The sequence below is a fragment of the Triticum aestivum genome, chromosome 5A (genome assembly GCF_018294505.1).
Source record: "Triticum aestivum cultivar Chinese Spring chromosome 5A, IWGSC CS RefSeq v2.1, whole genome shotgun sequence".
In the NCBI taxonomy this organism is placed as follows: Eukaryota; Viridiplantae; Streptophyta; class Magnoliopsida; order Poales; family Poaceae; genus Triticum; species Triticum aestivum.
The window spans coordinates 316,620,342-316,692,430 of NC_057806.1; the positions used below are offsets into that span (position 1 = coordinate 316,620,342).

Below are 72,089 nucleotides of genomic sequence, written 5' to 3' on the forward strand. Positions count from 1 at the left end.
CTATGTCGATAGTGGACTTAGCTGCCTGTGTCCAGGAGGAAGGAGAATCAATGACTCATTGGGTGCGCCGGGTTTCACAAGTGTTGCATTCATCAGACCGCATCAACGCTGACACCGCTGTATTAACCCTAGAAGGCAACTGCCGGTTTGGGCCCCTAAAGCTGAAGTTGGGACGGATGAAGCGTCATTGCACTGACATGGGAACCCTCATGGCTGCTTTGGTAAAGTATGTTGATTCTGATAGTACCAAGGATCCCGAATCTGATGATGACAAGGCAGGGAAGGGAAAGAGGAACAACAACTCCAAAGGTCAGCAGCATCACTGGGCAGGCAATGGTGGTGGAGGCAAGCGTAAAGCGGATGGTAACATGGACTCTGTGGCTAATACCAACACACAGGACAATGGCCAGCGACGCAAGGGTAAACCGAAAAATCACAACGGGGCACCCAACCCTAACCCAGACCGCCTAAACTATCTACTGAGCCAGCCCTGTCCAAGACATGGGACAAAGGAGGCGCCAGCAAGCCACCTTTGGAAGGATTGCTTCATTATGCAGGAGTTCAAGAACTAATGCTTTCCGGTATAATCACGGCTCCGGCGGTGGCTCAGGGTCCGGGCCGGGTTACGGTGGAGGAAATTCTGGTTCAGGATTTAATGGTAATCCGGGCGGACATAATAATCAAAATAGTCAGAACAACCAGGGTGATTACAACCAACAGCAGCAACAGTCAGGTTACCAGAGCAACCTAAAGCAGTTGAGTAGTGGGCAGTACCATGTCTTCACCACTAGCTTGGACAACCGAGACCGGAAGGTTCAGAGGCGGGCGGTCAGCTCTGTTGAACCGGCCATACCCCGTTATCTACGCTGGTCTGAACAGCCGATCATATGGAGCAAAGAGGATCACCCTCCCCAGGTTGATAATCCGGGTCAGTTGGCTCTGGTGGTGGCGCCTCAGGTGGGAGGTTACAAGTTCACCAAAGTGCTCATGGATGGAGGGAGCAGCATTAATATCTTGTACTATGAGACCTTCCGTCGTATGGGACTAACAGATAAAAATCTCAAACCGTCTAATACGGTGTTCCACGGTGTAGTACCTGGCAAATCAGCATATCCTGTGGGTAAGATAGCTCTGGAAGTGGCCTTTGGGGATGATCATGATTCCAGGTCGGAGACATTGAGGTTTGAAGTGGTGAAAATCCAAAGTCCATATCACGCCCTGTTTGGGCGACCGGCCTATGCCAAGTTTATGGCACGGCCCTGTTATGTGTATTTGCAGCTCAAGATGCCGGGTCACAAGGGGACAATAACGGTTCACGGGAGCCGCAAAATCGCTTTGGAGTGCGAGGAAGGAGATGCGGCCTATGCAGAGTCGGTTAGTGCCACCGAGGAGCTGAAGTATTATAAGGACAATGTTGATCTGGCGGACATGACTCCATTAAAGAAGCCAACTACGGAGCATGATCCAGCCCTGAAGTTCAAATCAGCAGCAGAAACTAAGCTTGTTGACTTTGTACCTGGCGATTCGTCCAAGCAGTTCAGCATCAGTGCCAACTTGGATCCGAAATAGGAAAGTGTGCTCATCGAGTTCATCCGTGAGAATCGGGACATTTTTGCATGGAAGCCCTCTGACATGCCAGGTGTACCGAGGCAACTCGCTGAGCACACCCTTAATGTGGATCCTAAATACAAACCGGTGAAACAGTTCCTCCGCCGGTTTAACGAAGAAAGACGCAAGGCAATTGGAGAAGAGGTAGCCATGCTCTTAGCGGCTGGCTTTATTGTTGAAGTTTTTCACCCTGAGTGGCTTGCCAATCCGGTGCTGGTCCTTAAGAAAAACGGCACCTGGCGCATGTCTGTGGATTACACAGATCTTAATAAGGCTTGTCCAGCAGATCCTTTTGCCCTCCCCCGTATTGATCAAATTATTGATGCTACGGCGGGTTGTGAGCGTTTAAGTTTTTTGGATGCATATTCTGGCTATCATCAGATCAAAATGGCAGTTAAGGACCAGGAGAAGACGGCGTTCATAACTCCCTTTGGAGCCTTCTGCTATGTGTCTATGCCCTTTGGGCTCAAGAGTGCCCAGGCAACTTATCAACGGTGTGTGCAAAATTGTCTTCACAAGCAGATTGGCCGTAATGTACATGCTTACGTGGATGATATCGTGGTTAAATCCAGGGAGAAGGAGACTCTGATTGATGATTTGAAGGAAACCTTTGATAACCTGAGGACATACAAGATGATGCTTAATCCGGACAAGTGTGTCTTTGGTGTACCGGCGGGCAAGTTATTGGGTTTTCTGGTGTCCAATAGGGGAATTGAGGCTAATCCGGAGAAGATCACAGCCATCACCTCCCTGGCTAAACCGAAGTGTATCAATGATGTTCAACGCCTGGCAGGCCGGATTGCCGCGTTAAGCCGGTTTATCAGTCGTCTTGGTGAGAAGGCAATCCCTTTGTATCAGATGTTGAAGAAGACGGATCAGTTTGTCTGGAGTTCTGCTGCTGATGAAGCATTTGAGGACTTAAAGCGGCAATTGGCCAATCCGCCTGTGCTCGCCGCTCCCATTGACAAGGAGCCGTTACTGCTATATGTTGCTGCTAATGCTCGGGCGGTCAGCGTGGCTATTGTGGTGGAGCGAAAGGAGGCAGGTAAGGAGCATCCGGTTCAACGTCCAGTCTATTATATCAGCGAGGTACTCATTGAGTCCAAGCAAAGGTATCCGCATTGGCAGAAGCTGGTGTATGGAGTTTTTATGGCAAGCCGGAAGCTTAAACAATACTTCCAAGGGCACCCAATTACGGTGGTCAGTTCTGCTCCTTTGGGGGATATCATCCAGAACCGGGAAGCAACTGGCCGGATTGCCAAGTGGGCTATAGAGCTTGGGCCGCACGGTTTGAAGTATGTGCCTCGGACGGCGGTTAAGTCTCAAGCACTTGTTGATTTCATCAATGATTGGACGGAAATGCAAGCACCTGAAGAAAAGCCGGATCACACATATTGGACCATCCATTTTGACGGATCCAGGCAATTGGAAGGCTCGGGGGCTGGAGTCGTATTAACTTCCCCACGAGGTGATAAGTTTTGTTACGTTCTCCGCTTAATGTTCCCTTGTACTAACAATGCAGCTGAGTATGAAGCCTTGCTCCATGGTCTCCGGATGGCTAAGGAGATGAATCTAAGTCGAGTTAAGTGTTTCGGTGACTCGGACCTCGTGGCTCAGCAAGTGTCTGGCACTTGGGACTCCAAGGACCCACTCATGGCAGCATATCGTCGTGAGGTGGATATTGTTGCAGGTCATTTTAAAGGCTATCAGGTGGACCACGTGGACCGGCGGAAAAATGAAGCGGCGGACGCTTTAAGCCGGCTGGGCTCTCAGCGCAAACCGGTCCCGCCCAATGTTTTTCTGGATGTGCTGCACAACCCGTCGGTCAAGATCCCTGGTGAAGCGGATTTGGCTATTCCTGATCCGGAGGCTCAATTGGTGGCAGCTCTTCATGTTATTCCGGATTGGACGCTTCCTTACCTGGCGTACAAGAACCGGGGCGAGTTACCAGAGGATGAGACTCTGGCCCGACAGATAATCCGGCGATCCAAGTCCATGACTATTATCAACGGCGAGTTGCATCATTGCAGTGTGTCAGGGGCGTTTCAACGCTGTGTGTCTCCTGAAGAAGGCCGTGAAATTTTGCGTGAGATCCACGAAGGAGATTGTGGTCACCACGCCGGTTCAAAATCTCTGGTGGCTAAAGCGTTTCGCCATGGCTTCTATTGGTTAACTGCTCATGCTGATGCGGAGGATCTGGTCAGACGATGTGATGGTTGCCAAAAGTTTTCAAGACGTGCTCATGTACCGGCTCAAGAATTGAGAATGATTCCAATTACTTGGCCGTTTGCGACTTGGGGGCTGGATATGGTTGGGCCTTTCAAAAGGTCCAAAGATAAGAAGACCCACCTCCTGGTGGCGGTTGACAAGTTTACAAAGTGGGTGGAGGCAGAACCTGTTAGCAAGTGTGATGCGGCCACGGCGGTTCAGTTCATCAAAAAAGTGATTTTCCGGTTTGGCTTTCCACACAGTATCATCACAGATAATGGTACCAATTTGTCCAAAGGTGCCATGAAGGAGTTCTGCGAACGGGAGCACATCCGGCTCGACGTTTCATCGGTGGCACATCCACAGTCCAATGGTCAAGCAGAAAGGGCTAATCAAGAGATCTTGAGAGGCATCAAGCCCCGGCTTATGGTTCCTTTGCAGAGAACACCGGGTTGTTGGGTAGAAGAGTTACCATCTGTGTTATGGAGCATCAATACTACACCCAACAGATCAACAGGATACACACCGTTCTTCATGGTTTACGGAGCGGAGGCGGTTCTCCCCAGTGATATCCGTCATGATTCACCCCGTGTGGCGGCTTATGTTGAAGCGGACAATGAGACAGCACGGCAAGACGCTTTGGACCTGTTGGATGAAGAACGTGACATAGCAGCTGCCCGCTCGGCGATTTACCAACAGGATCTTCGTCGTTATCACAGTCGCCGAGTCAGAACCAGAACCTTTCAGGAAGGAGATTTGGTGCTTCGGCTCATCCAAGATCAGACTGATATGCATAAGCTATCCCCACCTTGGGAGGGGCCTTTCGTGGTCAGCAAGAATCTGCACAACGGGTCATACTATCTGATCGATATTCGAGAGCATAAGGACTCACGTACATCAGAGGAGGAGACCAACAGGCCGTGGAACATAGCTCATCTTCGGCCTTACTATACCTGAGCCATTGGCTCTACTTATGTACATATTACGACGATGTATATATTATGATTAAATATAATAAACCGGAACCTCAGCTAAAGCGGGGTATCTGTTCTTTTACATCATGTGTGGTTACACGGAGTTGTTCTAAAGCGGCCTCCGGTTTACCCCTTGAGTTAGCTTTTTAAAAGCATCATGTTATATCACTTGGGGGTTTGGTCGTGTCCGAACCAATACAATACCTCTTGATAGGCGAGAGCCACCAGATCACTTGGGGACTTGGTCACGTCTGAACCAGTCATGCCTCTTGATCGGCCTAAGGCCACAGAATCACTTGGGGGCTTGGTCGAACCCGAACCATTGCCATGCCACTTGATCGGCATAAATGCCACGGTTTCATTTGGGGACCTGGCTGACTAGAACCATAGTTACACCTATCGGGAGCTTGGTCGTGTTCGGCCATGGTAACGCCATCTGATCAGCTCAAATAAGCCTTTTTTTGCAAACGGTTTTGTCATTGCCTTTGCTTCACACTTTTCTTTGAAAGACATTTCTTTCTTTTTATTGCGTTTTTTAAACCGACAAAGTTTTCAACCGGTTCACACTGTCAATTGACAGAACACGGTTCATTTCAAACCGGAGACTATTTGCCTGGTTTGATCTTTTTTGTTAACATCCTCTTATGGAGTAACACGGTGTTTATTATAACCCGGCACGGTTTACATGGTAAACCGGCATCATATATATATGGGAGCTGCTATCTCCTCCAACAGTGTGGGTTTATAAAACTCCGCTTCAAGATTGGCCAAGCCAACTTCACGCTCAACGATGGCAGGTATTGTGTATCTCAAAAATTTGGTCATATACTTAAAAAATTCGGATGTTTTGATTTCATGTATGCAGACATCATATTCCGCCTAACGGTACAACCGCGGTGGCACTTGAAGATTTTTTATTGCAGCAAGTACTTTGGAAAGTTCATCACCCAAAGGAAGAGCAAGTGGCAGCGATTATGCACGAAGGCATATCAACATCAAAAGTATCAGCTAGCCTATTACAAGGCAACACGGTGCCCACAATAAGATCATTGTTTTTCGCAAAGGAGAAGCAGTTTTAAACCGGCTTCCGGTTCAAGCTTGGTCACCAGCCTGGCCTGATGGTTGTGGGTCATCCTGCGCCGCTTCAGCTTCAGTTTCTCTACCCAGCGGCTGGAAATCAACAGTTGTCCAGTCGATTCCCATTAATGCTTGAAAAACAGCTTCATCATGGATCAGCAACGACGGGTCAATATCGGGAGCGTAAGTATGCTTACGGATTGGAGGGATAAGATTTTCCGCTTCATGAATTGGTGCAGCTATTCGCTTGTTTTGATTGTCATATTGGGCTTGATAATGAGACAAGTCTGCTTCTTCAGCCAATTGACAAGCTAGCGGACGCACCTCCCGGTTTATTGCTCGCAGATCCGCTTCACCAAACTCTGACCCGTCTTCCTTCAAGCTGGGATAGCCCTGAGCCGCTTCAATAGGATCAAAATCCGGCACCCAAGCTTTTGCCCGGATTAAGGCATTGATCGCACCGGTTCGAGCAGCAGATTTCTTCAGCTCTTCAACCCGGGCAGGAAGCACCGACAGTTTCATCAGAGTGTCCTGAATCAAGGTGGGCGCCGGCTTGTTGTGGGATGCAGTACAGATGATCCGCTGTGCACCAGTGTACAGTTGTTCGACCAACGTATAGGCGGCTTTCAATTTCTTCCGCACATCTGACCCCAAGTGACCAATGCGTGTCCCTGAAATATCATAAAGGGTTAACAAACCGGCAGCTCTGTAAGACGGCAGAATCAGTTCAGAAGTCAAACCGGCTTACCAAAGATAGCAGTGGTCATGGCATGCACGTGCCGCTTTATGCTGGTCAGTTCATCCGCCACCGGTTTTAGTGCAGCCTCGGCATCTTCTGCTCGTTTGATTAAAGCGGATTTTTCAGTGGCCCAATCCGCCCGCTTCTTCTTGAAGTTCTCCTTAAGCTGTTCCATGGCGCTTAAAGCGCTGGTTAATTCCTCTTTTGCTTTGGAGGTTTCAGCTTGTTGGGATTTCAGATTATCTTGGAGATCGGCGACTTGGCTTTCTTTCGTCTTCAGCTCAGCCTGCATGCAGACAGTTATATGATTCAGCAAAACGGTACAAGGATTGAAGTACCAACCACATAACAAGTTATGCACTTGGCACTTGGGGGCTAATGCATATTTGATCTTCATCTTTCAATTGCTTACAAAGTCCCAAGATCAATACAAGTATTCAACTTGGCACTTGGGGGCTAATGGCTATTTGCTCGTATATATTCTGATGCGGCGATCTCAATTACTTAAAGTCCCGGTTTAACTACGCTAAGTTGAACCGGCCCTTGGGGACTACATCAGCGAATTTCAAAGCATTAAGATTTATATTAGTCAGTCCCGGTTTGAAAGAAGATTACAAACCGGCCCTCGGGGGCTAGGAGCGTCAACAAGAATTGAAATAGACAAGCAGGAAAGAGCATATGGAAGTTACCTCATATTTATCTTTCATCATATTAACCAGACCGGCTTCATAGTCACGACTGGTATACAGCCGGTTCAGGTAGCCGGAATGGATATCTTGGGCGTTCAGAGCAGCGTAAGTCGCCAGATCAGCATTCCACTTGCCTTTGCCAAAGGCAGCAAATTCTTCCTTGGCAGAATGTTTGGACAAAGCGACAGGATTGCTTGGCTCTGTATGGCCAGTGCCAGTAATGACAACCTCATCATCCTTGGTATCGCCGGTTTGCACTGGGGCTGTTGGCTTGTCAGTAGGCTTTGTTGGACCGGTGGATTTCTCAATCCGGATGGAGCTTGTGGGCTGATTGACAGGATTTGAGGTATCAATAGGTCTCTCTTCAGCAATAAGATCGTCGTCTTGCTGCGGTGGATCATTGGGTATATCCTCAGGAATAGCCGCTTCAAGATCTGGTGTTTTGCCCGGTTCAAGGACGGCATCCTCTTCGGCCGCTTTGTCCAGGCGAGCCTTCTTGCTTGGCCTAGGCTTGGCCCTGAAAGGAATAACAAAATCAAATACAGCATATGTTCCAAGGCGATGTGCTGCAAATATTATGATAAGTATAGCTTACCCAAGCACCGTTTTGAGCGGTGGCAGCTGAGTAGCCGATGACTCGCCAGAGGATGAGTGGGAAGTAACCTGGTAATCGGAGTCAGATGGATTAAGAGGTTGACGAAAGCAGCCCGCTTTAGGACAAGCACTGACAAGCAAATTAGAGACCTCTGAACGGCGTTTCCGAACCGGACTGTTCGGTAAACCGGCGGAGGTAACTACCTGGCCGCTGTGCCGGGTTGTGCGACGAGCTTCGTGCTGTTGGGTCTTCATAAGAAATTTGGGATCCAAATAAGCAAGAGGATGAGAAAATTTAACTTTCCGGTTTGCCTGACGGATTTTTAGTGAAGGCAAAGGTTCTGAATCGGAAGAGAGAATAATTACCTCTGCAGCATCAGCATGGCTGGCTTCGGCATCATCCTGACAAATATCATCATCAATAAGACGCATGAAAAATAAGCCAAGTGAGTCAAGCCCTACCTCAAGGTCCGGATTATCCACATCATCATCAGGGGCCGGATTAGAGGATGCAGTGGTTCTTTTCCTGTGGGCAGTCTTCTTCACAGCTTTAGTCTTTTGCCGGGTTGCCCTTTCCGGTTTGTCTGGTTTTTCTGGTTTCTCCTGCGGCAGTTTCTTGCTCCAAAACGGATCATTGCCCTGGTTACACAGACACTGATATTAAACAATGACAAGATATATCAACAGCAGATTCAGCAAAAAGAAAAATCAAACTCTTACAGCTGGCGGTTTGTTGGTGGCACAGAAGGGAAGCAGGCCGGTTTTAGCACAGATGTGTTCCGGTTCATTCAGCATCTTATTCACAGCCTCTGTGATTTCTTCATCGGTGAGCTGGATGTTGGAATGTCGCAGTGGATCATCAACACTGCCAGTATACTCGCACATCAAACCGGAGCGCTGACTAAGGGGCAGTATGCTCCATGATATCCAACAGCGGGCGAGATCAACCCCTGTTAAACCGTTGGCCATAAAGGCTCTGAGCTTCGACAGTTGAGGAGCATATTTGCTTCTCTCTTGGGCAGTCAACCTTTGCGGAAAGGGGTGTGTATTGCTGAGCCGCTCCGGACGAAAGCCAGGCAAGGGATTTTCACCAGCAGGGGAGGTGTCTTTGCAATAGAACCATGTTTGATTCCACTCTTTGGGGTGGCTGTGCAGTTTGGCGTGAGGGTATGTGACCTCTTTCCTTTTCTGAATCGCCACGCCACCCAACTCCGTATTGGAGCCGTCAGTAAACTCAGTACGGCGGTTTAGATGGAAACAGTCTCTGAACAATTCCACTGTGGGCTCCTCTTGAAAGAACGCCTCACAGAGCACTTGGAAGTGACACATGTTTGTAACAGAGTTGGGGCCAGTATCTTGTGGATGGAGTTGAAAATCGGCTAAAACGTCCCGGTAAAATTTAGAACCGGGCGGCTTAAAGCCCCGGGCTAAGTGATCTACGAAAACGACGACCTCTCCTTCTTGAGGTGTGGGAGGGCATTCTTTGCCAGGAGCCCTCCAATGGATGGTATCTTTGCTGCCTAAGGCGCCGATCAGGACTAAATCGTCCAGTTGAGCCTCTGTGACGCGAGAAGGAACCCAGTTGCACTCATATACTTGCTTGGCCATGATGAAATCTACAAGGTAGATGATCCCGGTTCAAAAATGCATTGATTAAGGTACATTGGTATGTGCAATGTTAAACCGGAGACAGATCTATCTAAACCGGAGTTTTATGAAGCAACAACAACTGGCGGTTCAACAAGGGGACTAATGGTATATACCGGTTTGGCAATTTTTTCTACAAGTTAAACCGCCTGATCTAAGCATTGAAACAGCTGAGATTGCGGATGGATAAGTATGCAGAAACAGATTTCACAAGATTTCTCTACAGCGTTGGATCTGAAGCAAGTTCAGAAAATAAGAAAAATATTCAAAAGCTCAAAGCAGAACAGTATTGAATCAATGGGCAGAAATATATGTGAGATCTATGGTCTTGGGCATGAAACTAAAGGCGGATACTAAAAGCTACCGCTACACAGAGCAGGGGTTCACAGATGCATCCAGGAGCTAGTATATGAACACGAACAGGTGATGAACACTGCAAGAACACGAAACCCTAGAACAGATCTGTGTTGAGAAGAGCAGAAGGCTTACCAGAGTTGAGGAAGACGCGGAAGGTTGCCGCGGTGCTCTGGTGCGTTCAGGTTGATGCAGCGGCCAAGGTTGGTGCAGAAGTTGACGGCGGCGGCGGAGCTCCGAGGCTGGCGACGCGAGGAAGACGAAGAAGAAAGGCACGAAGGGGAGAAAAGAAATGACCCTTCGGTCCTATTTATAAGGCAAAAGGACATGTGTCAGGCGCGACAATCAAGGGGCCACGAAACGGAGTTGTCGCCTCGATTTCCGCAGATCTATTAAACAAGGAAGCATAATGGATAAGCTTCGTTATGACAGGTGACGTCACTCCGGTTTACAGCAATCAGAGAAGATGACATCATGGCGGTTTACCAATTTATGAGAAGATGTTGAAGATGAAGTTTTTGCTAAAGGATTGACATGAACCCGTTCAAATCAATCTGGGGCCTAATGTTGGGGATATTACTGCTGGGCGTAAACCGGCCTATCTGGGCCGGGTCAACTTCATCAGTAGTTCAAGAGTGCTAAAGCCCAAGAAGACAGACAAGGGCCTAAGGCCCGTGGTCGGTTTTAGACTTGTAGCTGTAAACCGGCATTTGTATATAAACTTGTATTGTAAGTTAGGAATAAGGAGAGACCAACCCGGATACGAATATGGACCGGTGTTGGGACTCTGTGAACCGACGGGCGTCACCCGTGTATATAAGGGGACGACCCGGCGGCGGTTCAAGGACAACAGACAACAACTCGAGACATAGGCGAAGCTTGTTTGCTCCCTAGTCATCGAAACCCCATCAATTCCATCACAACTAGACGTAGGCTTTTACCTTCATTGAAGGGGCCGAACTAGTATAAACTCTCTTGCGTCCCTATGTCCGCTTTAACCCCTTCAAGCTAACCCGTCGCGATGGCTCCACGACTAAGTCCTTTATCTAGGACATCTGCCGTGACAAAACCACGACACGGTGCATCAAGGACATAATTCTTCTGTGTAGCAATGAGGATAATCCTGAGATCACAGATCCAATCCGCATCATTGCTACTAACATCTTTCAACTTAGTTTTTATCTAGGAACATATCAAAATAAACTGGGAAGCTATGTGCGAGCTATTGATCTACAACATAGATATGCAAATACTATAAGGACTAAGTTCATGATAAATTTAAGTTTAATTAATCATATTACTTAAGAACTGCCACTTAGATAGACATCCCTCTAGTCATCTAAATGATCACGTGATCCAAATCAACTAAACCATGTCTGATCATCACGTGAGATGGAGTAGTTTTGAATGGTGAACATCATTATGTTGATCATATCTACTATATGATTCACGCTCGACCTTTTGGTCTCCAGTGTTCTAAGGCCATATCTGCATATGCTAGGCTCATCAAGTTTAACCCGAGTATTTCTCGTGTGCAAAACTGGCTTGCACCCGTTGTATGTGAACGTAGAGCTTATCACACCCGATCATCACGTGGTGTCTCTGGACGACGAACTTTGGCAACGGTGCGTACTCAGGGAGAACACTTGTACCTTGAAACTTAGCGAGAGATCATCTTATAATATTACCGTCGAACTAAGCAAAATAATATGCATAAAGGATAAACATCACATGCAATCAAAATATGTGACATGATATGGCCATGATCATCTTGCGCCTTTGATCTCCATCTCCAAAGTACCGTCATGATCTCTGTCGTCACCGGCATGACACCATGATCTCCATCATCTTGATCTCTATCAATGTCTCATCATATGGTCGTCTTGCCAACTATTGCTCTTGCAACTATTGCTACCGCATAGCGATAAAGTAAAGCAATTGTATGGCGCTTGCATCTTATGCAATAAAGAAACAACCATAAGGCTTCTGCCAGTTGCCGATAACTTTAACAAAACATGAGTATCTCATACAACAATTTATATCTCATCACGTCTTGACCATATCACATCACAACATGCCCTGCAAAAACAAGTTAGACGTCCTCTACTTTGTTGTTGCAAGTTTTACGTGGCTGCTACAGGCTGAGCAAGAACCATTCTTACCTACGCATCAAAAACCACAACGCGGTATAGTGATTGCTTTTTGATCTTCAGAAAGAACTCTGTTCATTGAATCTGATTCAACTAAAGCTGGAGAAACAGACACCCACTAGCCACCTGTGTGCGAAGCACGTCGGTAGAACCAGTCTCGCGTAAGCGTACGCGTAATGTCGGTCTGGGCCGCTTCATCCAACAATGCCGCTGAATCAAGAATCAACTAGTGACGTCAAGCAACATGTATATACCCACGCCCACAACTCCTTTCTGTTCTACTCGTGCATATAACATCTATGCATAAACCTGGCTCTGATGCCACTGTTGGGGAACATAGTAATTTCAAAAAATTCTTACACACAGGCAAGATCATGGTGATGCATAGCAACGAGAGGGGAGAGTATGTCTACGTACCCTCTTAGACTGAAAGCGGAAGCGTTTATCAACGCGGTTGATGTAGTCGTACACCTTCACGATCCGTCCCGATCAAGTACCGAGCGTACGGCACCTCCGTGTTCAGCACATGTTCAGCTCGATGACGTCCTTGCCTTCTTGATCCAGGAAGAGGGGCGAAGTAGTAGATGAGTTCCGGCAACACAACGGCGTGGTGACGGTGTTGGTGAAGAACAATCTTCGCAGGGCTTCGCCTAAGCACTATGAAAACTATTACAGAGGATAAACTAGAGGGGGTGGGGTTGCCGGCACACGGCTTGGTGTTTCTTGATGTGTCTTGGGTGCTAGCCCTACCCCTCTATTTATATGTTGAGCCTTGGGGTCGAAACTTGGAGTAAAAGCCTCCACAAAGTCGGTTTCACCTAAAAGGCAAGAGTCCTTCTCGGACTCCAGGGCCAGACGCCAGGGTTCCCGGCGTCTGGCCCCTGGACTCCGCAAAACTTCCTTTTGCGCTTTCCAAAAACCTTGTGGTCTTTCCCCTTTGGCCCAAATAAAGTGTTCTCGTACCCAAACATTTCGGGAAACATCCGGAACCCCTTCCGGTAAATTCTGGAACCCTTCCGGAGACCAAACACTATTATCCCATATATCAAACTTTATCTCCGGACCATTCCGGAGTTCCTCGTCATGTCCGCGATCTTATACGGAACTCCGAACAACATTCGGTTACCAACATACATAACTCATAAATACTATATCGTCAACGAACGTTAAGCGTGCGGACCCTACGGGTTCGAGAACTATGTAGACATGACCGAGACACTTCTCTGGTCAATAACCAATAGCGGAACCTGGATGCCCATATTGGTTCCTACATATTCTACGAAGATCTTTATCGGTCGAACCGCATAATAACATACGTTGTTCCCTTTGTCATCGGTATGTTACTTGCCCGAGATTCGATCGTCGGTATCTCAATACCTAGTTCAATCTCGTTACTGGCAAGTCTCTTTACTCGTTTCGTAATGCATCATCCCGCAACTAACTCATTAGTTACATTGCTTGCAAGGCTTATAATGATGTGCATTACCGAGAGGGCCCAAAGATACCTCTCCGACAATCAGAGTGACAAATCCTATTCTCTATCTATGCCAACTCAACGAACACCATCGGAGACACCTGTAGAGCACCTTTATAATCACCTAGTTACATTGTGATGTTTGGTAGCACACAACGTGTTCTTCCAGTAATCGGGAGTTGCATAATCTCATAGTCATAGGAACATGTATAAATCATGAAGAAAGCAATAGCAACAAACTAAACGATCATCATGCTAAGCTAACGGATGGGTCAAGTCAATCACATCATTCTGTAATGATGTGATCCCGTTAATCAAATGACAACTCATCTCTATGGTTAGGAAACATAACCATCATTGATTCAACGAGCTAGTCAAGTAGAGGCAAACTAGTGACACTATGTTTGTCTATGTATTCACACATGTACTAAGTTTCCGGTTAATACAATTGTAGCATGAATAATAAACATTTATCATGATATAAGGAAATATAAATAACAACTTTATTATTACCTCTAGGGCATATTTCCTTCAGGGGGTAAGTTGGAAGCGAAAGATACATGGGTTGGGCCCAACTTGTGCTCGTAGGCATGCCTCAGAGGGTCCGAGCGCTCAGAGGTTCCAGAGTGACTTCGTGGGGGTCTGAGGGAAGACGGGGGGCTCCACGGTTTGGCTCGGAGGCACCTCGAAGGCTCTGAGCAGGCTTTGAGTTGTGCCGAAAATGTTGTAGCGAGGCTCCAAGGCTCGGAGAATGCTCTGAGTTGCTCCTTCTCCTTTGACTGCCCTTGCCCTCGATGCTCTGGTGTCGCGTTCCCTTCTCCACTTCCATGCTCCCCTCTTGGACGATGTAGTCAAACTCTTGCGCTTGCACTCCTCCTCGGCATGTGTGATGCTCTCAAACCTGTACATGCACAAGGGAAGCATGGAAAGTAGTACACCATCGTTGAAAGAGCCAAGTATACCCGTAAAGGAGAAGATTCACCTATATGTGTATGATGCGTGTGTCTCTTGACGATGAGCCACTTGCCATGGTGATGTTCGTAGGATGCTTCGCATCATGAAGGTGGTGTAGTTGACATAGTCATCCATCATCGTTGAGGAAGTAGTTGACCAAATATAAGAAGTCGTGCCGATGAGCTCCCCAAAAACTTTATTGCCCCTCACCCATGCAAGTTCACAAGAGGTGATTCCATAGGTATGCTCTTTCACGCACACAGTCATCAGATGGGGAAATTCGAGAGCACCATAGCGAAAGTAAAACAATGACAGTGGTGCGTATGCGTGGAGACATGAGCATTTTGATGGTTCACGGCTATGGTTTCCTTTCTCCGCCTTCAATGACTTGACTCGATAGATTAGATTAATTATCCAACAGAAAAAATAAAACAGGTCCCCACGATGTGGAGGCATCGAGCTCTTGCAAGGGGAAGGTGCCATCGCCATCTTCTCTGACGACGTGAAATAGCTCCTTCTAGCTAATTAGGCTATAGTTCTAGCTAACTAAGTTCTAGTTCTAGATAATTATACCCCGGCTTTAGTTAATTATGCAATGGATGTAGACTATGCACTATTTAGTTCACTTGCGCAATGTGATGTTCGATTATGCATTGTGATGTCCAATTACGCAATGTGGCTATTCTTAAAATCAAAACCAAATATAGTTCAAGGGGGCAGGGGCAAGGAGTGCCATTAGAAACTAAATTATTTATGTGCTTCCAAAGATCCAAGAGAACAGCACCACAAATAGCATTAGTAGCACCAAGTATTTTTACGAGCAACCCAAAGAGAGGTGATAGGTTCTAAACTATCTCATGGTTGCCTTCCTAATAAGATGCTAACTTCATGAAAAATGTTTAGTGCAACAAGATAAACAAAATTAAGTTTTTGTATACTTTCAAGTTTAGAGCAGAATACACAATCTTCAGGTTTTCTCATATTTTAATTTTTTAGGTTATCTCTAGTAATGATTTTGTTATATGAGACGAGCCACAAAAATATGTGTATTATCGGTGGGACCTATTTCCACACAACATGAATATACACATGAGTAACACCCCTGAAATTGATAACAACATATATAAGACTAGTTTAATACATATTAGAATTCTCATATTCCCATATTACAGAGTCACTATCTCTAGTCAAAGAGATGTTCCAAGCTATGGCTTCAATCTCAAGCCAAATGTTTCATCATCTCGGCAGTAAAGATTCTCCTAAAAGAGAGCATTGATCCGCTCCCATCGCAAATTTTCCTAATGGGCTTACCATATTATCTACAAATGCCATAATTATGCCAGTACTGAATAGACATGTGGGAGGATCCAAATCAAGTAGCTTTCCAAAACGTAATTTTATTTCCATCTCCTACCATCCACCTATAACCAAATTTCACAGCCCTAGTTGCCCATAGGACCCCTTTCCAAAAGTTGGAGGGCCCTAGAGGATCTTAGAAAGTATTAGAGTTTAGCTTATATTTAGTATCAACAATCTTCTTTCAGATCTTCCCTCTCCATGTATATATCTTTTAAACCAAGACTCTACAAGACAAATGGATCTTTCCCTGTAGCAACTAATTTCTAGTTGGTCAAATGGATCTTCCTATGCCCCTCAAATCATTCCGGGGGCAATTAGACATTTGAGTGTTTATGAGATCCACATCCCATTTGGGGAATTTAAATAAAGAGACTAGGTAAATAGGAATACTGGCTAGACATGTTGTGATTAGAGTGAACCTAGCAGCATAGGAATTAGTTTTCCCCTCCATCCAACTATTGTGCTCAAGATCTTGTCTATTAGTGCTTGTAAATCACTCCTAGAAAGCTTATCATAATGTAAAGGTATCCCAAAATACTTAATTGGAAAAGCCCGAATAGGACGCACATTTTTTTATAAAGGGTGAATTTTATTGGCTCAAAATGAAGCATCAAGAGGATAAAAATACAATGAGGACACGTTGTCTCTGCATAATTAGGATGCACATAGCCAACACTAACGCACACACATAAAAACATGCCAACAAATAGCAAAGTCATATAAGACCAAAACTATAAGCAAGCGAGAGAAAAAACAAAACGATCAAATCCACTATCAGCAAACTACACCAATGACCATATCCACACCAACAATCTCATGACACCACATAAATGAGGCTCTTCAACAACAACGCCTTCAAGAAGGGAGCGACGCTCGATCGCCACCGTCGCTGGATCCAACCACTCAAGGTCAGAATCGAGATTTTCACCCCGAAGAACTAGTTCAAGTGTATCCGAGCAATGCCTTTAAAAAGGTAACGACGTAAAAACGTCATCATTGTTAGGCATAACTAATTCAGGTCATGTAGGCTTTCACCCTGAAGCTCAAGACCGGGTGCTCGAGTAGCACCACCATCAAGTCACTCATGTGTTGTCGCCACTACTTTTCCGCAATCCCAGTAGCTACATGATGTGTGTAACCATCGCCGCTGCGCACCAGCCGTCATCCATAGTTTGCAGCTCACCACCAAAGTCAACCACCGGATCTGTAGGGTGAAACCTCCACGAAGACCTTTCGGCGGCCACCGCATCCCAGCATGAGAGGGAGCCCATGTTGCCATCGCATCCACAAGGAGGCCGTGCTCGGGGCGAGATGACCTAGCCGTCAACGAGGCCCAGCAAGTAGTGACGCGTCGGATCTGGGCATAGCAGCCGGCAACCACCGCATCCCAGCATGAGAGGGAGCCCATGTTGCCACCCAATCTACAACAGGAGAAGCGGAGAGTCCAACCGGTTCAAGAGGTGTATGGGCGGCGCCCCCAAAGGATGAACCCCGCGGGTGGCTGTTACCGGATATATCTCACTTTGACCCATATTCAGAGGGGTCATCTCACTTTTATAATAGTTTATTCCCATCCCTGTAAGTTGCTCAAAGCAGGTAAGGATCCATTTGAGATTAGTAGCTAACCCAGGGTCACTATCTACAAACATGATAGTATCATGAACATATTGCAAACCAACCACCCCTCCAAGGTGGATAGATAGGCATAGGCCTTTGAACATGTTGTCTACAATTTTGGGAAGCATCCTAGTGAGGACATCGACAACTATGTTGAACAGCCGGGGTGCAGAGAATCACCCTGCCTGAAGCCCTTACCATTAAGGAGGAACTCACTCTCTACATTGCTCAGTTTGACACATACAAAACCACTATGAGTGGTTTTCAAACCAAGTCCAACCATCTTTTGTTGAATCCTCTAAGCTGAAGAGGTTTGTTGAAACAAAAATCTACCTTATGAACAGCTTTGCTTTTCGTTTAAGCACTACTCATTTCTCAGATTTAACCAGGGAGTGAATGACTTCATGTGTTGTGACCACACTCAAGAATATATCTACCTTATATGAAGGCAAACTGGTTGTTAGATACAAATCTATTGGTCAGAACTTCAGTAAAAATCTTTTTAACGAAAAAGGGTTTTCCCCCGCTTTGTATTCCAAAGCAACCAACCGACACATCCAAGGATAGGTGCTGGGGCGGAAGCAGCACAGGCACACCCAAAAGAAACGAAAGAGAAACAACAAGAGAAAAGAATGCCGACAACGGCGGATCGACGGAAACGAAGAAGCTTCACGACCACTGCGCCCACCGAAGATCTCCCACCAAGCTCCAAGGCTCCGAAGCACCGGCACCAATCAGCACCTCCAAGAAGGACCGCGACGAAGATGACGCTGCTGCCAAGGGTTTCCCCCGGTACACGACGAGGCGAGAGGAAAGGTCGCAATTTTATTAAAAGGCTAATAGGCCTAAATTTCTTCATGGTTGTTGCAGCGGGTTCCTTGAGGATAGGTAACGAAATTTAGGTAGTACACTTTACCGTTTTGTTTCCTACACATAGTAGAGTACCACGGAGTGAAATGCCTTGACTAGTGATGGTAAGCTTGACGAGTCACTGGTGTGGTGGCTTGCATGCACAAGTCTAGCCAAGGATCCAATTTAAATCCCACACAGTAGCGCTAGGGTGCAGCAGTACGTACACCTCTAGTTCGTCCTTCCTTTAAGGCGTGGTGGGGCGGGGTCGGTTTCTATGATTCATGTGATGTCGTTGACAGAAAGAGAAAGCAAGCATTGCATGTAGATCGACTGGAGCTACAGAAAGTGAAAGTAAATCATCAGCGTCAGAGAGCTATAGAGTTAGACGATGGATAGCAAGTGAAAAGGAGCTCACTCCCCTTCATCGTCTCCCTCCTATATATACGGAGAGAGAGAGTGAGAGATCATCAGACAGTGTGCTGCCAGAAGCCAGCTGCAGGCACGAGTGAGAAACACGATCGAGCTGCCAAAAGGAGAAGGTGATCGGTCGATCATGGGGAGGCCGCCGTGCTGCGACAAGGTGGGCGTGAAGAAGGGGCCGTGGACGCCGGAGGAGGACATCATCCTGGTGTCCTACATCCAGGAGAACGGCCCGGGGAACTGGCGGGCGGTGCCCATCAACACCGGCCTCATGCGCTGCAGCAAGAGCTGCCGCCTCCGCTGGACCAACTACCTCCGCCCCGGCATCCGCCGCGGCAACTTCACCACGCACGAGGAAGGCATCATCGTCCACCTCCAGTCCCTCCTTGGCAACAGGTAACCAACTAGGCCGTCCAGCGATGACCGTCGAGGTTGGCCATGGCGGCCGCCCGTGCATGCATGGTGATATGCATGATCTAATAACAACTCTTCTTTGGGTTTGGGGGGAATGCAGATGGGCCGCGATCGCGTCTTACCTGCCACAGAGAACGGACAACGACATCAAGAACTACTGGAACACGCACCTCAAGAAGAAGCTCAAGAAGCAGCAGGCCATGGGCGCCATCTTCGCGCCGCCGCCGCCGCCCTCCAGCTCCGCCGAGACAGCCGCCAACCTCCCCGCTGCCGTCCATCTCGACAACCACCACCACCGATACCACCATGACGCGATCGCCGCCTCCAGCTCCACGGTCGACCACGGCTGCTACAGCAACCCGGAGATCACCCAGCATACGACGATCACCATGCGCCGCTCGCCATTCGCCGACGTCGCCGCCGACTGCTCCTCGTCGTCCTACGCCTCCAGCATGGACAACATATCCAGGCTCCTCGGCGGTTTCATGAAGAGCTCCCCGCCCACCGCCACCGACGTCAAACCCAACATAGCCGTGGTCACCGACCCTTTCATGTCCTTCGACCGCATATCCGGCACCGGCGCCGAGCTGGCTTTCGTCCCCGGCGTTCAGCAGCTGCAGCAGCAGCCGGTGTTAATGGGGGGCATCAGCTATGATGACGAGGCCACCAGACAGCAGCAGCAGCAGCTCCATCATCAGCTGCCACTGTGTTCGATCGAGAAGTGGCTTCTCGACGAGGCGGCAGAGCAGGTCGCTGACCTCATGGAGCTCTCCGACGGTGGCTGCTCCTCCCTGCCATTGCTGTACTAGCCAGTACTGTGGTACTAGCTGGAAAAGGCAAACCAACGAACCAATGTCACTTTCCAGATACATAGTTAATCGTTTCTACAGTCAATTACATGCATACACATCCATATATGTATAATAGATAAGCTAAGTAATTTCTGTTAATTACATGTTCTAGCTAGCTTCTTGGAGATCGCTATGATGACACCATCAAGTTAACTAGAGAGAGAGAGAGAGAGAGAGAGAGAGAGAGAGAAAAGAAGTTAATTAGAGAGACGTTTACTAATGGTGCATATTTACACTGGGATGGGATGATGAGAAGAAGGCCAGGTGGCCAGAAGGAACAAGACAGTAACAGGAATTCAATAACGGGCGCGACGTGATGTATGATCTGATCTGCAAGCATGATGCGACTAAGGGTTGTCATGTCTGTTCTTGAATGTAGTTTTTTGTGGGGGGAATTATTTTTGTTTCTGGGTTATAAGTACAAGCTAGCTGAAGTGTTTCAGCTTAGCTTACCCGGTGTTAAATTGTACGGAGTATGAACATAAGTTAGTGAAGCCTTCTGTTTTTGTCTTGATTCTAGTTGATTGATTCTGCAACGACTTGTACTTTTTCCTGGTCATGTACGGTGTGACATGAATGCTACCCAAACTTGTTAGTAGAAAAAAAGCTAGAGAGGGGGGGGGGGTGGGGGGGTGGGGGGGGGGATATGTCCCTGTCGGCAAGGCAGATGGTCCCTGATCACATTCACTGCAAAAGAAAATGATCACACTCGCTGCAAAAGAAGAAAACAACTCCCAGATTATAACAAAAAAATAATACTTCCTCCGTCCCACAGTATAAGATGTTTTTACAAGCTAAGTTAACTTGCAAAAACGTCGTATATTACGGGACGGTGGGGGTAACACATAGCCTTTTCAGCCCGGATTATTTGGGGAAAAGATGAAGCATTTCTCAATGCATGGTTAGTTATTTAACTATCTGCTTCCAAAAGAAAACTACACGGATTTAAAAGCTATTAACCGAGCAAGTATCTTTCAGGAAAGATACCGATATATTTTGCACAAGAATTAACAATGATTGCTCCTGGCTAGTCATCAACGTCGCTTGAAATGCTCTGTTAGCTTGTAGTACATCAGGTAAAGCAACAGCCAGTACGGCAGAGCATGGTCATGAATATCCAGGAAAGAGATGATCAATTACATGATTAAGACATGGTCTGTGGGGTGTCCCTGGATCTCCGTTGTGCGTCCCTTCCGTGTCATGTGCACACCCTCCTCCACAGTAGTTACTCGCTAAACGCTACTACTTTGGCCACTAGTTTCTATCTTACATGTTGTGAAATGACTTCTGAAGACAAGTTTCTGCATATGATTATTAAATATTTATTCCGAATATTTTTTGTCAGATTTTCAAAAGTTTGATTTCATTTATGGAGCAACAACTTTTGACAAAATTAGAGGGAGTACAATGCGATGTAAAAAAAATGCAAGTATCACACCTGCATTTGGATGCAGTCTTAGATCAGAGGGTGCACTTTTTTCGAGAACAGGCGCTTTTATTAAACTCAAAATGTATCGAAAAAAAGATCAGAGAGTGAAATGGCCTGGCTGAGTGATGAATTTTGCTTGTTCAAAGCCTAGCTAGACTGGGTAATCTCAACTAGTCAACTGCAGCACCCTCACGGCCTCACCTTACCCAGCTAGCCCGGTCCAGGCATCCAGCTATATCTTTCCCATCAGCTCAGGCTGGACCAGTATCGAACTATCAGCAGGACCAAGCAAAGACTTTTCCTGGCCCAAGCAGGGATGCAAAAACAGGCGAAAACCAGTGGGTATACCGGTTTCACCTGTTTAGGGACATTTTTAATGATTGGGCAGTATGCTGTTCAGTAACTGTGAATTTATGATGAGAACAGATGGTTACAGACGCTCTTATAATCCAGTTTTTTTAAAGGCTGTTTGGATTAGAGATATTTCTCTAGAGTTTTGGTAATTAGTCCAGATTTGAACTACTCCATACTGAAACTCCAGAAAATAGAACCTACATACAATCACCTCCTCTAAGGTTACAACAGAAGGGAGAAACCAAATTTTATGTCCAGTCAAACCCCATGACAAGAACAGCTCCTAACATGGGAGTTCTTGAGCGGTTCAGCCAATGGTAGTCAAACTCCATGACAAGCACAGCTCCTAACATGGAGTTCGCGAGCAGTTGAGCCAATGGTAGTGAAGCTCCATGACAAGCACAGCTCTTAACATGGAGTTCTTGAGCGGCTCAGCCAATGGCGGGAGCGTTAATCTCGTGTTTTTGCAAAGAAAAGAAGCATCATCACTGTCATCATCAGCCATGTCAATTTAGACAGAGCACGCTGCAGTGATTTTCAGCAACGACTGACTCGGGGTATACACATCTCAATCTCGACGTAGCCGTCGCATTACAGGCAAAGGTGGCCCAGGGCAGGGCAGGGCAGTGCACGATATGTCGCACGTGTAACGCAAGCCCAATGGAGTGTGCCAGGGCAACCAACAGAGCAGGTGGCAATTAATTAGGAAAGAATGGAAGATCTGTTTGTGTTACCTGGGCGGAGTACATGGACGACCTCCTCCATCGAGTCATTGACCATCAGCAGAAACTTCTTGCAGCAACACAGTAACCACGAGAGTGTCCCCGAGTAACCACTCCCTCTGCTTTTCACAATGTTTGTCCCGCACACATACCTAGCAACAGCAGTAAAAATGGTGTTCAGTTCTCAAACTGGAAGTAAAACAGCTCCAAAACGGAGAGGGAAGAATTTCTGAAGAACTTGGTCATGTGCAGATCACTGTGAGCAGTCACCACTATCCACCAATATACTGCTTTTATTCTGTCATTCCAAAAAACACTGAAGTCTTTGTTCAGAGCCATACCTTTTAATGCCCCAGAAACTCACTCTGCAGTCTGTACCTACACCGTCAATTGACAGACATCAGTCGCCATCTTTGGTCTATCAACATAAAGGCCCGGACTGGGAGTTGAACCCTGTTTATCCCCAACTGGACCCTAACAGATGGCCTCAGGAGGAAGGATACAAGGCCCTTGAAAGTGATTCGTATAATTGTGAAGGATAATGTCACCATCAAGTATTCAATTGGCTCTTTACTAGATATAGGTGATATAACAAGAAAGATACAAAGACCCAAACATTGTTGTGCATGGACCTTTGACTTGAACAGAACTGCAGGCAACTTAATAGTAAAACTTTCCAGTCCAATTCGGAAAAAACTATCTTTAATTTAATTTACACTGTACTGAAAGCTTGCATGAGGTGGCTAGACTCATTTTGTGTTTTTTCCCACTAATTCCAGTTTATTTTGTCAAGGACAAGTTATGTTTTTATAAGGTGAAAAATCAATACTATACATGCATAGTTATTCAAGAAATTACAACCATCTGGCCCCTAATTACACAAGAAACTACTATGTCTACAAGGCCATGAGGTGAGATCCAAATATCCCCATCAGTGTAATAATCACCAATTAGTGTAGTTGCTACATGGTGGGCCTGGTATTGCCTCAATTTAGGGAAATCTATACGGAGGGAACATTGCACATACACCTGACACTTGATGACTTAATTAGACTAATACCTGCAGAGAATAAAATTGTAAAAAAAAATATCAACCGTTACAAATCATTCATTCTGCGAGACCAGATTAGTTTGACCTAGTGGAATCATCATTTGAATGCTTAAAACAGTTCCAAACTAATTAACCTATGATTAAACGTGAAATGGCTTGGAGAACTGGAAAAAATATCCTGTTATTCAAAGAACTCCGGCTCCAACTAAACTTGTGCTTGTGCAAAACACAAATACTTTTCTTTTAAATGGATGCATCCAAAGATACAGATCAGGGTGCCAAAAGGGGGCAAGATCAAGCACATGGACCAACTAAGACGAATCATGCCAAACAAGACTACTCTAAAACAAAATACAGATGCAGTTGCTGATACAAATGAAAAGAGCATGGGATACAGATGACAAGAGAACAGCCTGCAGTGTTTTAGGTCGAAAGGTTGTCTCAACAAGGACACCCTTGGGTAGTGCTTTAACTTCCTCATATCTTAGCTCACATGAAAGTACTAGTCTTCCACATAATCATCACAAAGAGTTAGTAGCTTACCTCCCAACTACTAACCAAAGCAGCACTGAAAGGACCACCTCAGCCATCCAATTCTTTTACTTTGTAGCAAGAGCATCACAGACGAACTGCTTCCAGTTGAATCCTTAATAATCATACTAATACCACCTTACTGTTATGACTTATGAGACGTGTTATAGATGCCCTACGTTTCAGTAAATGTAATCAAGCTCAACGTACATCCATGAAGTGCAAAGGGCTCCACATGCCAGTGCATTTAGATAATTCACCTACCCGATGGAACTAGCAAATCTGCAAAATTACAGTAAGCAACCCTTGTGTCTGGAGTTGCAGGATCTCGTGTGTACAAGAAACGACAAAAGTGAAAAATATATGCAAGTTGAAGATAACCATAAAGATCCTTTAAAAAGGAAGATAGATACAAATGGAATCTGCAACCGCTATGATAGGCATGTATGCATTTCAAGACTACTAACCAAACTAATGAATATGCAGAAGAACATATGGCACACTTGCTTCTTAGTAGTTACTAGTTAGGATCAGCATTTAGCTCAAAAAGGCATTACAATTTGCAGAAAAATTGCGGCTTTCTGTTAACCTACTAATAATGCATTTGCTTCAGTCATTACATGTTCATTGTAAAATTTTCACCTACATATTGTTCCCAGTAAAGGATGCTTCTATTTTAAAAATGTAATTAGGTAACTCAGCAAGAATATGTTTAAACAACAAATTAAAATAAAATAATATCATCCTCATAATCTTATTTTATTTGTCACGTCGTAGGCACATACACGTCTATTGTAGACAATTTTGTAACCACCTACTCAATGCAGATTTTCCCCACCAGCACACTATCGATAGCCTTGATATGGCGTTTAAGAGGCTATGAAACATGCCACATTGCCTGCTATCTGTTCCAGCTAACGTGTCAAGGTCCTACGTCATAGCAAAGAACTAGACTAAGATATCGATCCACTTGCCACAAACTAGAGTGCAAATTCAAGCTAAAAAAGTAGCACTATCAGCCCGTTGGAAACATTAATATGAATTCATCAATAGACCCATCAGTTGATTGTATGTTTTGAGAAATAAGAAGTCTGGGATGTGTGGCTATCATCTCCAGTTATGATGAGTCTCAAAAGCTGTCACGAAGCAGTAGTAACATCAGTTCCCACTTCCCAGACTTCTCTATGAGGTTAAGGATAAGTCAATATTCCTTTGATTTACAAGAATTGTAGCCAGTGCAAACCAAAACTGGTTATTCTCCACGCCCTTCTCTCAAAAAAGCACAACTTGCTTGTCTGGAAACCTTCAGCACATTAACCTTTCAAGAACTGGACAAGCGATCTCAGAATGCCATCGGCTTGAATTGAAATTAGTTTTAAATGAACAAATGATAGAGTGTGCCTAGGGATTGAACAGATGTTAAGATCATTTTTGCATCTCACGGTGAAAAGAGGGGAAATGGAAACATCAGCACAAAGAGAGTAATGTAAAAATTAGTAACTCGAGAATTGTTTTTCACCAACATAAGCAAAGTTAGTGCCATAAATGTCCTAACTGATTGGTTTGATTGTTGATTGATTCATTTATCAAGAAAGATAGAGTTGACTTCTGTTGTAGACTACCAGCCAATGGACAACTCCATTACGACTTCTGACGTATGATTTTAAGTTACAACCATTGCACTCTGAAAGCCAAGAGGAAGTTGTTTTATGCTCAACCTAGTTGCTCTTCCAAGTTAACCATCAATTTGTATTTCTATACATCGAGAAATCAAGGTAAATACTTGATGAGGTACTACATTTCCCTCCAGAAAAAGGAAATGAGGTACAGTTGCAGTATGGGCTAACATTGCAATGCCAGTGTGATCATGACTTATTTGCAGCATTATGTAACCTGTCAATCAAAATTTAAAAGGGTAGCATCACACCAATAACTATTCCAGTTGCAAGGAATTGGGATGGGTCCACCAGTTGATTGCAATTCCATAAAACTGATAAAAGTATCAAGTTGCACAATGAATTGTGCAGTTCAGTGATTGAGAACGACCAGCTTAACCTGAAGAAGCCCAGCATGTCAAACAACACAAAAAACCATAGGTAGCCTGCAACATGTGGATATATTTTGTTGAAACAGACTTTTCTGATTGAAACTAAGTAGCACAGACGGTACAAAGCTCCCTTCAAGATGTGGTCTAAGACTGCTCACCGTTTCCAATCAGATGGACACCATCTGATATACTGATAGCAACCCAGGGTAACAGTGCACAGTACATCGTTTGATGTCTTTGTCAGTCAAGACTTCAACTCTCCATATGTGGCATGTGTACTCATCAAACTTAGCTAAGCGGTTGGCAACATCCATCAACCTTTGTCAAGACTCAGTTTCACACCTAGAACAGGAAAATGCGGAGAGAAAATTCTTGGGAGGGGGCATTTTTGTGCAAAGAAAACTGTAAATAGAAGCCTAAAATTCACGTAACAATATACTGCTGTGTAAAATTTATGATACCGTTGTGTACAGATGATTGGGAAGAAATGTGCAGTGATTGATTTGAGAAGAACTGTGAAGTGATGGTTTGGATGAAATATTTCGCTTCTAACAAACCAAGACGGAGCAGCTGTGTGGAAAGAAGACGAACTTACATTGAACTATGGGGGATAGAGAAACGTGGGCCTGTTTATCAGGTTTGCAATCCTGCTCAGTGAATTGGCCCACGAGTGATACAATCTTCCACGGCCCACCATGACTGCATTCTACAACGCGTCAACGGTATCCTCAAGGAATTCTATCTCAACTATGGTGGGGACTGTATGTAGAACTGCCAAAGTGTAAAGTAGCAGAACCTACCTGCACAAGGAATGTAGTACAAATGATTCCTTAGGAAAAAAATCCTATAGGATTCAATCCTACGAATAAAACAACCAATATAGGAAAAGTGCTAAGGATTCTAATCCTCCAAAAATCCTATGCAATTCCTTTGAATGAAAGGAGCACCGGGGAGGTGTCCCTAAACTGGCCACTATGATCTGGACAAGAAAAGGTGGGACAGGAACAGAGGAATAGCAGTGACTAGTCCTGATGATCTACCACAAACAAATGTCAAGCATAGAACTACAGAATGATCATAGATAGCATCGGTTGGATCTTTGCACGGACAGTGTCCTTATACTAACTTGATAGATGAAAGATCACTGACAAACACCATGTGTTGACATCTCGGCACACTCATCAAATATCTATGAGTCTGTCTGGTTCAAGATAAAACCATGATTTTCTGACAACACGCTAAGGATTTCTATCAACAGTATGCGAGCACATGAATGAATCAAATCACTGTAACAATATCGCAAATCAGCCAACAGGGCCTCTGAGTCACACAAATTGCAAGTTAGATGTCTCATAAAGTACCCTATGACACTTGTTCTTTCAGAGTTCAGACTAATTACATGTTCAGAACATTTGGGCAGAAAAATGACAGTTCATCCATAGCCCTGTGAACGACATGATAAATTGGCCCTCTGTAACAGAAGTCCTGTTCAAAATTGCTTGCTCTCATTGTAAGAATGGTATGAAACTTTGTAAGAATGATTTCAAGTAGCTAAGCTAAAAATTGTTTACAAACATCAATTCTGTCAGGTAAAGAATGGCAACATAGAGTAGAGTAACGCGTGTTTGTTTGCACACTAAAAAGTTGACACAACTTTATTGATACAGAAACAAATACAACATTATCCTACAATAAAGCTGCATGCTTATGCAAGTACAGATACAAACATCCATTCTATCAGGTAGAGAAACCAGTAAGCAAGTGTACCTTGCCCCTTGTATGTCAGAATCAGGTTGACATCTGAATCTGCTGGATTATCCTTTGCTAATGGGGCAGTTGGAGAGTGGAACAAACTCTCCTCTATCACTAAAAACATGATCGCCAAGCAACTCAGATGTTGCAGATTACATTGTTTGTCAGGCTGCTATTTGTAATTTGGTGAAAATATCAGGTGGACAACATGGCATGCACCACCATCCTCAACCAGTCAACCTCCTTTATTTAGAGAGAACAGGCCTCAGGTTTCCCATCTTGGGAATGAAAGAATCATCAGCATGGGGCGAGCATGGCATCAAAGCTTCTCTGTTAACCGAATCATGAAAGAACTGACAGCAACAACATCAAGAACAATCCATGATGACTCAAACATGTCATGGAAATAATCAGCACCAATCTCCTCTGCCGCTGACCTAAATGCGTTACCGAACGCGTTCCCCTGAACTGCCCCGAGCCTTGGCTTCCCACATACACCAATGACCAACACCTTCTCAGGCTCCCTTGCTAGGCAGGCACAGATTAGCGGCTTCATCCTTGCACCCCTCTCCTTCAGTGCATCCATCAGAAAGAAACAGAACTTGGTAAGTGCCTGCGGGTGGCACAGCTTAGCAGTGTCCACTGGATCATCAAGCTTCACCCACCGGAACTTCTTTGCACTCCGTATGAATCCACTCTTGGTGATGGCTGAGCTTCCCTGCCTCAGTATCGCCATCTGTATCTCAATTGCAGATTGCATTCCTTTTCGCAGCTGATCCACATTGCTCAACGACAACGCAGAGTATGCAACCCAAAATTGCTCAGCAGCACAACACTCCTTTGAGTCCTTGGACTCAGCATTCAGGGATTCAAGCAAAGCTGTGACGCCATACACAACATCCGCAGCAGATACCTTGGATCTGTAACCGTGAACCCTCAGGAAGCTCCGGTAGTAGAACTCAGTGAGCCCATACTCAGGCAGGAACCGATCAAATTCATCACGCATCTTGCGCTTGACCTCCATGCTCATGTACTGGAACCTCTTCTGGCAGTCGGCGAGCGGGAACCCCATCCTCGCCAGGAGCAGCTTCAGCTTCTTCAGCCCGTTGTCACTCCAGGTCTTGAGCTTGGTGGCGACATATGAGGAGCAGAGCATGGAGTCGAACAAACTCCACTCCCGCAGCAGCATCAGCCTTGGCTCGTCCTCATAGGCGATGCGGGAGGCCTCCGGCGCCCGGATCTTGGTTCCATCCTTCAGCGTGACCACCGACCCGAGGCCGGACGGGTCGAGGTTGCCGGATCCGTTGATGTGCTGCTCGAGCTCCATGACGGCGGCCTGGTAGCGCTCGTTGGTGATGCGCTCGTGGACGAACTGGTCGGTGAGGGAGACGCAGGCGAGCCAGAGGAGCTCGTTGGTGTTCCTGCGGAGCGTGTGGGCGAGCTCGTACATGAGGCACCCCGACGGCTTCCCGTGGAAGGTGCCGAGGCGGTAGTACTCCCTCCGCAGCTTGCCGAACAGCCTCACTGGGTCGCCGTCCGCCTCCCCGTCGTCCGAGAGCCGCCGCCTCTTCCTCCTCCCTCCCTCGGCATCGGAATCGGAGTCGGAGGCGTCAGAGTCCTCGTCCTCCTCCGAAACACGGAGGTGCTCGTCGGCGTCCCCGTCGGCGGTGAGGTCGGAGGCGTTGGCGAGGGAGGAAACGTCGAAATCATAGGAGAGATCGGCGGTGTGCTCGTCGTCGGTGGTGAAGAGCACGACGACGCGGTCGTTGGCCGCGGCGAGGTTGTGGAGGTGGACGGGGCGGTGGGAGTCGACGACGAACGCGGTGGAGGCGGGGGGCAGGATGCCGCGGAGGTCGCGGTGCGCGCCCCAGTTGATGAGTAGCAGGCAGAGCGGCTGTGACGCGGAGAAGGAGGCGAGGAGGGTGGCGGCGGCGGCGGAGGAGGCGACGGGGTAGATGGAGAAGCGGATGGAGTCGGCGGAGAGGACGTGCGCGAGCGCCTTGAGCGCGCAGAGGGAGTCGGCGTCGGCGGCGGAAGGGAGGATCAGGAGCGGGGAGGAGGCGGCCGCCGCGGCCGCGGCGGCGGCGGCGCGGAGGCGGGCGTAGAAGGAGTCGGCGCGGAGCTCCCGCACCATTGGCGCATCAACGGGGGAGATCGAGATCGAGAATTTTCGGTGGAGAAGGGGCGGGGGAGAGGAATGCTGGAGATCTGGGAATGGAGTTTGGATTGGGGGCGCTTTGTGGGAGCGGCGAGCGCGGGATGATTTCGGAATTTTGGTTTTGGGAGGGAACGGCTCGCGTCTTTCGGTTTTCGAACTCCAAATTTTCGGCTTTTGGGGATAGGAATCGCGTTCCGGCTCGTCACTGGAGCAGGGTCGCTTGTGCCGCCCCGATGTTTCATTTGATGACACGCGGGACCACATTCCGGTGGGGCGGGCTTGTCATAGGGGAGAAACATTCCGGTGGGTTGTTCACTGATGCGTAATAGTCACTACTGCTGGTAGATAGCTGGGCTGGCTCTGACCTAATTGCGAGGCCGCATGGGCTCAGGTCCAGCATCTATCTGTTCGACTTTTATGGGCTCGGGTCTAGCGTATGATTGTGAGACCGCATATACCCCAAAAAAAAAACCTATAAGATCAAAAAAAAAAGAAAAGGAAAATGCTATTGTCCGCCGCCTCCTATGTCCAACATGTGTCCTTGTCCTCTTATCCTTTCCTTACGTATTCTCCATCTCCTTACGCCCGCTCGCAGACATGGCTGCTGCTCGAGCACGCACGCCCGAGCTCTGCTCCAGTCACCATCAGCCTTGTTGCGCCGCTCTAGACTCCGCTCTCGCCCTCCGTCGTTGCTCCAATCAGGATGCTTTTTTATACTTTTCGCAACAACGGCTTTGTTGCAAAAGTCCTCCCGCAACAATGACTTTGTTGCATAAATTTCTTGATTCACACAGCAAACGACATCATCTTTTCGGTGAAAAAAATTCTGCAACATTATTCATGTTGCAAAAATCCTCCCACAACAACATTTATGTTGCAAAAAAAGGTGAAGACAGAAAAAATCCGCAACACCACCATCTTTGCAAAAGTCCTCCCGCAACATCATCTATGTTGCAAAAAACGTTGAAGGCAAAATTAAATAATTCTGGCGAAAACAACACTTCGGTGGTTTTGCAACAAAGTAATTGTTGCAGAGCCATTATTAATGTTTCAGGAAATGTGGAGGCTCATGTGCAACTAAAATTTGGGAGGCTCATTGCTCTGTTTTTCACACAGGTGTTCATGTTTCAGAGTGGAACAGAGCTAGTGTTTCAAAAACAGGAACTCACCGAAGTTTGTTGATGGGATCTGCTCGATGGAGCTTCAGGAAACACCACCGGAGCACTTGTGAACCAAGTGGAAGATCCAGCTCGCAGCGGAAGCCCCCCGGCGACGCTTGGAGCTGAGAAAGGGTCGCACCCGTTCTCCAAGCAGGGGTCCTCGGTGAGCTAGATTGGCGTCCGATCCTACCATTTGGCGCGCGATGTGGTGCACCATGGAGGTCCCCCATGCCGGCGGCAGCTGATTTTGCGGTGGTTGGGGGCGACGCCACGCTGGGCGCAGGTCTGTCGGGGCCAGGACAAAGCGCTTGTTTTTGCAACACGCCCATTGTTTTGAGAATTAATGAGTGGGGAGGCGACCGAGCCGCGTGCCGGGAGATCGATCGGACAGCTGCGCATGCGTAGATTGAACGACCATTGAGGTGGCGGACGTATCACGCGGATCGGTCGGTGGATGCGTAGCAAGGACCATGCGGCCGAATTTTCAAAGGGGCATGCTAGGTGTCTGTTGCCGGAAGTCGTTTGATTCATTGATGGAGTCGTCTGGATCATTCCTCTTTTTTACTGCAACAAGGCTCTTGTTGCATGTATGTATGCAACAAGATCTTTGTTGCAAATCTTCCTCTTTTTTAATTTTTTGTAATAAGGCCCATGTTGCACATTCTTTTTTTCAATTTTCTGCAACAAGACTTTTGTTGCAAAAATTACAATAGCATCTTCACCGTATATACCCCATGTAATATCTCAAAATAATAATATACCCCTTGTAAAAAGATTGTGAGACCGTAGGGACCATGCGGGCGAATTTTCAAAGAGGCATGCTATAGTCCGTCGGTCAATCTTTTTATAAAATCCGCCGCCTAACAAGCCGTTTATGAGGGAGTTGTCTATATCGTTCCTCCCTTTTATTGCAACAAGACGTTTGTTGCATGTAATTCTGCAACAAGATCTTTGTTGAATGTATTTTTGCAACAAGATCTTTGTTGCAAAACATCCTCTTTTTATTTTTCTGCAACAAGGCTCATGTTGCACAATATTTTCTTTAATTTTCTGCAACAAGACTTTTGTTGCAAAAATTGCAGTAGCATCTTGACCGCATCTAATTTTTTTTGCAAAAACTCTGTGTTGCGAAAATTGCAACAGCATCTCCGGCCGCTCGCGCACTTGCACAATCCTTCATTGCCACTGTTTTGCAACAACACCATTGTTGCGGAGATAATATGAGAGACGGCCGTGGTCCAGTAGGCCACATGTCGAGTGAATGAGGCGGCGGACGCCCCATGCTAGATTGGTCGGCTGATCAGAATCATTTCCCATTTTCAAACCTATGAACTTTTTCTCGGATTTCATGAACTTTTTAAAAATTACAAACTTTTTAAAAGTCTTTTGTGAACGAGTTTACAAATTCATGAACTTTTTCATTTTTTTGAACTTTTCCCAAATTATGAACTTTTCCAAGTCTTGAAATTTCCTCAGATTTGCAAACTTTTTCCGAATTTTATGAACCTTTTCCAAAATTGTTGAACTTTTTTCAAAAAATTGAACTTTAAAAAAATTGTGAAACTTTTTCCATGGATGTGACGAGTTACTTGTGGTCTAACCTTTTAGGGCATCTTCAACGCGGACCCGCAAATCTGCTCCTGCATCTATCCATGGATAGGGGGGATAGTCCACGAACATGGGTGCAGGAGCCGACCATCAAATGTTATTATTATATATAGGGTAATTTGAAATCCAAATAAAGTCTGGTCCATAGCGCATACAGGATCACACCAGCTTCGTATCACATGCCCGATCACAACCAAAAAGTGGCAAGTATGCTTAGTTTTCACATGCCCGGTCACAAAATAATACCGGTCTGGCAATCTAAGCCTCCACGATCAAGGTGTCGGCATCGCCGCGTAGACAGCCTCTGCCTCCTTCTCCGCCGCCTCTAACTCATCTTTCTGTCGCTACAACATCTTGTAGCGGACGGCTTGCACGATCATTCTTGCGTCGGCATCCAAAGACTCCAAATTCAAGGACAACATCTTGGTGTCATCCGCATCGGCTGCGATTTCACCTTCTTTTCTTTGAGCATCGTCTTCTTCTCCTCGAGCATGGTCTTCTTCTCTTCGGTCATGGCCCTCTTCCCTTCGAGTGCTAGCTTCTTCTCGGTCGCCTCCATCAACAATTTGAACATCTTTTGTCGGAAATATGCCCTAGAGGCAATAATAAATTGGTTATTAGCATATTTCCTTGTTCATGATAAATGTTCATTATTCATGCTGGAATTGTATTGACCAGAAACTTAAATACATGTGTGGATACATAAACAACATCACGTCCTAGTAAGCCTCTACTAGACTAGCTCGTTGATCAAAGATGGTTAGGTTTCCTAACCACAAACATGAGTTGTCATTTGATAACAAGATCACATCATTAGGAGAATGACGTGATGGACAAACCCAACCGTAAGCTTAGCATTTGATCGTGTCACTAAGTTCACTTTGTGATACGTCCATTTTGCATCATGTTTTTCTACTATTATTTATGCTATTTTTTATCAATATAATACTTTGTGGTGCAATTCGGATGTCTTTTCTCTCTTAATTTGCAAGATTCCTGCGGGCAACTGGAATTCTGGACCTGAAAAACCTACATCAGAGATACCTATTATGCACAACTCAAAACGAGCTGATATTTTTACAAAGAATTATTTTGGAATGTATAAAAAGTACTGGAGAAAAGAAATACCATAGGAGGCCCACCAGGTGCCCACGAGGCACCAGGGCACTCCCACCCCCCTGGGCGCGCCCTGGTGGTGAGTGGGGCCCCTGGCCATCCTCCGTGGCCCATCTTCTGCTATATGAAGCCACTTTTCCTGGAAAAAATAAGGGTAGGACTTTCGGCACGAAGCGCCGCCGTTTCGAGGCGGAACCTGGGCAGGAGCACTTTTGCTCTCCGGCGGAGCAATTCCGCCGAGGATACTTCCCTCCGGGAGGGGGAAATCAAAGCCATCGACATCACCAACAACCCTCTCATCATGGGAGGACCAATCTTCATCAACATCTTCACCGACACCATCTCATCTCAAACCCTAGCTCATATCTTGTATTCAATCGTTGTCTCAAAACCTCAGATTGGTACATGTGGGTTGCTAGTAGTGTTGATTACATCTCGTAGTTGATGCTATTTGGTTTATTTGGTGGAAGATTATATGTTCAGATCCTTGATGCTATTCAATACTGCTACCTCTTGAGCACTGCGTTGGATTTCCCCGAAGAGGAAGGGATGATGCAGCAAAGTAGCGTAAGTATTTCCCTCAGTTTTTGAGAACCAAGGTATCAATCTAGTAGGAGGCTATGCTCGAGTCCCTCGTACCTACACAAAAACAATAGCTCAACGCAACCAACGTGCTTAGGGGTTGTCAATCCCTTCACGGTCACTTACGAAAGTGAGATCTGATAGAGATGATAAATAATATTTTTGGTATTTTTGGTATAAAGATGCAAAGTAAATAAAGTAAAAGCAAAGTAAAAGCAAAGCAATAATAAAGTGACGGAGATTGATATGATGAGAAAGAGACCCGGGGGCCATAGGTTTCACTAGTGGCTTCTCTCAAGAGCATAAGTATTCTACGGTGGGTGAACAAATTACTATTGAGCAATTGACAGAATTGAGCATAGTTATGAGAATATCTAGGTATGATCATGTATATAGGCATCACGTCCGAGACAAGTAGACCGAAACGATTCTGCATCTACTACTATTACTCCACTCATCGACCGCTATCCAGCATGCATCTAGAGTATTAAGTTAAAAACAGAGTAACGCCTTAAGCAAGATGACATGATGTAGAGGGATAGTTTCATGCAATATGATAAAAAACCCATCTTGTTATCCTCGATGGCAACGATACAATACGTGCCTTGCTGCCCCTTCTGTCACTGGGAAAGGACACCGCAAGATCGAACCCAAAGCTAAGCACTTCTCCCATGGCAAGAACAACCAATCTAGTAGGCCAAACCAAACTGATAATTCGAAGAGACTTGCAAAGATAACCAATCATACATAAAAGAATTCAGAGAAGATTCAAATATTATTCATAGATAGACTTGATCATAAACCCACAATTCATCGGTCTCAACAAACACACCGCAAAAAGAAGATTACATCGAATAGATCTCCACGAGAGAGGGGGAGAACATTGTATTGAGATCCAAAAAGAGAGAAGAAGCCATCTAGCTACTAGCTATGGACCCGTAGGTCTGAAGTAAACTACTCACACTTCATCGGAGGGGCTTGGATGATGATGTAGAAGCCCTCCGTGATCGATGCCTCCTCCGGCGGAGCTCCGGAACAGGCCCCAAGATGGGATATCGTGGATACAGAAAGTTGCGGCGGTGGAATTAGGTTTTTGGCTCCGTCCCCGATCGTTTGGGGGTACGTGAATATATATAGGAGGAAGAAGTACGTCGGTGGAGCTTCGAGGGGCCAACGAGGTAGGGGGCGCACCCTAGGGGGGCCCCTACCCTCGTGCCCACCTCGTGGCTTTCTTGACGGAGGGTCCAAGTCTCCTGGATCTTATCTGATGAGAAAATCACGTTTCTGAAGGTTTCATTCCGTTTGGACTCTGTTTGATATTCCTTTTCTTCGAAACCCTAAAACAGGCAAAAAACAACAATTCTGGGTTGGGCCTCCGGTTAATAGGTTAGTCCCAAAAATAATATAAAAGTGGATAATAAAGCACAATAATGTCTAAAACAGTAGATAATATAGCATGGAGCAATCAAAAATTATAGATACGTTGGAGACGTATCAAGCATCCCCAAGCTTAATTCCTGCTCGTCCTCGAGTAGGCAAATGATAAGAACAGAATTTTTGATGCGGAGTGATACTTGGCATAATTTCAATGTAAATCTTCTTAATTGTGGTATGAATATTCAGATTCAAAAGATTCAAGACAAAAGTTCATATTGATATAAAAATAATAATACTTCAAGCATACTAACAAAGCAATTATGTCTTCTCAAAATATCATGGCCAAAGAAAGCTATCCCTACAAAATTATATAGTCTGGCTATGCTCTATCTTCACCACACAAAGTATTTAAATCATGCACAACCCCGATGACAAGCCAAGCAATTGTTTCATACTTTTGACATTTTCAAAACTTTTTCCATCTTCACGCAATACATGAGCGTGAGCCATGGATATAACACTATAGGTGGAATAGAATGGTGCTTGTGGAGAAGACAAAAAGGGAGAAGATAGTCTCACATCAACTAGGCGTATCAACGGCTATGGAGATGCCCATCAATAGATATCAATGTGAGTGAGTAGGGATTGCCATGCAACGGATGCACTGGAGCTATAAGTATATGAAAGCTCAAAAGAAACTAAGTGGGTGTGCATCCAACTCGCTTGCTCACGAAGACCTAGGGCATTTTGAGGAAGCCCATCATTGGAATATACAAGCCAAGTTCTATAATGAAAAATTCCCACTAGTATATGAAAGTGACATAATGAGAGACTCTCTATCATGAAGATCATGGTGCTACTTTGAAGCACAAGTGTGGTAAAAGGATAGTAACATTGTCCCTTCTCTATTTTTCTCTCATTTTTTTATTTGGGCCTTTCTTTTTTTATGGCCTCTTTTTTATTTTTTATTTTTTTTCCGTCCGGAGTCTCATCCCGACTTGTGGGGGAATCATAGTCTCCATCATCCTTTTCTCACTGGGACAATGCTCTAATAATGATGATCATCACACTTTTATTTACTTACAACTCATGAATTACAACTCGATTCTTAGAACAAAATATGACTCTATATGAATGCCTCCGGCGGTGTACCGAGATGTGCAATGAATCAAGAGTGACATGTATGAAATAATTATGAACAGTGGCTTTGCCACAAATACGATGTCAACTACATGGTCATGCTAGCAATATGACAATGATGGAGCGTGTCATAATGAAAGGAACGGTGGAAAGTTGCATGGCAATATATCTCAGAATGGCTATGGAAATGCCATGATAGGTAGGTATGGTGGCTGTTTTGAGGAAGGTATTTGGTGGGTGTATGATACCGGCGAAAATGTGCGGTATTAGAGAGGCTAGCAATGGTGGAAGGAAGGAAAGTGCGTATAATCCATGGACTCAACATTAGTCATAAAGAACTCATATACTTATTGCAAAAATCTAGAAGTTATCAAAGCAAAGTATTACGCGTATGCTCCTAGGGGGTAGATTGGTAGGAAAAGACCATCGCTCGTCCCCGACCGCCACTCATAAGGAAGACAATCAATAAATAAATCATGCTCCGACTTCATCACATAACGGTTCACCATACGTGCATGCTACGGGAATCACAAACTTTAACACAAGCATTTCTCAAATTCACAACTACTCAACTAGCATGACTCTAATATCACCATCCTCATATCTCAAAACAATTATCAAGCATCAATTTCTTCTTAGTATTCAACACACTCATACGAAAGTTTTATTATTAATCTTGCATACCAAGCATATTAGGATTTTAAGCAAATTACCATGCTATTAAGACTCTCAAAATAATCTAAGTGAAGCATGAGAGATCAATAGTTTCTATAAAACAAATCCACCACCGTGCTCTAAAAGATATAAGTGAAGCACTAGAGCAAAACTATATAGCTCAAAAGATATAAGTGAAGCACACAGAGTATTCTATCAAATTCCAAATCATGTATGGCTCTCTAAAAAGGTGTGTACAGCAAGGATGATTGTGGTAAACTAATAAGCAAAGACTCAAATCATAAAAGATGCTCCAAGCAAAACACATATCATGTGGTGAATAAAAATATAGCTCCAAGTAAAGTTACCGATAGAAGTCGACGAAAGAGGGGATGCCTTCCGGGGCATCCCCAAGCTTTGGCTTTTAGGTGTCCTTAGATTATCTTGGGAGTGCCATGGTCATCCCCAAGCTTAGGCTCTTGCCACTCCTTGTTCCATAATCCATCAAATCTTTACCCAAAACTTGAAAACTTCACAACACAAAACTTAAAGTAGAAAACTTGTGAGCTCCGTTAGCGAAAGAAAACAAAATACCACTTCAAGGTACTGTAATGAACTCATTCTTTATTTATATGGGTGTTAAACCTACTGTATTCAAACTTCTCTATGGATTATAAACTATTTTACTAGCCATAGATTCATCAAAATAAGCAAACAACACACGAAAAACAGAATCTGTCAAAAACAGAACAGTCTGTAGTAATCTGTAGCTAGCACAAGATATGGAACCCCAAAATTTTTAAAATAAATTTCTGGACGTGAGGAATTTATCTATTAATCATCTTCAAAAAGAATTAACTAAATATCACTTTCCAAATAAAAATGACAGCAGTTCTCATGAGCGCTAAAGTTTCTGTTTTTTTACAGCAAGTTCAACAAGACTTTCCCCAAGTCTTCCCAACGGTTCTACTTGGCACAAACACTAATTAAGCACAAAAAACACAACCAAAACAGAGGCTAGATAATTTATTTATTAAATAACAGGAAGGATAAATATTGGGTTGTCTCCCAACAAGCGCTTTTCTTTAAATCCTTAAAGCTAGGCATTGATAATTTTAATGATGCTCACATGAAAGACAAGAATTGAAGCACAAAGAGAGCATCATAAAGCATGTGACAAACACATCTAAGTCTAACATACTTCCTATGCATAGGCATCTTATAGGCAAACAAACTATCAAGGAAAGCAAAAACTAGCATATGCAAGGAAGAGGAAAGAAACAATAGCAATCTCAACATAACGAGAGGTAGTTTAGTAACATGAAAATTTCTACCACCATATTTTCCTCTCTCATAATAATTACATGTAGGATCATAAGAAAATTCAACAAAATAGCTATCACATAAAATATTTTCAACACGATCCACATGCATGCAAAGTTGACACTCTTCCAAAATAGTGGGATTAACATTAACTAAAGTCATGACCTTTCCAAACCCACTTTTATCAAAACTTTCATAAGATTGAACATTCTCCAAATATGTGGGATCTAAAGTTGGCACTCTTCCAAACCCACTTTCAATAATATTGCAAACACAATTATCAATCTCATATTCATCATGGGGCTTAAATAAATTTTCAATATCATAAGAAGAATCGCCCCAATCATGATCATTACAACAAGTAGTAGTCATAGCAAAACTAGCATCCCCAAGCTTAGGGTTTTGCATATTATTAGCACAATTGACATCAAGAGAATTTATAGTAAAATCATTACAATCATGCTTTTTATTCAAAGATCTATCGCGAATCGCTTCATAAAGTAATTCATCACACTTTTCAGATTCACGAATTTTAAGCAAAACTTCATAAAGATAATCTAGTGCACAAAACTCACTAGCAATTGGTTCATCATAATTGGATCTCTTAAAAAGATTATAAAGTGGATGAGGATCCATAGATCTTAGGTTCTCTGTTTAGTAATAAATAAACAACTATTTCAACCATACGAGCAAACAAGAAACGGGCAAAAAGAGGCAAATAGAGAGGGAGAGGGAGGATAGAGAGAGAGGGCGAATAAAACGGCAAGGGTGAATTGGGGAGAGGAAAACGAGAGGCAAATCGCAAATAATGTAATGCGGGAGATAGGGATTGTGATGGGTACTTGGTATGTTGACTTTTGCGCAGACTCCCCGGCAACGGCGCCAGAAATTCTTCTTGCTACCTCTTGAGCACTGCGTTGGATTTCCCTGAAGAGGAAGGGATGATGCAGCAAAGTAGCGTAAGTATTTCCCTCAGTTTTTGAGAACCAAGGTATCAATCCAGTAGGAGGCTACGCTCGAGTCCCTCATACCTACACAAAAACAATAGCTCAACGCAACCAACATGCTTAGGGGTTGTCAATCCCTTCACGGTCACTTACGAAAGTGAGATCTGATAGAGATGATAAATAATATTTTTGGTATAAAGATGCAAAGTAAATAAAGTAAAAGCAAAGTAAAAGCAAAGCAATAATAAAGTGATGGAGATTGATATGATGAGAAAGAGACCCGGGGGCCATAGGTTTCACTAGTGGCTTCTCTCAAGAGCATAAGTATTCTACGGTGGGTGAACAAATTATTGTTCAGCAATTGACAGAATTGAGCATAGTTATGAGAATATCTAGGTATGATCATGTATATAGGCATCATGTCCGAGACAAGTAGACCGAAACGATTCTACATCTACTACTATTACTCCACTCATCGACCGCTATCCATCATGCATCTAGAGTATTAAGTTAAAAACAGAGTAACGCCTTAAGCAAGATGACATGATGTAGAGGGATAGTTTCATGCAATATGATAAAAAAAACCATCTTGTTATCCTCGATGGCAATGATACAATACGTGCCTTGCTGCCCCTTCTGTCACTGGGAAAGGACACCGCAAGATCGAACCCAAAGCTAAGCACTTCTCCCATGGCAAGAACAACCAATCTAGTAGGCCAAACCAAACTGATAATTCGAAGAGACTTGCAAAGATAACCAATCATACATAAAAGAATTCAGAGAAGATTCAAATATTATTCATAGATAGACTTGATCATAAACCCACAATTCATCGGTCTCAACAAACACACCGCAAAAAGAAGATTACATCGAATAGATCTCCACGAGAGAGGGGGAGAACATTGTATTGAGATCCAAAAAGAGAGAATAAGCCATCTAGCTACTAGCTATGGACCCGTAGGTCTGAAGTAAACTACACACACTTCATTGGAGGGGCTTGGATGATGATGTAGAAGCCCTCCGTGATCGATGCCTCCTCCGGCGGAGCTCCGGAACAGGCCCCAAGATGGGATCTTGTGGATACAGAAAGTTGCGGCGGTGGAATTAGGTTTTTGGCTCTGTCCCCGATCGTTTGGGGTATATGGATATATATAGGAGGAGGAAGTACGTCTGTGGAGCTTCGAGGGGTCCACGAGGCAGGGAGCGCGCCCTAGGGGGGGCTACCCTCGTGACCACCTCATGGCTTTCTTGACGGAGGGTCCAAGTCTCCTGGATCTTATCTGATGAGAAAATCACGTTTCCGAAGGTTTCATTCCGTTCGGACTCCGTTTGATATTCTTTTTCTTCGAAACCCTAAAACAGGCAAAAAAATAGCAATTCTGGCATGGGCCTCCGGTTAATAGGTTAGTCCCAAAAATAATATAAAAGTGGATAATAAAGCCCAATAATGTCTAAAACAATAGGTAATATAGCATGGAGCAATCAAAAATTATAGAAACGTTGGAGACGTATCAAATACCCCTTTGATATTGAACATGAATATGGTTTTTGAGTAGTTACTTTTGTTCTTCAGGACATGGGAGAAGTCTTGTCATAAGTAATCATGTGAATTTTGTATTCATTCGATATTTTGATGATATGCATGTTGTTGTTTCCCTTAGTGGTGTCACGTGAACGTTGACTACATGACATTTCACCATACTTGGGCCTAAGGGAAGGCATTGTGGAGTAGTAATTAGAATGTGGGTTGCTAGAGTGACAGAAGCTTAAACCCTAGTTTGCGTTATTCTGTAAGGAACTGATTTGGATCCATATGTTTCATGTTATGGTTAGATTTATCTTAATTATCCTTTTATAGTCGCGGATGCTTGCGAGAAGGGGTAATCATAAGCGGGAGGCTTGTTCAAGTAATAACAACACCCAAGCACCGGTTCACCCACATATCAAATTATCAAAGTAGCGAACGCGAATCAAACAAACATGATGAAAGTGACTAGATGAAATTCCCATGTGTCCTCCAGAATGCGTTGCTTAGTATAAGAGATCATTCTGGACTGTATTTTGCTACAAAAAGGATTGGGCTATCTTGCTGCACCTTTGTTACCGTTACTACTTTTTGCTCGTTACAAATCACCTTGCTATCAAACTATCTGTTACCAATAATTTCAATGCTTCCAAACAATACCTTGCTGAAAACCGCTTGACATTTCCTTCTGCTCCTCGTTGGGTTCGACACTCTTACTTGGCGAAAGGACTACAATTGATCCGCTATAATTGTGGGTCATCAAGACTCTTTTCTGGCGCCGTTGTCGGGGAGTGAAGCGCCTTTGGTGAGTGGAATTTGGTAAGGAAACATTTGTATTATGTGCTGAAATTTACTGCCACTTGTTACTATGGAAAACAATCATTTGAGGGGTTTGTTCGGGGTATCTTCACCTTAGCAGGAAGCACAAAGATTTTCTCCTCAACCTACTGCACCTACTGAAAATATTTATTATGATATCCCTTCGGGTATGATAGAGAAACTGCTAGCTAATCCTTATGCAGGAGATGGAACAATACATCCTAATATGCACTTAATCTATGTGGATAAAGTTTGTAGATTATTTAAGCTTGCAGGTTTATCGGAAGATGGAGTTAAGAAGAAGGTTTTACCTTTATATTTGGAGGGAAAGACATTGACACGGTATAGGCTATGTGATGATGTTGGAACGTGGTATTGGAACCGATTGAAATTGGAATTTCATCAGAAGTTTTATCCTATGCATCTGGTTCATCGTGGTCAGAATTATATATATAATCTTTGGCCTTGTGAAGGAGAAAGCATCGCTTAAGCTTGGCGGAGTCTTAAGTACATGATGTACACATGCCCCGATCATGAGCTCTCAAGAGAAAAATCAAAAGGAAGCTTTTGGGACGAAGCGCCCCCGTCTCGAGGTGGAACCTGGGCAGAAGCAATCTAGGGCTCCGGTAGAGCTATACTGCCAGGGAAACTTCCCTCCGGGAGGGGGAAGTCGAAGCCATTATCATCACCAATGATCCTCTCATAGAGGGAGGGTCAATCTTCATCAACATCTTCACCAACACCATCTCCTCTCAAACCCTAGTTCATCTCTTGTATTCATTCTTTGTCCCAAAACCTCAGATTGGGACATGTGGGTTGCTAGTAGTGTTTTTACTCCTTGTAGTCGATGCTAGTTGGTTTATTTGGTGGAAGATCATATGTTCAGATCGTTAATGATATTCAATACCCATATGATCTTGAACATGAGCATGCTTCATGAGTAGTTACGTTTGTTCCCGAGGACATGGGAGAAGTCTTGTTATAAGTAATCATGTGAATTTGATATTCATTCGATATTTTGATGAGATGTATGTTGTCTTTCCTCTAATGGTGTTATGTGAACATCGACTACATGACACTTCACCATGATTTGGGCATAGGGGAAGGCATTGGTAAGTAATAAGTAGATGATGGGTTGCTAGAGTGACATAAGCTTAAACCCTAGTTTATGCATTGCTTCGTAAGGGGCTGATTTGGATCCATATGTTTCATGCTATAGTTAGATTTATCTTAATTCTTCTTTAGTAGTTGTGGATGCTTGAGAGAGGGGTTAATCATAAGTGGAAGGCTTGTCCAAGTAAGGATAGCACCCAAGCACCAGTCCAGCCACATATCAAATTATCAAAGTAACAAACGCGAATAATATGAGCATGGTGAAACTAACTTGACAATAATTCCCGTGTGTCCTCGGGAGCGCTTTGCTTTATATAAGAGTTCATCTAGGCTTATCCTTTGCTACAAAAAGGATTGGGCCACCTTGCTGCACCTTTTCTACACTTGTTACTTGTTACACGTTACAAATTATCGTACTACCAAACTATCTGTTACCGATAATTTCAGTGCTTGCAGAAAATACCTTGCTGAAAACCGCTTGTCATTTCCTTCTGCTCCTCGTTGGGTTCGACACTCTTACTTATCAAAAGGACTACGATTGATCCTCTATACTTGTGGGTCATCATAGAACACCTAGACCCTATGAATGAATTAAAGTTGAACCTAATGTTGCTATGGTTAAAGATCTTTTGGTCGATAATATTGATGGTCATGTTATTTACTTCTGTACTGAAGCTACTAGAATTGCTAAGCCCAATCCTAAAGATAAGAATAAGTCTATTGTTGGCATGCATGTTGTTTCTGTTTAAATAGGAGATCATTGTTACCATGTTTATGTGATTTAGGTGCTAGTGTGAGTGATATTCCGTTTACCTTATATCAAGAGATTATGAATGATATTGCACCTATTGAGATAGAAGACGTTGATGTTACATTTAACTTGCGAATAGAGATACTATTTCACCACTTGGGATTGTTAGAGATGTTGAAGTCTTGTGTGGAAAGATAAAATACCCTACTGATTTTCTAGTTATAGGTTCTCCACAAGATGATTTTTGTCCCATTATATTTGGTAGACCCTTCTTGAACATTGTTAATGCTAAGATTGATTGCAATAAAGAAACTACGAGTGTTAACTTTGGTGATATATCTCATGAGTTTAATTTCTCTAAATTCCATAAACAACCTCATGATAAAAAATTGCCTAGTAAGGATGAAATTATTGGTCTTGCTTCTATTGATGTTCCTCATACTGATCCGTTGGAACAATATTGGCTAGACCATGAAAATGATATGCATGTGAATGAAAGAAATGAAATAGATAAGATATTCTTTGATCAAGTACCTGCCCTTAAACACAATTTGCCTGTTGAAACTCTTGGAGGTCCTTCTCCACCTAAGGGTGAGTGATGTCCCACAAGTATAGTGGATCTATCATAGTCCTTTTGATAAGTAAGAGTGTTGAACCCAATGAGGAGCAGAAGGAAATGACAAGCGGTTTTCAGCAAGGTATTTTCTGCAAGCACTGAAATTATCGGTAACAGATAGTTTGATAGTAAGATAATGCATAACGGGTAACAAGCAACAAGTGTAGCAAAGGTGAAGCAAGGTGGCCCAATCCTTTTTGTAGCAAAGGGTAAGCCTGGACGAACTCTTATATAAAGCAAAGCGCTCTCGAGGACACATGGTGTCGTGGGTTTGTCACGGCAGATGTCCTTGTGAAAGGACTTAGTCGTGGAGCCATCGCAACGGGTTAGCTTAAAGGGGTTAAACCGGACAAGGGGACACGGGGAGTTTATACTAGTTCGGCCCCTTCGATGAAGGTAAAAGCCTACGTCTACTTGTGATTAGTATTGCCAGGGTTTCGAAGGCCAGGGAGCGAATCCGCTTTGTCTGGCTCTCGAGTTGTTGTCCCCCAACCGCCACTGGGTCGTCCCTTTTATATAAACAGGTTGACGCCCGCCGGTTTACAAAGTCCCGAAGCCGTATCATAAACGTGTCCGGTTCGGTCTCTACACTTCCTATCTTACAATGCAAGTTACATAATTAGGTCGGTTTACATCTACAGGCCTTAACTCGCCTCTGGGCCTTGGGCCTTCATAAAGCGCCATCATTCTTCCATCTTCATGGGCTTCTAATCTTTGTAAAGCTAATCTGGCTACTCCTGGCCGGTTTATGTCCAGTAGTAATATCCCCAACATTAGGCCCCAGATTGGTTTGAACTTGTTCATGTCAATCTTCAATACTCAGAAAAATTCCTCCCTTGCATCTTCACCTTGATCTTGTAAACCGCCGTGACGTCATACTCCAGGATCATGACAAACCGCCCTGACATCATCTATCCGTTGAAGCTAAGGATTACCTTCATTAATGTGTATCCAGTCATCGAGGTGACACCATTATTAATTATCCATTTTTGAGCTCCTCGATTCCCGCACTTGCCGTTTTATCGCTTCGCCTTATAAATAGGGGCAGAGGGCCCCTTTCTTTTCTTTCCTTTACCCCTTCATCCCTTCTTCTTCCTCGCGACATCTCCGCACCTGAGCGCCGCCGCCATCGTCAAGCCTCGCCTCTGCCTCACTGCTCGCCGCTGCATCAACCTGTTCGTACCAGAGTTCTGCAGCACACCTCCGCTGCTTCCACGGCCGCAGTAAGTCCTTTCCTCCTTCCTTTCTAGATCCATTAGGGTTTCCTTGTTCTTCGCGGTTCTTTGAAGTTCATCGGAGCTTTGGTGCTGTTCTTCTCTGTTCCTCCTTAGTCTATAGATGGACACTTCACACTTGACGTATCCCATGCCATGGCTAATCTTCTGTTACCACCACAAACTCTTACGCGCAAAAGACTGATCTAGTCCTTTATGAACTGCTTCGGGGCCAACCTTTTTTCCTTTTAGGTCTAAATCTTTTTCTTTTCCTGACTTGTGGTAGATCCAAAATGCCCCTGTGATCTTGTGAAACCTGTTTTTACCTTACTTAACCCTCTTCGCCTTAGATCTGTATCCTCTTTACCATCTAGGCGGTTTACCTTTGTAAAAACAATCTATCTCATACCATTAGTCCCCTAGTAAACCGGCAACCCTTCTGCACGTTGATGGTAATAGTCCGGTTTAACAACACATGTATGCCCTTTATATGACCTTGTCATTCACTTTTATATTAGTCTCCGGTTTACACAAATTCACATACCGGTATATGTTTATTCCATTGCATCTTTGCTCCTCCATGAATGATTTGTAAACCGGCATTTCCTTTTCAGCTTTTCATTTCACAATGGCCAAACAGTTTGCTGCTTGCAACTGGGCCCGCTCCTGGATCACCGGAGATCAATTGAACGAAATGGTTAGTATCAGCACCTTGCCAAAGAAGACGGAGATCCGGTGGCAAGTTCTAGGAACAGAGAATCCTCCTACCCCAAGGCAGGGTGAGGTTGTGATCTTTGTCGACCACATAGGTCGTGGCTTCAAACCGCCATGGTCAAAGTTTTTTCGGGATGTTCTTGCCAGTTTCCAACTCCATCCTCAAGATATTGGACCCAACTCGTTGTCCAATATATGCAACTTCCAAGTTTTCTGTGAAGCGTACCTGCAAGAAGAGCCCACTGCTGAGCTGTTCCGGGACTTTTTTCATCTGAACCGGCGTACAAAGTTTGTAAATGGCCCCAATACTGAACTTGGTGGTGTCTCAATTCAAAAGCGGAAGGAAGTTGAATTCCCTCATGCCAAACTTCACAGCCACCCTAAGGAATGGAACCAGACTTGGTTTTACTGCAGAGATACTTCTCCTAAAGATGAGAACCCCCTTCCAGGCTATCGTGATCACCGGCTTTCCAACACCCATCCAATGCCGCAATGCTTAAGTTCTGCAGAACGGGCCAAATATGCCCCTCAACTCGCCAAGCTCCGGGCCTTTATGGCCAACGGTTTAACAGGCGTTGATTTTGTGCGCTGTTGGATATCTTGGAGCGTCTTGCCGCTAAGCCGCCGCCCCGGTTTAATGTGTGAGTACACCGGTGATGTTGAAGACCCTCAACGCCATATCAACATTCAGGTGACCGATGAAGAGGTCACTGAAAGCGTAAAGAAAATTTTGAATGAATCGGAATCAGTCTGTCGTCAAACCGGCTTGAACCCCTTCTATACTAAGAACAAACCGCCTGCTATAAGCACTATACTTCCTTTTCATCTTTGATATCTTTAACTTGCTCAACTTGTAATCCTTCTTCTGTTTATGTATGAATAGGGTGATGATCCCTTCTAGAAACGGAAATCCGTAGATAAAGCGGTAAAGCCAACCGGGGATAAAGCGGTCAAACCATCCCGTCCCTAAACCAAAGCTGTCAAGTGGACCTCAAAGCGGAAAACGGCTGACTGGATCAACATGGAACTTGATGAAGATGCTGATGATCCAGAAGTTGAGGTAGAACTTGACTCACTTGGCTCCCTTTTCATGCACCTCATTAACAATGATCTTTATCAGGAGGACGTAGAAGGCAACCAAGCTGATGATGTAGAGGTGATTACCCTTTCCTCCGGTTCAGACTCTATGCCAACACAAAAAACCCGTCAAGCAGTCCAGAAAGTAAGCTTTTCTCATACTCTTGCTTAGTTGGACCCAACATTTATTTTGAAGACGCTGCAGTATGAAGCTCGGCAGAGAACCCGACACAGTGGCCAACAGGTCACTTCGGCCGGTTTACCTGATACCCCGGTTTGGAAGCGCCGGTCTGAGATCTCTTCCACTTATGACAATTCTTATCCCAAGACAGGTTATTTCAGACAACCTCTTAATCCGTTCGATTCAAATTATTTGGTGACACCTCCCACATTCTCTGGCGAGTCGACAGCAACCCAACTCCCTCCTCTAAAAACTATGGCTGGGTAAGTTTTCAAACCCTTTCTTCCAATGCGTTACAAATCTTGAATAAGATGCTAACCCTCTTTTAATTTATTTGTAGAGCCAAAGCCAGACCCAGCAAGAAAGCTCGGGTCAACAATCCGTCAGAAGACCAGGCAATTTTTGAAGAAGAGCAAAGAGGTGAATCGGATCAAACTCGTGAACCGGAGGGTCCTCAGCCTGAAGCCGCCTCTGATGAACTGCCCCTTCAAGATCGGAATATTGATGAACCATCAGAAACTGACCCTGCCGTGCCTGACACTGAACCGGCAGCTCCAAATCGGGCTAGTCCAATGAGAGATACTGAAACTCCGTCATCACCCGCAAAAATCACTGAAGGCCAAGGAGATGATGTTATCGTTACTGGCATGGGCCACAACTCTCCTGGCCATCCCGTAATCTTGGCCCAACACAGTGCCAAAGAAGAGCGTGCTACTAGGGAAAAGAGTAGATGGAGTACCGACTTATCAAGTTATGCCCATCTCATCGCTGAAGAGCTTCACTCCGGTTTCTTAAACCGTCTGCACTCAAACTGTGACTATGAAGCCGGTTTGGCGAATTTGATGAAGGAACGCTATGAGGTATTTTCATCTCCCTTTACTTCTTGATTCCAAAGTTGAAATGCTAGCCCAAGTAGCCCCCAAGGGCCGTTTTATGATGTTAATCGTAAACCGGGTCTTTGTAACACTTTAAGTCTCTCCCACTGACCCTCAAAATGTTAGGTCCTTAGTGAAAACCAAGGCCGATACTTTACCAATGTAATGATATAGCTTTCCTCGGCGTAGCCCCCAAAGTCCGGTTTAGCTTTGCAAGGTAATCCGGGTTTTAGTCCTGCATCCGCTTTGAACAGATGTACATTAGCCCCCAAGTGTCAAGGATAATGCTTGCATTGTTCTGGAGACTTTATAAAAGATGTAGTGAAACAGAGCAAATAGGCATTAGCCCCCAAGTACGAAGTGCATAACTTGTTATACGCTTTGTACTTAGAAAATATATATCATGTTGTTTGATATTTCTGCACTGTTGTAGGCCGAAATAAGCAATAGAGATGCCCGGACCGCTGATTTGCAAGAGAAGTGAAGTCCCAACAAGCAGAAGCTGCGAAAGCCAAAGAGGAGCTGACCAAAGCCCTGGTAGCGATGGAAAAGCTGAAAGAGTCTTTTAACAAAGATCGTGCCGACTGGGAAACCGAGAAAACCGGTTTAACCAAAAGAGCTGAGGATGCCGAAGCAGCCCTGAAACCAGTTGTAGATGAACTAGCTGGTTTGAAACGGCAAATCAACGCCATGACTTCCGCTGTCTTTGGTAAGTATCTCCTTGTGCAGTTTGTCCAATTCATGGAACCTTATCATTGACCAGAACGCTGATTTTAAACTGTAACAGACACTCGTATTGCTCATCTGGGCATAGATATGCGGATGAAGCTTAAAGCGGCGTATACCTTGATTGAACAGTTGTACTATGGGTCCCAACGGGCTATTTGCACTGCGGCTTACAATAAACTGGCACCATCACTGATAAAGGAAACTCTTGAGAAGCTGGCCATGTTACCAGCCCGGATTACCGAACTGAAGAAGGCAGCTGCAAGAGCAGGCGCATTAACCGTACTAATCCGAGCCAAAGCATGGATTCCAGATCTTGAAGCGGAGGATATCATTAAAGGATACCCAGGTGTAGAGGAGGACGGTTCAAACTTCGACAATGATGACCTCCAAAGGCTGACCAAAGAAATGCGGCCAATAGCCAGCAAACTGGCAGAGGACACAGACTTGTCTCATTTCCAACCGGCTTATGACGCTGAAGGGAAGAGACAGCCTGCCGAAATCCATGAAGTCGAAGAACTTGTGCCTCCAATCCGTAAGCATACCTTTGCTCCTGATATTAACCCCTCCAGCCTTATCCATGAAGAGGCCGTGTTTCAAGCTTTAACTGGAGTCGATTGGTCGACGGTTGATTTCCAGCGTCTGGGGAGGGATGAAGAAGAAGTGATCGCACCAACTGACCCTCAACCGTCAAACCGTCCAGACGAAGCGTCTTAAACCGGCAGCCGGTTTACCAGATATTGTATGCCAATGCCAAAAAACAATTATGCACTTGTAGCCGCTTTGAAGCTTCTTGTAATAGGATAGCAAAAACTCCTTTATCTGTCATGACATCGAGCATGTTTTGTGACACTTCGTGAAAATTTGTTCCACTTTTTGGGATCTATTTATGCATAGCCCATGATGAGTTGTGTTCCTGGATACAAGAACTTGAAAGTATCCTAGTGGTTTACCACTGGACGGGTTATGATGCTCAACAAATATACAATACTTAGATGAATAATCAAAGTTTTTGTATAAAAAGTAATATGTGCAACATACCTCGTTGGTTGACCAACTGCTTGTATGGTAAAGGTGTCAACACTAATCTGGAGGATTGATAACTCCGTCCTTATTTTGCCAGATTATGATAATAAACCGTATCGGGATATAATAACCATCGGGTTTTCTTTATAGCACTGGCGATTTAGTCAAACCAGACCGGGGTAAGGAACGCCGGCTTGTAACTGATCATGTACTGACAACGTGTAGTTGAAAGTCAAGCCGGGCCAAGGACACCGGTTTATCAGAACATATTATGAACCTCAATAAAGGCAGAAAACTTAGCAAATAGGACTCAAAAAAGAAATATGTGAGGCTTTTTACGAGCTGCCAGGCTCCAAATCGAGGCTTTTCATGGGCTGCCAGGCCTCTGAGTTAAACCGTTTAACAAAGCCTTTTAAGATGGGCCTCCAATTAACCAATCATCGTTTTAACTTTGGTAAGTTCAGGGTCTGTAGAAGATTGACTTGTCAAACGTTCGGCGGGTCATACCAGGATTACCTGGACAGGAGTGGCTTACTTGATGAAGGCAGGTTAACCCGGGGTTTTAGGTGAATACACCAGGCTTCCAAGCCGTGGCTTGATAGCCAATTACAAGGGTCCTTTCAAACTCTTTGTTGCTTTGCACAAAGAGCCCCCAAGTAACTTTGTGAGATGTGCTCAGTGGGTGCCCATGTTTGAGTTTGTGCTTTGTGCAACACTCTCTTTGGCCCCACATAATTTCCTTTGTGGCTTAACGCCTATCAAGAGGTGTAGCTATGGTGTGATAACAACCAAGCCCCCTAGTGAAATCCCTTTGTATCCGTGCGGCTGCAGAGACCGGTTTAACAAAAATTTGCTTTGTTAGCAGAAACCCTTATAGGCACACACATGATGTAAAAAGAACAGAGACCCCGCTTTATTCGAGGCTATGGTTTATTATATAATATATACATTTTCATAAATATGTACATATGAAGAGCCTGTGGCTCAAGTATAGTAAGGCCGAAGAAGAGCTATATTCCATGGCCGCTTGGTCTCCTCCTACGATTTACGTGAGTCTTTGTGCTATCGAACATCAATGAGGTAGTATGACCCATTGTGCAGATTCTTGCTGACCACAAATAGTCCTTCCCAAGGTGGGGATAACTTGTGCATATTAGTCTGATCCTGGATGAGCCGGAGCACCAAATCGCCCTCTTGAAAGGTTCTGGTCTTAACCCAACGGCTGTGATAACATCGGAGATCTTGTTGATAAATCGCTGAACGTGCTGCTGCAAGATCACGCTCTTCATCTAACAGGTCCAGGGAATCCTGGCGCGCCTTATCATTGTCAGTTTCAATGTAAGCTGTCACACGAGGCGAGTCATGACGGATATCACTAGGAAGAACTGCCTCTGCTCCATAAACCATGAAAAAAGGTGTGTAACCCGTACACCTGTTGGGTGTGGTGTTGATGCTCCATAACACAGAAGGTAATTCCTCAACCCAACAACCCGGTGTCCATTGCAAAGGAACCATAAGCCGGGGTTTGATACCCCATAAAATTTCTTGATTTGCCCTCTCCGCTTGACCATTAGACTGGGGGTGAGCCACCGATGCTATATCAAGCCGGATGTGCTCATGTTGGCAAAATTCCTCCATCTCTCCCTTGGACAGATTAGTACCATTATCAATTATAATGTTGTGTGGAAAACCAAACCGTAATATCACCTTTTTGATGAATTGAACCGCTGTGGCCGCATCACACTTACTGACTGGCTCTGATTCCACCCATTTGCTGAATTTATCAACTGCCACTAACAAGTGGGTCTTTTGTCCTTGGACCGCTTGAAGGTTCCAACCATATCAAGCCCCCAAGTCGCGAATGGCCAAGTTATTGGAATCATCCTCAACTCCTGAGCCAGAATGTGAGCACGGCGTGCGAATTTTTGACAACCGTCACATCTCTTGACTAAATCCTCCGCATCAGCATGAGCTGTTAACCAGTAAAAACCGTGGCGAAAAGCTTTAGCAACCAAAGACTTTGAACCGGCGTGGTGACCACAATACCCTTCATGGATTTCTCGCAAAATCTCACAACCCTCTTGAGGAGAGACACAACACTGAATTGCTCCTGAGACGCTGTAATGATGTAACTCCCCGTTGATTATGGTCATGGACTTGGAACGCCGGATTACCTGTCGGGCCAAGGTTTCATCGTCCGGTAACTCGCCCCGGTTCATGTAAGCCAGATATGGGATTGTCCAATTCGGTGTGACATGCAAAGCCGCCACCAATTGAGCCTCCGGATCAGGAATAACCAACTCTTCCTCTGCTGGTACCTTGACTGACGGATTATGCAACACGTCAAGAAAGACATTTGGTGGAACCGGTTTACGCTGAGAACCAACGCGACTTAAAGCGTCCGCCACTTCATTCTTTCGCCGGTCTATATGGTCCACCTGATAACCCTTGAAGTGACCAGCCACTGTGTCCACCTCTCATCGATATGCAGCCATGAGTGGATCTTTAGAATCCAAGTGCCAGATACCTGTTGAGCCACCAGATTTGAATCCCCAAAGCACTTAACCCGGCTTAAGTTCATCTCCTTAGCCATCCGAAGACCATGGAGTAAGGCCTCGTGCTCAGCTGCATTGTTAGTACAAGGGAACATTAAACGGAGGACATAACAAAACTTGTCACCTCGTGGCGAAGTTAGTATGACTCTAGCCCCCGAGCCCTCCAACTGTTTGGATCCATCAAAATGAATAGTCCAATACGTGTTATCTGGCTTTTCCTCTAGCACTTGCAACTCTGTCCAATCATTGAGGAAGTCCACAAGTGCTTGGGATTTAATAGCTGTGCGAGGTGTGTATTTGAGCCCGTGAGGTCCAAGCTCAATAGCCCACTTAGCAATCCGGCCAGTTGCTTCTCTGTTTTGAATAATATCTCCCAGAGGGGCTGAACTGATCACTATGATAGGATGACCCTGAAAATAATGTTTGAGCTTTCGGCTTCCCATAAACACCCCATACACCAGCTTCTGCCAATGTGGATATATCTGCTTTGATTCAATGAGTACCTCACTGATATAATAAACCGGCCGTTGAACCGGATACTCCTTTCCAGCTTCCTTGCGCTCCACCATAATAGCCACGCTAACAGCACGGGCATTAGCAGCCACATACAGCAGTAACGGCTCTTTATCGACCGGGGCTGCAAGTACAGGCGGTTCAACTAACTGCCTTTTTAGATCCTCAAACACTCTATCAGCTGCCTCGCTCCAGACAAAATCATCTGTTTTCTTATGCATTTGATATAAAGGAATAGCCTTCTCTCCCAGGCGACTGATAAACCGGCTCAAAGCCGCAATCCGGCCGGCCAAACGTTGAACGTCATTGATACACGCCGGTTTAGCCATAGATGTAATTGTTGAGATCTTTTCCGGATTAGCCTCAATGCCTCTATTTGACACCAGAAAACCCAAGAGTTTGCCCACCGGTACACCAAAGATACACTTTTCCGGATTGAGCATCATCTTGTAAACCCGGAGGTTGTCAAAGGTTTCTCTCAAATCGTCTATTAATGTTTCCTCCTTCCTGGACTTTATCACAATATCATCCACATATGCATGAACATTGCGCCCAATCTGCTTATGAAGACAATTCTGAACACAATGTTGATAAGTCGCCTGGGCACTCTTGAGCCCAAAGGGCATGGAGACATAGCAGAAGGCTCCAAAGGGAGTTATGAAAGCTGTCTTCTCCTGGTCCTTAACTGCCATTTTGATATGATGATAACCAGAGTAAGCATCCAGAAAACACAAACGGTCACAACCCGCCGTAGCATCAATGATCTGATCAATACGAGGGAGGGCAAAGGGGTCTGCAGGACAAGCTTTGTTCAAGTCTGTGTAATCTACACACATACGCCAAGTGCCGTTTTTCTTAAGAACCAGCACCAGATTAGCCAACCACTTTGGGTGAAAGACCTCCACGATAAACCCTGCGGCCAACAACTGAGCTACCTCCTCACCGATAGCCTTACGCCTTTCTTCATTGAAGCGGCGGAGAAACTGCCGGACTGGTTTAAACTTAGGATCAATGTTAAGTGTGTGCTCAGCGAGTTCCCTCGGTACACCTAGCATGTCAGAAGGTTTCCATGCAAAGATGTCCCGGTTCTCACGGATGAACTCGATGAGCGCGCTTTCCTATTTGGGATCCAGGTTAGCGCTGATACTGAACTGTTTGGATGAATCGCCAGGAACAAAATCAACCATCTTAGTATCTGTGGCCAATTTAAACTTCAACGCTGGATTGTGTTCTGCAGTTGGCTTTTTCAAAGAAGTCATGTCTGCCGGATCAACTTGGTCTTTATAAAACTTCAGCTCCTCCGTGGCACAAACCGACTCAGCATAAGCCACATCACCTTCCTCACATTCCAAAGCGATCTTCCTGCTCCCATGTACTGTGATGGTCCCCTTATGACCTGGCATTTTAAGCTGCAGATAAACATAACACGACCTTGCCATGAACTTAGCGTAAGCCAGCCGCCCAAACAAAGCGTGATACGAACTTTTGATTTTCACCACCTCAAAGATCAATGTTTCTGATCTTGAATCATGATCATCTCCAAAAGTCACCTCTAAGGCTATTTTGCCCACTGGATATGCAGACTTACCAGGCACCACACTGTGAAAAACAGTATTTGACGGTTTAAGATTCTTATCTGTCAACCCCATACAGCGGAAGGTATCATAATATAGAATATTGATACTACTTCCCCCGTCCATGAGTACCTTAGTGAACTTGTATCCCCCAACTTGAGGGGCCACCACTAAAGCCAGATGACCCGGATTGTCAACCCGGGGGGGGGGGAGGGTGATCCTCTCTACTCCACAAAATGAGTTGCTCGGACCAGCGCAAATACTGAGGCATCGTCGGTTCAACAGAGTTTACTGCCCTCTTGTGAAGCTTCTGATCACGCTTACACAAGCTAGTGGTGAAGACATGATACTGCCCACTATTTAACTGCTTAGGATTGCTCTGATAACCTGACTGTTGTTGCTGCTGCTGGCTCCCCTGATGGTTGTAACCTCCCTGGTTGCCTGATTCCCTTGATTGTTGTATCTGGTTTGATTGCCCTAAAATCCTGAACCAGAACTGCCACCTCCATAACTCGGCCCGTGGAAATCACCTCCTGAACCGCCGTGCGGGCCATTATCATACTGAAACATATTAGAATTCTTGAAATCCTGCATGATGTAACAATCCTTCCAAAGATGTGATGATGGCTTCTCCTTTGATCCATGCTTCAGATAGGGTTGATTTAACAGGCGCTCCAAATTGGGGCCTGAACCTCCACCCCTCTGAGTCTGCTTACCCTTACGACGCTGACCATTCTCCTGAGCATTGGTGTTAGCCACAAAGTCTAGACTGTTATCGGCCTTGTGTTTACCATTGTTCCCATGGCCTGCCGGATTATGCTGCTGGCCCTTGGTGTTGCCGTTCTTTTTCCCTTTCCCCGGTTTGTCCTCCTCTGAGTCAGGGTCTTTGGTATTATCTGAATCGGCGTATTTAACCAAAGCGGCCATGAGCGTTGACATATCATTGTAGTGACGTTTGAGCCTTCCTAACTTATGTTTGAGCAGCAGAAAATGGCAATTGCCCTCCAATGTAAGCACTGCGGTATCTGCATTGATACGATCCGATGAATGCAAAATAGTTGAGACCCACTTTACCCAATGGGTCGTGGACTCCCCATCCTCTTGGGCACAGGCGGCCAGATCCACGATTGACATGGGTTGCTTACAAGTATCCTTGAAGTTCTGGATAAACTAGTGCTTCAACACGGCCCATGATCCCACAGAGTTAGTTGGTAAGCTTTTTAACCAAGTGCAAGTTGTCCCTTCCAACATCATGGTGAAGTACTTAGCACATACCACTTCATCCACATCTAACATCTCCATTGCCATCTAGTAGCTTTCAAACCATGCCTCTGGTTGCAGATCGGCGGTATAATTGGGTACCTTACGAGGTCCTTTGAAATCCTTGGGGAGTCTCACATTACGCAAAGCGGGGGTAAGACACGACACCCCTAAGGAACTGAATACTACCCCTGGTTCGACTGAAGCGGTGGGGCGAACCAGAGTAGGTTGACGGGCACCGTGCAGAGCCGCTAACTCGGCCTCCCGACGTGCGCGACCATGATCCACCACATCCTGCGCATTGGCACCGCCCCCTGCCGGGTTGTGTCCTCGCGGCGAGTTACGGCGATGTGCACTGCTTGACACGGCCGGTTCATCCTCAACATGCCTGCTGTAGTTCCGGCTTGGACGTGGGGGTGGAATGAATCCTCTCACGACTGTGTGAATATGCCTGCTACTGACTTAGAGCTGTTTGAAGGAGATCTCTGGACCGTCGTGCGTCAACCGCAACTGGTGACTCGCCGTCAGTTGGGAGGGCTGCTAACCGTGAAGCGGCGGCCACAATGTTGTCCAACGGGTTGGAGTAATGCCCGGGAGGTGTTGGAACATATTGTGGCACAATGTTATTCTGGCGAGGCGGGTCCATCATGCGCGGCTGAACCGGCGCTCCTGTTCCTGGTACTTCCATCCGGTTTAATATTGGCTAGTTACTAGTTCCTACTCCTGGCGCATTGAAGAGATTTCGTGGCTCATAACCCGATGGGAGATGCGATTGGTACCTTCTTCTCATGACTTCTTCGGAAGCGTTCTGATCCAGCCTAATCCGGTAGGCCTGAGCTTCCAACTCGGCCCGTTCTGTAGCCATCCTAGCGTTCCCTGCCGCTAGGTCCACTTTAGCCTGAGCTATCTGATCCTTAACCTTTGCAATCTCTGCGTTGTGCTGATCCCGGGCTGCTGCATCCACCTCTGCGGCCATCAATGTTGCCAAAGCATCGAACAAGTCAGACAGGACTTCAGCCGGAGGCGGTGCAGAGCTTCCTGCCCCTGCCGGCGTGGCCGTTGCTGAACCGGAGAGTATTGTTGCGGTAGCTAAAGAATGAGGCGCCGACTGTGTATCGGCCATGAAGATGGCGGCCCGGTTTGGCAGATCAGGGGATTCCAGAATACTGTTGCCCTCGGATCCTCCAATAATCCGGCCATCCTGCAACTGATAGAGCGATTCGGTCTCTCCAGAAGACTCGTCATCGGAACAGACAACGGTTTCCCCATCGGACGCCGGTTCATCCTCGTATTCTTCTCCATGGATGACGCCTACGAAAACATGCTTCGCCACGGGCTGAACCGGCAAAGGGCTTGCACGCTGAGCCGTCTCGATGATGTCGGTGCAGATGTCCGGCTCAGGGGCCGGTTCGCCGATCTTGCCGATGAAGACGTGAATCCCACCAAAGGGGATCCGATACCCGTATTCGATTGAATCGGCCTCGGGACCCCATCCTGTGTTGTCGATATAGAGCTTGCCACGATGACTCTTCATCATCCGGCCCACAGCGTATCCCTTGAGTCCATCAAAGCTGCCCTTCAAGAACTCAAAACCATCATGCGATAGCCCCATGGTGGGCGCCAACTGTCGTGGGTTTGTCACGGCAGATGTCCTTGTGAAAGGACTTAGTCATGGAGCCATCGCAACGGGTTAGCTTAAAGGGGTTAAACTGGACAAGGGGACATGGGGAGTTTATACTAGTTCGGCCCCTTCGATGAAGGTAAAAGCCTACGTCTAGTTGTGATTGGTATTGCTAGGGTTTCGAAGGCCAGGGAGCGAATCCGCTTTGTCTGGCTCTTGAGTTGTTGTCCCTCAACCGCCACCGGGTCGTCCCTTTTATATACACAGGTTGACGCCTGCCGGTTTACAGAGTCCCAAAGCCGGATCATAAACGTGTCCGGTTCGGTCTCTACACTTCCTATCTTACAATGCAAGTTACATAATTAGGTCGGTTTACATCTACAGGCCTTAACTCGCCTCTGGGCCTTGGGCCTTCATAAAGCGCCATCATTCTTCCATCTTCATGGGCTTCTAATCTTCGTAAAGCTAATCCGGCTACTCCTGACCGGTTTACGTCCAGTAGTAATATCCCCAACACATGGGAATTATTGTCAAGTTGGTTTTCATCATGCTCATATGATTCGCGTTCGTTACTTTGATAATTTGATATGTGGGTGGACAGGTGCTTGGGTGTTGTTCTTACTTGGACAAGCCTCCCACTTATGATTAACCCCTCTCGCAAGCATCTGCAACTATGAAAGAAGAATTAAGATAAATCTAACCATAGCATGAAATGTGTGGATCCAAATCAGCCCCTTACGAAGCAACGCATAAACCAGGGTTTAAGCTTCGGTCACTCTAGCAACCCATCATCTACTTATTACTTCCCAATGCCTTCCCCTAGGCCCAAATCATGCTGAAGTATCATGTAGTCGACATTCACATAACACCACTAGAGTAAAGACAACATACATCTTATCAAAATATCAAACGAATACCAAATTCACATGATTACTTATAACAAAACTTCTCCCATGTCTTCAAGAACAAACGTAACTACTCACAAAGCATGTTCATGTTCAAGATCGGAGGAGTAATAAATATCATGAAGGATCTGAACTTATGATCTTCAACCAAATAAACCAACTAGCATCAACTACAAGGAGTAATCAACACTACTAGCAACCCACATGTACCAAACTGAGGTTTTGAGGCAAAGATTGAATACAAGAGATGAACTAGGGTTTGAGAGTAGATGGTGCTGGTGAAGATGGTGATGAAGATTTACCCTCCCTCAATGCGAGGATCGTTGGTGATGACGATGGCTTCGATTTCCCCCTCCCGAAGGGAAGTTTCCCTGGCAGAATAGCTCCGTCGGAGCCCTAGATTGCTTCTGCCCAGGTTCCGCCTCGAGACGGGGGCGCTTCGTCCCGAAAGCTTCCTTCTGATTTTTTTGTAGGTCAAAACCTTTCATATAGCAGAAGATGGATGCCGAGGGCTGGCCAGGGGACCCACAAGCTTGGGAGGCGCGCCCCCAGGCTTGTGGCCACCCGGTGGGTCCTCTTCTATTGTTTCTTCGCCCAATATTTTTTTATATTCCAAAACAATTCTCCGTAAAGTTTCATGACATTTGGAGTTGTGCAGAATAGGAATCTCAGATTTGCTCCTTTCCGGTCTAGAATTCCAGCTGTCGGCATTCTCCCTCTTCATGTAAATCTTGTAAAATAAGAGAGAAAAGGCATAAATATTGTACCATAGTGTGAAATAATAGCCCATAATGCATTAAATATCAACATAAAAATATGATGCAAAATGGACGTATCAGTGATCCAGTGTTTGGTTGAAGAAATTATCTGACACGCTGAAATATGCTTATCTTGATGAAAAGAAGATATATCCTGTTATTATTAGTGCAACCTTTGAGAGCATGAAGAAAAGTGATTACTTAAAACTCTAAAGAAGCATCGTGTTGTTATTGGATATACTCTCGATGATCTTAAGGGCATTAGTCCCACTCTATGTCAGCACAAGATTAATATGGAACCTCATGCTATGCTAGTTGTTGATCATCAACGATGGTTGAATCCTAAAATGAATGATGTGGTAAGAACTGAAATATTAGAGCTTCTGGAAGCAGGTATAATTTATCACATATTTGATAGTAGATGGGCAAGTCTTGTTCATTGTGCTCCTAAGAAAGGAGGTATAACTGTTGTTCCTAATGATAAAAATGAACTCATCCCACAAAGAATTGTAACTGGATATAGGACGGTAATTGATCTTAGGAAATTAAACAAAGCTACTAGAAATGATCATTACCCCTTGCCTTTTATTGATCAAACATTAGAAAGATTGTCTAAGCATACGCACTTTTGTTTCCTTGATGGATATTATGGTTTTTCTCAAATACATGTGTCAAAAGAAGATCAACAAAAAACTAATTTTACTTGCCCTTTTGGAACTTATGCTTATATATGTATGCATTTTGGTTTATGTAATGCACCCAATACCTTTCAAAGATGTATAACTGCTATATTCTATAAATTTTCTGAAAAGATTGTTGAGGTTTTCATGCATGATTGTTCCGTTTACGGGACTTCTTTTGATGATTGATTAAGCAACCTTGATCGAGTTTTGCAGAGATGTGAATAAACTAATCTTGTCTTGAATTGGGAGAAGTGCCGCTTTATTGTGAATGAAGGTATAGTACTTGGGCATAAATTTTTTGAATGAGGTATTGAAGTAGATAAAGCTAAAGTTGATGCGATTGAGAAAATACCATGTTCTAAAGATATTAAAGGTATAAGAAGTTTCCTAGGTCATGTTGTTTTTTATAGGAGATTTATTAAAGACTTCTCTAAAATTTCTAGGCCTCTTACTAATCTCTTTCAAGAATATGTTCCATTTGTTTTTTATGATGATTGTGTAGAAACATTTGAAATGCTTAAGAAAGCCTTAATCTCTGCACCCATTTTTCAACCACCTGATTGGAACCTACCATTTGAAATTATGTGTGATGCTAGTGATTATGTCATTGGTGTTGTTCTAGGACAAAGATTTGATAAGAAATTAAATGTTATCCATTATGCTAGTAAAACTCACGGTGCTCAAAGAAATTTTACTACTACTGAGAAATAATTTTTAGCAGTTGTGTTTGCATGTGATAAATTCAGATCTTATATTTATTCTAAAGTAATTTTTCACACTAACGATGCTGCTATTAAATATCTTATGAAAAAGAAAGATGTTAAACCTAGGTTGATCAGGTGGGTTCTGTTGCTACAAGAATTTGACTTGCATATTGTTGAGCTGAGAACCCCGTAGCTGATAATTTGTCTCGAATGGAAAATGTTCTTGATGACCCATTACTTATTGATGATAGTTTTCCTGATGAACAATTAGCTGTTATAAATGCTTCTCTAATACTCCTTGGTATGCAGACGATGCTAATTACATTGTTGCCAAATATACTCCACCTAGTTCCACATACCAACAAAAGAAAAAGTTCTTCTTTGATTTAATACATTACTTTTGGGACGAGCCACATATTCATAAAGAAGGAGTGGATGGTATTATTAGACGATGTGTACCTAAGCATGAAGAGGAACAAATCCTATGGAAGTGTCATTTTGAGGCATACAGAGGACACCATGTTGGAGGTAGAACTGCACATAAGGTATTACAATCTGGTTTTTATTGGCCTACTCTCTTCAAAGATGCACGTACGTTTGTCTTATCTTGTGATGAATGTCAAAGAATTGTTAATAGAAATGCCTTTGAATTATTCACTTGTTATAGAACCATTTGATGTTTGGGGATTTCATTATATGGGACATTTTCCTTCCTCTAATGGGTATACACATATTTTAGTTGTTGTTGATTACATTACTAAGTGGGTGGAAGCTATTACTACTAGTATTGCTGATCATAACACTTCTATTAAAATGCTTAAAGAAGTTATTTTCCCGAGGTTTGGAGTCCCTAGATATTTAATGACTGATGGTGGTTCACATTTTCTTCATGGTGCTTTCCGTAAACTTCTTACTAAATATGATGTTAACCATAGAATTGCATCTCCTTATCACGAGTAAATAGCATAAAACTACTACTTTACAGGCTAAGGTTCCAAAAAACTACCAAAAATTATTTTTTCTCTGATAACTACCAAGTCAGGGGTCGGCTATTTCAAAAAACTCTAATCGTCCAGTGCTTTAATGTTGATCGTTATTATGACAGTTGGGGCCCGCATGTAAGCAAACTGATTGCCTGGCCGTTTGTTTGACTGTTAACTGACATGTGGGAACCACATGTCAGTGTCTCTTTGTCATAATTTAAAAAAAATCAAAAAAGCAACCAGGTCCCTGTAAAATTTGAAAAAAACAATCAGGTCCCTGCAGACTTAAATAAAAAGCAATCGGGTCCCTCCCCCGCTCAAGCCCGAGAGGAGCTGCGCCGCCGCAGCCGTCGGCGTGCAGTAAGGGCCGCCGCGGAGCTCCTTTCGGCCGCTGCCTCCTCTACCAGCAAGTTGCGCCTGGAGCCGCCGTGAAGTCCTAGCCGCGCGACCTCTCTCTCCCCTCCCTCTTCCTGGGCGCGGCGGCCCGAGCCCGAGCCCCTGGCCATGGCGCTCGGCCGCGGCAGCGCGTGCTCCTGAGCGCATCGACCTGAAACCTGGCAATGGAGCGCGGCAGCCCTTGCTCCTGGGCGCGGCAGCCCGTGCTCCTGGACGCAGCAGCCCTTGCTGCTTACTCTTGGGCGGGGCAACCCTGCTCCTGGGCGCGGCCCCATGGTGCAGCCCTTGCTCGCCTTGCTCCATGGCGCGGCTCGCGGCAGCCCCTGCTCCTGGGTGCGGCGCGTGGTGGAGGTCACCGTCGGTGAGAGCTCGGGCAAGGAGGAGAGAAGAGAGATGCAGGAGGAGAGAAGAAAAAGTAGGAGGAAGAAGAAACCTCTTACATGTGGGTCCTACAATAAATTAACGGTCAAACAAAACGGTCAACAAACGGATTGTTTAGGAGCTGGTCTGACCTGTCATAAACCGGTTTAAAATGTTAGCAATGAGGAATTTGGGTTTTTTGAAACAGCCGACCCCTGAGTTGGTAGTTATGAGCGAAAAAAAATATTTGGTAGTTTTTTGGAACCCTAACCTGTAAAAGTAGTAGTTTTATGCTATTTACTCCCTTATCACCCTCAGTATAGTGGTCAAGTTGAATTGAAAAAAAGAGAAATAGAGTCAATTTTGCAAAAGATCATTAATAGATCTAGAAAGAATTGGTCTAGGAAACTGGATGATTCATTGTGGGCTTAGAGAATGGCTTATGAAAATCCTATGGGTATGTCTCCATGTAAAATGATTTATGGAAAAGCATGTCATTTACCTCTTGAGCTAGAACATAAAGCATATTGGGCAATTAAAGAACTTAATTATGACTCCAACTTGCCGGTGAAAAGAGGTTATTTGATATTAGCTCGTTAGATGAGTGGAGAACCCAAGCATATGAAAATGCCAAGATGTTTAAGGAAAAGGTTAAAAGATGGCATGATAAAAGAATTCAAAAAGGGAATTCAAAGTGGGTGAGTATGTTCTATTGTACAACTCATGTTACTCTCGTTTCAGATTCTTTGCGGGAAAACTTCTCACTAAATGGAAGGATCGTATATCATCGAAGAAGTTTATCATTCCGTAGCTATCAAGATCAACAACTTCGAAAGCACTAATCCGAGGGTGGTTAATGGACAAAGAATTAAGCATTATATCTCAGGTACACCTATTAATGTTGAAACTAACATTATTAAAACTATGACACTGGAGGAACACATAAGAGCGACCTTGCAGAACACTTCACAACCCTGAAAAGGAATAGGTATGTGGTACGGTAAGTAAACCGACTTAAAAAATCCATAAAAATACTTTTGTTAGTTTTGGAATATTAGATAAATACCAAAATAAGAAACAACTGAGGGGATACCTCCCCCAGGAGGGGAAAATCGAAGCCATCGACATCACCAACAACCCTCTCATCGCGGGAGGACCAATCTTCATCAACATCTTCACCAACACCATCTCATCTCAAACCCTAGCTCATCCCTTGTATTCAATCTTTGTCTCAAAACCTCAGATTGGTACCTGTGTGTTGCTAGTAGTCACTGGTGCGCGTGGTCCTAAACAAACGGTTTTTAACCCCTTTCCGCAATGGCATTTGGAGCCGTCGCCAAATGAGTGTGTGCGATAGGGTGTCCTTCCCACACGACCCAGAAATCATCGGGGATAGGCCCTCCTGGGACCCATGTTGGGGCCGTGTGCGATCAAGCGAGGCATGGAAACCCAATCATTTCCGCAGGTATGTACATCCCACACAGTGAATCCCAGACATCATTTCCGTAGGTATGTACATCCCACACGGTGAATCCCAGAAATCATTTCTGTAGGTATGTACATCCCACATGGTGAATCCCAGAAAAACATTTCCGTCCATATGCACATCACACACAGTCAATCCAAGGAATATGTTTCCGTTCTTATTGTTGGAAATATGCCCTAGAGGCAATAATAAAATGGTTATTATTATATTTCCTTGTTCATGATAAGTGTCTATTATTCATGCTATAATTGTGTTACCCGGAAATCGTAATACATGTGTGAATACATAGACCACAACACGTCCCTAGTGAGCCTCTAGTTGACTAGCTCATTGATCAAAAGATAGTCATGGTTTCCTGACTATGGACATTAGATGTCATTGATAACGGGATCACATCATTAGGAGAATGATGTGATGGACAAGACCCAATCCTAAGCATAGCTCAAAGATCGTGTAGTTCGTTTGCTAGAGCTTTTCCGAATGTCAAGTATCATTTCCTTAGACCATGAGATTGTGCAACTCCCGGATACCGTAGGAGTGCTTTGGGTGTGCCAAACGTCACAACGTAACTGGGTGACTATAAAGGTGCACTACGGGTATCTCCGAAAGTGTCTGTTGGGTTGGCACGAATCGAGACTGGGATTTGTCACTCCGTATGACGGAGAGGTATCTCTGGGCCCACTCGGTAATGCATCATCATAATGAGATCAATGTGACCAAGTGGTTGATCACGGGATCATGCATTACGGTACGAGTAAAGTGACTTGCCGGTAACGAGATTGAACGAGGTATTGGGATACCGACGATCGAGTCTCGGGCGAGTAACGTACCGATTGACAAAGGGAATTGTATACGGGATTGATTGAATCCACGACATCATGGTTCATCCGATGAGATCATTGAGGAGCATGTGGGAGCCAACATGGGTATCCAGATCCCGCTGTTGGTTATTGACCGGAGAGTCGTCTCGGTCATGTCTGCGTGTCTCCCGAACCCGTAGGGTCTACACACTTAAGGTTCAGTGACTCTAGGGTTGTAGAGATATTAGTATGCGGTAACCCGAAAGTTGTTCGGAGTCCCGGATGAGATCCCGGATGTCACGAGGAGTTCTGGAATGGTCCGGAGGTGAAGAATTATATATAGGAAGTCCAGTTTCGGCCATCGGGAAAGTTTCGGGGGTCACCGGTATTGTACCGGGACCACCGGAAGGGTCCCGGGGGTCCACCGGGTGGGGCCACCTATCCTGGAGGGCCCCATGGGCTGAAGTGGGGAAGGGAACCAGCCCCTGGTGGGCTGGTGCACCCCCCTTGGGCCTCCCCCTACGCCTAGGGTTGGAAACCCTAGGGGTGGGGGGCGCCCCACTTGGCTTGGGGGGCAAGCCACCCCCTTGGCCACCGCCCCCCCCTTGAGATTCAATCTCTAGGGCCGGCGCCCCCCTAGGGGCCCTATATATAGTGGGGGGGGAGGGAGGGCAGCCGCACCCTAGCCCCTGGTGCCTCCCTCTCCTTCCCGTGACACCTCTCCCTCTCGCTGAGCTTGGCGAAGCCCTGCCGAGATCACCGTTGCTTCCACCACCACGCCGTCGTGCTACTGGATCTCCATCAACCTCTTCTTACCCCTTGCTGGATCAAGAAGGAGGAGACGTCTTCCCAATCGTACGTGTGTTGAACACGGAGGTGCCATCTGTTCGGCGCTAGGTCTTCGGTGATTTGGATCACGACGAGTAGGACTCCATCAACCCCGTTCTCTTGAACGCTTCCGCTCGCGATCTACAAGGGTATGTAGATGCACTCCCCTCTCCCTCGTTTCTAGATGACTCCATAGATTGATCTTGGTGATGCATAGAAAATTTTAAAATTCTGCTACGTTCCCCAACAACGGTATCAGAGCTAGGTCTATGCGTAGTTTCTATGCACGAGTAGAACACAAAGCAGTTGTGGGCGTCGATATTGTCAATTTACTTACCGTTACTAGTCTTATCTTGATTCGGTGGCATCATGGGATGAAGCGGCCCGGACCAGCCTTACATGTACGCTTACGTGAGACTGGTTCCACCGACTGACATGCACTAGTTGCATAAGGTGGCTAGCGGGTGTCTGTCTCTCCCACTTTAGTCGGATCGGATTCGATGAAAAGGGTCCTTATGAAGGGTAAATAGAAATTGGCATATCACGTTGTGGTTTTGGCGTAGGTAAGAAACGTTCTTGCTAGAAACCTATAGCAGCCACGTAAAAACTTGCAACAACAATTAGAGGACGTCTAACTTGTTTTTGCAGCATGTGCCATGTGATGTGATATGGCCAAAAGGATGTGATGAATGATATATGTGATGTATGAGATTGATCATGTTCTTGTAATAGGAATCACGACTTGCATGTCGATGAGTATGACAACCGGCAGGAGCCATAGGAGTTGTCTTAATTTATTTATGACCTGCGTGTCAACATAAACGTCATGTAATTACTTTACTTTATTGCTAAACCGTTAGCTATAGTAGTAGAAGTAATAGATGACGAGACAACTTCATGAAGACACGATGATGGAGATCATGATGATGGAGATCATGGTGTCATGCCGGTGACGATGATCATGGCGCCCGAAGATGGAGATCAAAAGGAGCAAATGATATTGGCCATATCATGTCACTATTTGATTGCATGTGATGTTTATCATGTTTTACATCTTATTTGCTTAGAACGACGGTAGCTTAAATAAGATGATCCATCATAATAATGTCAAGAAAGTGTTCCCCCTAATTGTGCATCGTTGCGAAGGTTCGTTGTTTCGAAGCACCACGTGATGATCGGGTGTGATAGATTCTAACGTTCGAATACAACGGGTGTAAGCCAGATTTACACACGCAATACACTTAGGTTGACTTGACGAGCCTAGCATGTACAGACATGGCCTCGGAACACGGAAGACCGAAAGGTCGAGCATGAGTCGTATAGAAGATACGATCAACATGAAGATGTTCACCGATGTTGACTAGTCCGTCTCACGTGATGATCGGACACGGCCTAGTTGACTCGGATCATGTTTCACTTAGATGACTAGAGGGATGTCTATCTGAGTGGGAGTTCATTGAATAATTTGATTAGATGAACTTAATTATCATGAACTTAGTCTAAAATCTTTACAATATGTCTTGTAGATCAAATGGCCCACGCTAATGTTGCCCTCAACTTCAACGCGTTCCTAGAGAAAACCAAGCTGAAAGATGATGGCAGCAACTATACGGACTGGGTCCGGAACCTGAGGATCATCCTCATAGCTGCCAAGAAAGATTATGTCCTAGAAGCACCGCTAGGTGACGCACCCATCCCAGAGAACCAAGACGTTATGAACGCTTGGCAGTCACGTGCTGATGATTACTCCCTCGTTCAGTGCGGCATGCTTTACAGCTTAGAACCGGGGCTCCAAAAGCGTTTTGAGCAACACGGAGCATATGAGATGTTCGAAGAGCTGAAAATGGTTTTCCAAGCTCATGCCCGGGTCGAGAGATATGAAGTCTCCGACAAGTTCTTCAGTTGTAAGATGGAGGAAAATAGTTCTGTCAGTGAGCACATACTCAAAATGTCTGGGTTGCATAACCGCTTGACTCAGCTGGGAGTTAATCTCCCGGATGACGCGGTCATTGACAGAATCCTTCAGTCGCTTCCACCGAGCTACAAGAGCTTTGTGATGAACTTCAATATGCAGGGGATGGAAAAGACCATTCCTGAGGTATATTCAATGCTGAAATCAGCAGAGGTGGAGATCAAAAAGGAACATCAAGTGTTGATGGTGAATAAAACCACTAAGTTTAAGAAAGGCAAGGGTAAGAAGAACTTCAAGAAGGACGGCAAGGGGGTTGCCGCGCCCGGTAAGCAAGCTGCCGGGAAGAAGCCAAAGAATGGACCCAAGCCCGAGACTGAGTGTTTTTATTGCAAGGGAAGTGGTCACTGGAAGCGGAACTGCCCCAAATACTTAGCGGACAAGAAGGCCGGCAACACTAAAGGTATATGTGATATACATGTAATTGATGTGTACCTTACCAGTACTCGTAGTAGCTCCTGGGTATTTGATACCGGTGCGGTTGCTCACATTTGTAACTCAAAGCAGGAGCTGCGGAATAAGCGGAGACTGGCGAAGGACGAGGTGACGATGCGCGTCGGGAATGGTTCCAAGGTCGATGTGATCGCCGTCGGCACGCTACCTCTACATTTACCTACGGGATTAGTTTTAAACCTCAATAATTGTTATTTAGTGCCATCTTTGAGCATGAACATTGTATCAGGATCTCGTTTAATTCGAGATGGCTACTCATTTAAATCCGAGAATAATGGTTGTTCTATTTATATGAGAGATATGTTTTATGGTCATGCCCCGCTGGTGAATGGTTTATTCTTAATGAATCTCGAGCGTAATGTTACACATATTCATAGTGTGAATACCAAAAGATGTAAGGTTGATAATGATAGTCCCACATACTTGTGGCACTGCCGCCTTGGTCACATAGGTGTCAAACGCATGAAGAAGCTCCATGCAGATGGACTTTTGGAGTCTCTTGATTATGAATCATTTGACACGTGCGAACCATGCCTCATGGGTAAAATGACCAAGACTCCGTTCTCAGGAACAATGGAGCGAGCAACCAACTTATAGGAAATCATACATACTGATGTGTGCGGTCCAATGAGTGTTGAGGCTCGCGGTGGCTATCGTTATGTTCTCACCCTCACTGATGACTTGAGTAGATATGGGTATGTCTACTTAATGAAACACAAGTCTGAGACCTTTGAAAAGTTCAAGGAATTTCAGAGTGAGGTTGAGAATCAACGTGACAGGAAAATCAAGTTCTTGCGATCAGATCGTGGGGGAGAATACTTGAGTCACGAATTTGGCACGCACTTAAGGAAATGTGGAATAGTTTCACAACTCACGTCGCCTGGAACACCTCAGCGTAATGGTGTGTCCGAACGTCGTAATCGCACTCTATTGGATATGGTGCGATCTATGATGTCTCTTACCGATCTACCGCTGTCATTTTGGGGCTATGCTTTAGAGACTGCCGCATTCACTTTAAATAGGGCTCCGTCGAAATCCGTTGAGACGACACCGTATGAATTATGGTTTGGGAAGAAACCTAAGCTGTCGTTTCTAAAAGTTTGGGGATGCGATGCTTATGTCAAGAAACTTCAACCTGAAAAGCTCGAACCCAAGTCGGAAAAATGCGTCTTCATAGGATACCCTAAAGAAACTATTGGGTATACCTTCTACCTCAGATCCGAAGGCAAGATCTTTGTTGCCAAGAATGGATCCTTTCTAGAGAAAGAGTTTCTCTCGAAAGAAGTAAGTGGGAGGAAAGTAGAACTTGATGAAGTATTGCCTCTTGAACCGGAGAGTGGCGCAGCTCAAGAAAATGTTCCTGAGGTGCCTGCACCGACTAGAGAGGAAGTTAATGATGATGATCATGAAACTTCAGATCAAGTTGCTACTGAACTTCGTAGGTCCACAAGGACACGTTCCGCACCAGAGTGGTACGGCAACCCTGTCCTGGAAATCATGTTGTTAGACAATGGTGAACCTTCGAACTATGAAGAAGCGATGGCGGGCCCAGATTCCGACAAATGGCTGGAAGCCATGAAATCCGAGATAGGATCCATGTATGAAAACGAAGTATGGACTTTGACTGACTTGCCCGATGATCGGCGAGCCATAGAAAATAAATGGATCTTTAAGAAGAAGACAGACGCGGATGGTAATGTAACCATCTATAAAGCTCGGCTTGTCGCTAAGGGTTATCGACAAGTTCAAGGGGTTGACTACGATGAGACTTTCTCACCCGTAGCGAAGCTGAAGTCCGTCCGAATCATGTTAGCAATTGCCGCATTCTATGATTATGAGATATGGCAAATGGACGTCAAAACGACATTCCTTAATGGTTTCCTTAAGGAAGAATTGTATATGATGCAGCCGGAAGGTTTTGTCGATCCTAAGAATGCTGACAAGGTGTGCAAGCTCCAACGCTCGATCTATGGGCTGGTGCAAGCATCTCGGAGTTGGAACATTCGTTTTGATGAGATGATCAAAGCGTTTGGGTTTACGCAGACTTATGGAGAAGCCTGCATTTACAAGAAAGTGAGTGGGAGCTCTGTAGCATTTCTCATATTGTATGTGGATGACATACTGTTGATGGGAAATGATATAGAATTCTTGGAAAGCATAAAGGCCTACTTGAACAAGTGTTTTTCAATGAAGGATCTTGGAGAAGCTGCTTACATATTAGGCATCAAGATCTATAGAGATAGATCGAGACGCCTCATTGGTCTTTCACAGAGTACGTACCTTGACAAGATATTGAAGAAGTTCAATATGGATCAGTCAAAGAAGGGGTTCTTGCCTGTGTTGCAAGGTACGAGATTGAGCACGGCTCAATGCCCGACCACGGCAGAAGATAGAGAAAAGATGAGTGTCGTCCCCTATGCCTCGGCCATAGGGTCTATCATGTATGCTATGTTGTGTACCACCTGATGTAAACCTTGCCGTAAGTTTGGTAGGAAGGTACCAAAGTAATCCCGGCATGGAACACTGGACAACGGTCAAGAATATCCTGAAGTACCTGAAGAGGACTAAGGATATGTTTCTCGTTTATGGAGGTGACGAAGAGCTCGTCGTAAAGGGTTACGTCGATGCTAGCTTCGACACAGATCTGGATGACTCTAAGTCACAAACCGGATACGTGTATATTTTGAATGGTGGGGCAGTAAGCTGGTGCAGTTGCAAGCAAAGCGTTGTGGCGGGATCTACATGTGAAGCGGAGTACATGGCAGCCTCGGAGGCAGCACAAGAAGCAATCTGGGTGAAGGAGTTCATTACCGACCTAGGAGTCATTCCCAATGCGTCGGGCCCGATGACTCTCTTCTGTGACAACACTGGAGCTATTGCCCTTGCCAAGGAGCCCAGGTTTCACAGGAAGACCAGGCATATCAAGCGTCGCTTCAACTCCATTCGTGAAAGTGTTCAAAATGGAGACATAGATATTTGTAAAGTACATACGGACCTGAATGTAGCAGATCCGTTGACTAAACCTCTCCCTAGAGCAAAACATGATCAACACCAGAACTCTATGGGTGTTCGATTCATCACAATGTAACTAGATTATTGACTCTAGTGCAAGTGGGAGACTGTTGGAAATATGCCCTAGAGGCAATAATAAAATGGTTATTATTATATTTCCTTGTTCATGATAATTGTCTATTGTTCATGCTATAATTGTGTTATCCGGAAATCGTAATACATGTGTGAATACATAGACCACAACACGTCCCTAGTGAGCCTCTAGTTGACTAGCTCGTTGATCAAAAGATAGTCATGGTTTCCTGACTATGGACATTAGATGTCATTGATAACGGGATCACATCATTAGGAGAATGATGTGATGGACAAGACCCAATCCTAAGCATAGCTCAAAGATCGTGTAGTTCGTTTGCCAGAGCTTTTCCGAATGTCAAGTATCATTTCCTTAGACCATGAGATTGTGCAACTCCCGGACACCGTAGGAGTGCTTTGGGTGTGCCGAACGTCACAACGTAACTGGGTGACTATAAAGGTGCACTACGGGTATCTCCAAAAGTGTCTGTTGGGTTGGCAGGAATCGGGACTGGGATTTGTCACTCCGTATGACGGAGAGGTATCTCTGGGCCCACTCGGTAATGCATCATCATAATGAGCTCAGTG

At 44.9% G+C, this 72,089-nt stretch overlaps 2 protein-coding genes across 3 annotated transcripts; one reads left to right on the forward strand and one right to left on the reverse strand.

Moving 5' to 3' along the window:
• The first annotated feature begins 18,548 nt into the window (after window positions 1-18,548).
• Window positions 18,549-20,276, forward strand: LOC123103124 (transcription factor MYB60-like). Its single transcript, XM_044524619.1, has 2 exons — window positions 18,549-19,112; window positions 19,231-20,276. Exons 1-2 carry the CDS (start codon window positions 18,850-18,852, stop codon window positions 19,937-19,939), a joined length of 972 nt encoding a protein of 323 aa, XP_044380554.1. The 5' UTR covers window positions 18,549-18,849; the 3' UTR covers window positions 19,940-20,276.
• Window positions 20,277-25,977: 5,701 nt separating this feature from the next.
• On the reverse strand, window positions 25,978-30,172 carry LOC123103123 (cell division control protein 45 homolog). 2 transcript variants are annotated; one of them, XM_044524618.1, is made up of 3 exons: window positions 27,883-30,172; window positions 26,711-26,915; window positions 25,978-26,457 (listed from the first exon to the last, which is right to left on the reverse strand). In XM_044524618.1, the coding sequence occupies exon 1, from the start codon at window positions 29,999-30,001 to the stop codon at window positions 28,187-28,189; it is 1,815 nt and encodes a 604-aa protein (XP_044380553.1). In that variant the 5' UTR covers window positions 30,002-30,172; the 3' UTR covers window positions 25,978-26,457; window positions 26,711-26,915; window positions 27,883-28,186. The 2 variants fall into 2 exon arrangements, with proteins under 2 accessions (XP_044380553.1, XP_044380552.1); XM_044524617.1 differs by lacking the exon at window positions 25,978-26,457 and having other exon boundaries at window positions 26,691-26,915.
• Between the last annotated feature and the right edge of the window lie 41,917 nt (window positions 30,173-72,089).

What these genes read in the sequence shown, in the direction of transcription:
- LOC123103124 (XM_044524619.1), top strand. Translation starts at nt 18,850, where the DNA reads ATGGGGAGGCCGCCGTGCTGCGACAAGGTGGGCGTGAAGAAGGGGCCG. An exon ending in CAGTCCCTCCTTGGCAACAG is followed by an intron (nt 19,113 to 19,230) that starts GTAACCAACTAG and finishes GGGGGAATGCAG; the next exon opens with ATGGGCCGCGATCGCGTCTT.
- LOC123103123 (XM_044524618.1), bottom strand. Translation starts at nt 30,001, where the DNA reads ATGGTGCGGGAGCTCCGCGCCGACTCCTTCTACGCCCGCCTCCGCGCC.